Source organism: Canis lupus, chromosome 5 (genome assembly GCF_048164855.1).
Source record: "Canis lupus baileyi chromosome 5, mCanLup2.hap1, whole genome shotgun sequence".
Classification (NCBI taxonomy): Eukaryota; Metazoa; Chordata; class Mammalia; order Carnivora; family Canidae; genus Canis; species Canis lupus.
In genome coordinates, this window is record NC_132842.1 from 81817622 (window position 1) to 81877485 (window position 59864).

The window sequence follows — 59864 nt, forward strand, 5'->3', positions numbered from 1 at the left end:
AGAACACCCCAAACGGCAGGGGCCTACAGTGGCAAATTGGGCACCACTCTGCCCACTGACTCTCTAATCTTTCCTACCTCAACTCCTCACTCCCTTACTGGTGCCTCCTGGGACGGCCTCTCAGGTAAACAACTTGCACTAAATTTCTCTGGCAGGATACACGTCCGGGGGACCCACCCCAGGCCTGTGCCCTCCCTCCCTGGTACTTAGCTGATGCCTTTGCGGGAGCACTGGTCAGCAGAGGCCTCGCGTGATGCCCCCTAAAACCACAAGCAAGATGAATCGAGAATTTGCTACATGCCTGGTCCTCTTTATGTCTTCTCTCGTCTCCACCTCACCACAGCCTGGGAAGTGGGTGCCGCGGGTACCCTCATTTCACAGTTGAGAAAACCAAGACTCATGTAAAACAACTTGTCCAAGGTCCCAGAAGCCAGCAGGTGGCAGGGCTGGGATTTCATCCAGGTGGACTGATTCTGGAGATGGAGAGCTTAACCACGTGTGGGATGTGGCAGGAATGATCACAGCGCCTGCCTCCAGGTAGCTGTGGATGCCCAAGAAGTTCTTATAAAAAGGGGGGTGTGTGTGCACACGCGTGCAAGTGCTTGTGGCAGCCCTGCTAGGTCGCTTGTAAGGAGGGACTCACGTCCGTCCTCCGGCCCAGCCCAGTGATGATGCACGCTCAGTGATTATTGATCAAGTGCTTATTAGAAGGAATCAGCAACCAGGCCCACAGGACCAAGGCGGTAAGACAACAGGATGGACCCAGAGGATGAGGCTCAGAGCACCTGGTAGACCGTGAGACCTTGGGCAGGTCGCTGTCCCTCCCCGCCCCTCTGTCCAGGGAGGGGGTCCCTGCCACTGACCTCCCACGAATGGAGTCCTTAAACCCCGACTCCAACCACCCAGTCAGGGGAGGATCCCAAAAGCTAAAGGAAGGCACTAAGACAGAGACAGGTGGCTTCCTCCATGGGGCAGCATAATGTCCCCTGGTACCGTGCCTCTGCTCCTAAGCTGGGGCTCTGGTGCCACCTCGTGGTCATCCTTTCTTCCTCCTCCGCCACCTTTTCCTTTTCGAAACTTCTTGCCCGCGAGCCTGCTGCCCCCTGAGAACCCCAGGGCATTCCTCTCTCCTCACCCAACGTTTAGGCACAAAGGCTCAACCCAGGAGCGACCATCATGAGCAAGGCGGCCACAGCCCCCGCCTAACAGTTTAGAAGAGTCTAGACCAGCACTTCCAACAGAAATATGCAAGCCCCAAATGCACATCTCACGCGTAAAGTAAAACTCCAACAGCTGTTTTGAAAATCAAAATTAAAAAAAAGGAAATCAAAATAAATAGGTACAAATCATTTCAATAATATATTTTATCCAATCCAATATATACAAAATATTATCACTCGCACATGTAGTCAATTTTTTAAATTATCTTTTTTACTTTAATTACGCACAGTCTCCAAAATCTGTACCTTTCTCTCACCGTACATCTCCATTCGGACTGGCCACATATCAAACGCTCGGTGGCTCAGTGGGCCGGTGGCTGCCTGCCACGCCGAGCAGCACAACAAATAGACGGAGTCAGTTTTCTCTGGCCCTTTGGCAGCTTTTCAGAGATTTGGCCCATTACATCCATCTCTCTTGGGATTTACCTTTGCAGCTTTGTTTTCGGGGTGTGGAGGATTTCATCCAAGCTCTGTCCTCCCCCTGACCTGCGTTTGAATCTTAAGGACTGGGGACAGGATGCTGCGCAAGTCATTGTACCTTGGAAACGTAAAATGAGGGTAATGAAAGTACTTCCCTCTGAGGTTGTAGCAGGGATGACTGGCAGGAAATCAGTGCCCCGTAGATGGTGGCCTAGTGAACCAAAGCCTTAGCCTGCTTTTCGGCGCTGTGATGGTGAATTTTATGCGTCCATTTGGCTGGACTATGATGCCAATTGTTTAGTCAAACACTAAACTAAATGTTGCTGTGGGGGTATTCTCTTTATTTAAAAAAAAAAATTATTTGACAGCAAGTGCGAGCACATGGAGGGGGAGCAGCAGGCAGAGGGAGAGGGAGAAGCAGGCTCCCCACTGAGCAGGGAGCCCGATGTGGGGGGCCTCGATCCCAGGACTCTGGGATCATGACCTGAGCTGAAGGCAGACACTTACCCACTTACCCGACTGAGCCACCCAGGCGCCCCAAGGTCTTCTTTTTAGACACGATTTAGCATTTCAATCAGCAGACTTTGAGAAAAGCAGCTCACCCCCACGATGCCGGTGGGCTCCATTCAATCAGTCCAAGACCTTAAGACCAAAGAGGTTTCTCGTGGAAGCAAATCTGCTTCCAGATTGTGACATAGAGACTCTGCCTGGGTTTCCATCCTGCAGATTTCGGACTCAAGACAGGAACAGCAGCTCTTCCTGAATTTCCAGCTAGCCTGCAGTCCAACTCTACAAATTTCAGAATTGCCAGCCCCAATAACAGCATGAAGCAATTTCTTAAAATAAGCATCTCTTGGGACACCCGGGTGGCTCCGTTGGTTAAGCATCTGACTCTTGATTTTGACTTAGATCATCATCTCAGGGTTGTGGGATCGGCCCCATATCAGGCTCTACACTCAATGTGGAGAGTCAGCTTGAGATTCTCTCTCTCTCTCTCTCTCCCTTGGCCCCTCCCCACCCTCTAAAAATCAATCTTTCCCTCTCCCCATCCCCCACACTCAGGTGTCCCTGAGTGCTATGGTACTAAAGGTGAAATGACCGCATTGCTTAAGCCACTGTGTAAATGTATCACAGCAGCCCTTCCCTTCCTCTGAGTGGAATGGCAACAGGCCTGAGAGCTGAGACAGAAGTGGACTTAGTGGCCCATCCCAGAGCCCCTCCCTCACTGGCTGGCCAGAGACCCCTTCTGAGAGAGTGGGATCATGGGGTGGGCTTTGCTGCAGAAAGGGGACGTGAGGGAGCAAGGAAAGACCCAGGGCGTCGGGAGCTGCTCTTGAGGGCAGAGTGGGGGGAGGTCCCTGGGCACAGAGGAGCTGCCTTGAGGACGGATGGCCCATCACCTCCCCACTCTGGCCTCCTGTCAGAACTCCTGTCAAGGGATGCCTGGGTGGCTCAGTGGTTGAGCGTCTGCCTTTGGCTCAGGGCATGATCCTGGGGTCCCACATCAAGCTCCTCGCAGGGCGCCTGCTTCTCCTTCTGCTTGTGTCTCTGCCTCTCTCTGTGGTCTCTCATGAATAAATAATAAAATCTTAAAAAAAAAAAGAAGAAGAAAAATTCCTGTCAAATCCAGCTCTATGCCGCAACCAGAATGATTTTCCTAAACCACCCATCAAGTCATTTGCCATGTCTCAAGGCCCTTGCAAGGCTTTCCTGCAATCTTAAGATAAAGCCAACAGTCCTTCCTATGACTTAGAAGGCACTGTGTGACCTAGTGTTGGCCAGACATTGGCCAGATGGAACTCACTAGACCCTTGGATGTATACTTGCCTTTGTCCAGAACACGCTTCTCAACTCCTCCTCCCCAGCAGCCCACACTTCAAGTCTCACCTAGGATCGTGGCCCCCTCCCCTCATCTACAAGGCAGCCCTGCACTCCTCTGGGTCCCCAAGTCCTGGTTCAGCGGCTCCTCCAGAATTTCTGTATAGATTGGCCTTAGATTCAGGCATCTGCCTGAGTGGCTTCAGGGGGCCTAGTGGTAATATAGGGGAGCAAATTTTGCCACCCCATAATAGGAGGCCTTCGGGGCATATTGATTACATTAAACTGGTTATTTTTTAAGAAACTGCAAACACAAGAGAAAAGAGAAGTTCTAAAAACTGATAGAAGTTACCATTTCATAAGAGGCATTTAATGTGTAAAAGGGAAGCTCCACGTGTAAGGGTGTCTCCCTCCCTGTACCAGGAATAGGGGAGTGACTCTAAATCTCTAGAAACTCTATAAGTGGAGAAAGCATGGACTTAAACCTGCATAACAATCTGACCCTTGTCACCTGTGCTTTTCCTGGTCACCTCCCATAACTGACTGCCCCTTCCCCAGCCCCTTCTTTTGTCTTTAGCTGGGCATGGTACTTAAGGCGATGACTTCAGCCACTTCGGGAGTTACTCCATTTCCCAGAGTCTCCCCCATGTATACAGAAGGTAGATACACATGCTCTTAAACTTTGCTTTTCTCTCATTAATCTGTCTCATAAAAAAAAAATCTGTCTCATGTCAGTTTGATTTAGACCAGCTAGAAGAATCTTGAACGGTAGAGAAAAGTTCTTCCTCCCCAGCAGTGCTCAAGGGCGCTCCTCTGCTCCTGCCCTCTCCTTCCCAAGAATGGCCACAGCGACCTGTTTTTACATCGTAGACCACCCGATGCCTGGTACAGCCTGGCACACAGTGGCGCTCACTAAATATCATCCACTCCTTGCTCTGCATTCTTCCGTTTGCTCTCCAGCTGGGTGACCTCTCTCTCCAATCTCCTTCCCTGTCTGAGTCTCCTTGGCTAATCAGAACCTCGGTTTCATCTGCAAACTCTGAAGTTCTGGACAATATAAAGGCGGATGATGATAGACCTTAGGAATACATGCTGTGATAAACTGCAGAGGCTTTTTAAAAGTGTGTTATAGAGCAGCACGTATAGTCCAAAACGTGCATCTAGAAAGTAGCCATCATCTACTGGACTTAGTTGGAACTGGGCTCTGATGAGCTAAGCACGTTACTATGTGTATCGCCTCGTTATTCCTTACAACCCTGCCGGCTGGGCACTGCCAGCGTCTCCCATAAGGAAGAAGAAACCAAGGTCCAGAGAGGTCCCATAGCTAGTGAGGAGCAGAACTGGACTTGACCCCTGCTTTGCCGAGTCCAAAGGCCATGCCTGCTCTTCACCGCCAGACCAGTTGGTACCTCTGTGCAAATTGGGAATAATAATAGCTCCCAGCTCACAGGGTTGTTGGAGGATTAAATGAGCTAAAAGGTGCAAAGCCCTCAGAGCGGCTCCTGGCAGAGCCTAAGGGCTCAGCCCGCAAGCACTGTCACCCACAGTAGCACTGGACTGCGTCAGGCCGGCCCTGCAAGACCGTACTCAAAAAAAAAAGTGAACAGTGGTGTCTCTGGTCCTGAGGTCATGGGTGATCATATTCTTTTTTCTTTTTCTGTAATAAGCAGGCATTACTTGTATGTTTCTTTCTTTTGAAATTCTTGCATGAACGATGCCCTCGGTGAGCTGTCACTCTCCTCAAAGCAGGCCCGTGAGATGTCCGAGTCACCTCCCCAAGGCCTGGCACAGGGAGACAGACCCCCGGGAAAGGATCACAGCACGGAACAGCTCACAGGAGCCCTCCCAGCCCAGGCTCTCCAGCCACACACTTGACAGGAGCCAGAGTTGGGGGCGTGGGGTGCGGATCAGTGCCAGGAACTGACCCAAGCTAAGCCTGCTCTTTGTTGGCATTCCCCAAAAGGCACAATGAGATGCCCCGCGGCTCTTCCGGGCCCCCGGGGGAGCGGTGGGAGCAGCCGTGATGCGTGAGACCTCCGGCCCTGAATCCACCAACAGCTGTGACCACTTCAGCTATTTTAAACCCTTGGGCACCGGGAGGCTCCCCTCACACCAACCAGCCACTGCAGCCCAACACCCATCGCAGGCCCTGAGCCAGGGGCAGGAACCCCGAAAGTGGGTCCACCGGGTCCAGGTTGGGCTTTTTTACGGAGAGGGACTTTCATCTCTTGAGTGCTTGCTTGTGCCAGGCACTGTGTTTTCCACACATGGTCTCATTTAACACCATCCTCACATCTATGCTGAGAGGTCAGCCGTTCACAGATGACAAAAATGAGGCACCAAGTGGCAGGGCGAATTGTCCAGGGCCCCACAGAGGCAGTCCCCACCAAGGAACTAGAATTTGTGTTTCTTCAACTACCAATTAAGAGACAACGTTCCCAGGGCACCTGCAAAGCATCTGCCTTCAGCTCAGGTTGTGATCCTAGGGTCCTGGGATCGAGTCCCGCATCGGGCTCCCCATAGGGAGCCTGCTTCTCCCTCTGCCTGTCTCTGCCTCTCTTGTGTGTCTCTCATGAATGAATGAATAAAATCTTAAAAAAAAAAAACACGTTCCTTCTCTGCTCTTACCTGCTCTGTCCCTGCCCCAGCCCCCCTGCCCCCAGGGCCATGCGAGCTCCTACCCCGGCCCTGCCACTCTTGGGAGCTGGGAGTCTGAGGGCAAATTCCTTAACCTTTGGGCAGCTCACTTCTTCATCTGCAAAGCGGCGGGGTTATCGGGAGGGTACAATGATCTAATTCTAATACATGAAAAGCGCCGCTGGAACAGTGCCTGGCACACAGAAAGAACGCATTAAGGGCCCGCTGTTACTCCTTCTCTCCTGGCAATCACCACCGCTTGCTTGACGTTATCACTGTTGTGACCTGCCAGGGCCTCAGTAGGGGTTCTGAGTCCCTTCCCAACCCCCCCACTCTGGGCCCTCGTTGCCCCGTGGGTGAGATGAGGGTGTCATGCTCTGTGATCCCCGGGAAGGTGGGAACCCTGGCATCTGCCAAGTATCTGCCATGAAGTAGGGACTCAAATGTAATTCCAGTAGAGGGATGCCCAGACAAGAGCCCACCTGGGGGGGACCCTCAGAGCCAGCTCCAGGGTGCACACGTTTTTGCCTCTTTGGCAGGTAACTATGCTCGAGCTGCCTCCTGATGGATGGTGCACTCACTTGGCACTGCCAGGAGCCCTTCAAAATTTACCAGCGTCTCCCTGGGTCTGTGAGCCTTTGTGGGCGGGTGTCCCGCCCCCAGCCCAACTCAGACCTTCCCCTTTGTCTACCCACATTCCTCCCAGATCCTGGCACCCACCAGCAGCTGGGCTCATCACCACCTCCTAATTTGGGCCTCCTCAAAAGGCCACTGGGGTCAGAGGCTGGGTGTGTCTCAGCCCCGGGGAACTTGTGAGCCTCCACCCTGCACCGCCCCCCAGGGCTCTTATTCCCCCAGCAAGCTTACCCCCTTCTGAAACATGCACCCCCCTCCAGCCTGCCCCCACCCCGTCCTTCTTGTAACCTGTCCCCTTACCCATCCCAGTCCACCGTCCACCCCCCGGCTCCTGTCCCCTCTACAGAGGACCACTTACTCACACCTGGTTGAATTATCTAACTAGGCCCTGGCTTAGCTTTAGGGCTGGAAAGGTCTGAGACGGGGGTGGGGACCGAACCCACTGGATGTCACCTTGTACCCCCCAAAACACAAACTGGCCCCTGCAGTGGCACCCTCCTTTACCCAGTGGCCCAAGCCAGAACGGGTTTCCTCACTGTCCATCCCCAGAACATCCATATTCAGTCCACAAACGCTGCTCCCATCAATGCCCTCCTCGCCAGCGGCCTCCAGCCCCCCCCCCGGCCCCAGGGGCTCCTCCATCTTCCACAGCCAGGATGGCCCTTCTCACCCCCACACCTGACCACTCCTGGTGGAAGAAGCGCCCCACCCCGCGAGGCCCTGGCTGGGCATTCTGACCCTGGAGGCTGCTGGGTGCCCCTGCCAACCCCTCCGTCCCCAGTCCTCACCCTAACCCTGGTGGGTGGTTGGGGGTGCAGGGGACCTCAGCCTGTATCTGGCTTCCTGGCCACGCCCTCTGCTCCCGTGCCCTTACTTTGCCAACGCCCCGTTAGGGAAGGCTCAGGTCGGGACCCCAGGCTGGGCGCCCACCCCCCACCGCCCTGGGCTCCCATCGCTTCCCGTCCCCGCCCCACCGCCGCTGCACGATCCGCCCTGAAAAGCTGGGGGCGCCCGGAGGGGGCAGTGGCCCTGCGTCCTGGGCCCGGTGGCCGGGAGCCCACGGCAAGGGAGCCGAGGGAGCGAAGCAACCGAGGGAGGGAGGGAGGGAGGAAATTGGCAACCGCCGACCTCACCCGGGTCGCGGGCGGGCGGGGGCGGGGCGGGGGGCGCGGGCGGGAAGCGAGGGGCGTGGCCACGCTTGACGGACGGGCCCGCGGCCCACTGCGCGAGGAGGCCGCCCGCCCGCCCCGCCCCCCGGCCCTAGATAAGGCGGAGCGCGGGGCCGCCGCCGCGGGAGTGGGCGCACCTGTGCGGCAGGTGCTCCGGCAGGTGCCCCGGCGGGACCCGACCCCGACCCGACCCCGACCCGACCCCGACCCCGACCAGCGAGGCCCGGCTCTGCGCTGCGGGAAGATGCTGCGCGAGAGGACCGTGCGGCTGCAGTACGGGAGCCGCGTCGAGGCGGTGTACGTGCTGGGTACCTACCTCTGGACGGATGTGTACAGGTGAGCGGGGGCCCGCCGCGGCCCGACACCCCCCTCTCGGCCCCAGAAACCCGGAGGCCCTCCTCGGGGCTGGGGACGCGACCGCCTTCCTCCAGCGCCAGCTGCTCCTCATCCCGAGGCCCCTGCACCCAGAAATCCTAAGACACCCAGAAACCTGGCCGCCCCCACACTGGCAGCCTCCCCGAAATCCTGAGACCCTGACACAGACCCAGCTCCGTCGTCTCTCCTTTCCCAGAGCCCCTCCCCTGGACCCCAGTCTTCCCTGGGCTGACCCTCCCCAGGCCCTCTCCCAGGACACCCCAGGGGACCCCTGCTCTTCCCCCTTCCTCTCCCCTCCACCCTCCCCCTCCCCTCAGACCCTTCTGACTCACCACCCACCTCAGATGAGCTTCCTCCAGGATTTGCCCGGATGCGGGCTGGGGCCAGGCCAGAGGGGAGCTGCCCTGGGGCGGGATCTGGCCCTGGGGGATACTCAGGCTCCAATTTCGCCCAGTGGGGGCTGCTGCTGGTGGCCTGTCCCCAGGCACTGGCTGTGAGCTGCTTGTCCCCGAATGCCTTCCCCTGACTTCACCCTGGGGCTGGGGAGGACTTTGATATGCCAGGCTGGAGGGTGCAGAGGCAGGGTCTTTGGCAGAAGGCCGCCCCTGACTCTGGACCCTGTTTCCTCCCCCTCTTCTCTTGCGCCCAAACTTTGGTGGAGTGTAGGATTTCTGATGCGGAGGCAGGACACAGGGTGGGGGAATTGAGGTCATGCCCCTCCCCGCTGCCCCCGGCACCCAGGAAGCGGGCAAGTCAGTGGTCCACCGCCGGTATTCTGTGGGGCATCCTTGCGAAGGTGTGGCTGGTGTGAGTAAAGGGGTGCAGAGGGTCCCCACAGGATCATAAACATTCGATCAGAGCATGTGAAATGCTCCCCCTTGCCGGAGGGGGAGGGGTCAGTGCTGACAAGGGGAGCATTCAGGACTCTCAGGTGGGATCCCATGCTGATACCCTTGGGCAGCTCCCCTAAGCTCTCTGTGCCTTGAGCTGAGCTGGAGGTGCCAACGTGGCTTATCGTTTCCAAGTCATTCTGTCATCTGGAGCACAGCTGCCTCCCCCAGGCCCTCACCAAATCCCATCCCCGTGTCTTCTCACACACCCTCCCCAGCCCATCCTCTCTGTCACCTCCTGTGGCCCTGGCAGCCCTGCCCAGCCAGTCTCCTGCCACCTTTTCAGCAGGCACTGGCCATGCCGATATCATTAGGCCCCAGCCTCCTGTGAGGGCAAAGGGCCCTGTCACCACACAGACCAGGGACCCTCTCTGCTCATCTGCCCTTGGCCTCAGTCGTCCACATGGAAACCTCAAATGTGGTTTCTGAGGGTCATAACACAGCAGGGGAGTGTGGTCCAGACCTCTCTTCCCCACCCCCAGTCCTAAACTGGGCACTGCCAGGGAGTGGGCTGGGAGCCAGTGCACTCAGGTCTGTAAGCCTCAGCTGTCCCTATACCCGCCTGTTTGTTCACTGGGGCATTTTTGCTGCAGCCCGAACTGCTGGCATGGTGCCTCCAGTGGGGGGATGGGGAGAAAAGAGGGGGGCCGGGCTCGGGCCTCCTGCCCTCCCCTGTCCTGGCAGAGAGAGGCCCAGCCCCAGCAGGGGCACTGAGCGAGGAGGTGTGGACTCACCCTCCCTCTGGCAGGGGGCAGAGGTGTGATGATCCCTTTGTCCTTTCTCAAGAAAGCGGCCACTGCCACCACGACCCACATCTCCCAGCTGCGCTTCACTGAAGACTCCACCACCCCCAAGAGAAGGAGCGCAGTGTAGACCAGCACTGTCCAGCAGAAAGAGAGTGCCAGCCACAAACAGAGCCACTTGTGTAAATTTTAATTTTCTAGCAGCCACATTTTTTAGGATTAAAATATGTGAAATTAATTTCCATAGTATATTTTATTTAAACCAGTATATCCAAAAATACTAGCGTTCCGATATATAATCAATATAAAGATGATTAATGAGATAGTTCACATTGTCTTTTTCATACTAAGCCTTTGAAATTCAACATGTGTTTTATACTTACGGCACATCTCCAGGCAGATTCGCTGAATTTTAGCGTGATATCCACATGTCCTGAACAGGACAGGCCTAGAGCAGGGGTTCTGACCCCGGCGCTACTGCATTTGGAGCCAGATAATCCTCTGTCATGGGGGGCTGTCCTGGGCCTTGTACAGTGTTTAGCGTCAGCCCTGGCTTCCCACCCCCAGATGCCAGGAGCAGCCCCCCTGCCATCGGACACCTGGCAGGAGGACAAAATCACCACCCGTTGAGAGCCACTGGTCTATTAGAAGGAAGCGTCTTCCAGAACGAAGGAGACGGGACTGTGACTGCTCCTGTCGCCGCTGGCATCTGTAGCAGTAAGAGCTAGCGTCAGTATTAATAATAGCAGGGATAGTAGTGAGCACTTAGAAACCAGACGCCTTATCTTGTGTCTTCCTCACCACAGACCTTGGGGGTCACGCTGAGATTATCCCATATTGTAGATGGGGAAGCAAGGCTCAGAGAAGTGAGACTAGTGCCCCCATGTCACACAGGACTCGGGCCCAGATCTGACTCAGAACCCATGCTCTTTTAATTTTTTTTTTTAAGATTTTGTTCATTTATTCATGAGAGATGCAGAGAGAGAGGCAGAGACACGGGCAGAGGGAGAAACAGGTTCCCTGCAGGGAGCCCGACCTGGGACTCGATCCCAGGTCTCCAGGATCAGGCCCCGGGCCAAGGGCTCAACCACTGAGCCACCCAGGCACCCCAGAGCCCACGCTCTTAACCTCCACTGTGTGACTTTAAAATTAGCAAGTTGAACAGGGTGACCCTCTCGGCCGGCCTGCGTCTCTTGCACCCTCCATTGCCCATACTCGCTTCCCCCACCCCCTTTCAGCCCCGCACTTCCCACGGAGTCCTTTGGACCCAGGCACAGGTTCCAACTGTAGACCCCACATGATGCCCCCCGGGGTCTCCGACAAGGCCTGGTGGACCCTATGCCCTGTTAGTAAGGGAGTATATTTGGCCTCTTCACCTCCCGAGTGAGTGAACAGATGTCAGCACCCACCCCCCCTCCTTCCCAAGGGCGTGGGCCGCCTTTCCTGAGATGCACACATGACTCCCCGTCCTGCAGCCCAGGGGGGACCTCGCCTGCCCCGTTCCTCAGCAGACCGTCTGGTGGGTCTCCTGAGTCACACCGGCCCCTTGGGGGAGATGCCCCAACCTGGGCACATTCTGAGGGCTAGTTTCCAGTAAACTATGAGTAAATTCACAGAAAAAAAGGAAGTCAGGATTTTTTTTTTTTTTCTCTAGACATTTACTTTGTGACAGTTGTTAAAGGTACTTGCTGTTTCCTTCCCCCAAGCATCTTAGATCTGGCACATGTACGCCTTGCCTAACGCCGCCATCTCCCCCGACGGTCCCTTTACCTGGCAGCTGCTTCCTCCCTGGGGCTGGCCCAGGTCCCTATCTGATTTAGGCTTGAAGCTGGAGGGGGCGCAGCACGAGTGGCTTCTCCCTGCTGGCTTCACCCTCCTTTCTCCCCTTTGGTTTCTCTGCGGAGACACCCCCAGAGCCGGGAGGGATCGGAGGAAGGGCAGCCTTGGAGTCAAGTTACGGGGGCGATCACTCTGTGCCTGACTGTCCCACTGACCCACAAACGGGCCGTGAAGACAGCTTCTCCTGTCCCTCCCTTGGTTTGTGCATCTGCCCAGGGGGGAGTGAGAGGTGTCCCCTTCTGTCTGGTGGAGAAAGGTCAGGATCTCTTTCCTAAAGTCTGCAGGAGCTTCAGGGCACGGATGACCTTCACGGTTGTCTCTTGCCTCTGCACAGCATTTTCCTGGTGACACTTGACCTCAGGATGAGATGGGAGGTGGGAGTGATCCCCCCCCCCCCCCCGCCCCCGGGATGCCCCGAGGCAGAGGCTGACCAGCCATTTTTCCTGACTGGGTTTCGCCCATCACTTTCTGGCAACAGATGGGAAGAGGGTATCAGGGCAGGAGGAGCGGGCTTAGGAAAATGCTGGGAAAACGGGGAGGAGGACAGATACGTACCCCACCTTTGGGAAGAGCCTGGAGAATCAAAATTCACCATCTAACTCCCTGGACTCCTCTTAGACTTCTTCCCTGTCCCTTGGTTGGTGTGAGTATTTTAGAAAGCATCCTTAGGAGAATGATGATTGGGGGGGGGGGGTCTGTGATCCCGTTAGAAGCATTAGAGAAGTGGGTGCCATGGTGTCCCCCTTCCCGGAGAGGGCCAGCCCCTGCCTCACCGATCCCATCTCTCACTGACTACCCTGCACACACTCCATTCTGGCCACATGGTGGATGCTGTTAGCACTTGAGTGGTCAAGCTCATTCGTGCCACAGGACCTTTGTATGTGCTCGTCCCTCTGCCTGGAGTACTATTCCTCAGACTCCTGCAAGCCTGACCTTTCATCCATCAAGGCTTAGCGCAGACGTCAGCCCCTCTGAGCAGCATTCGTCACTACCCTCGTTTCGTGGTGCCCTACCTCACAGCCCAGGCACTCCACCTCTGTACCATTTTTCCTCCTTGCAGATCTTATTTACTTACTATTACTCGCTCACGTTTACTGAACAGTTATTCTGTCCCAGACTGCCTTCCTAACGCCCTCTGTGCTCATCTCACGTGCATTTAATAATTTACATGTGTTTAGACCTCACAACAATTTTATGCCCCCTTAATTGGGGAAACTGAGATAAAGAATGTTTGTCCAAGTTGACACAGCAGGTAAATGGTGGCAGTGCCGGGCCCGGGCCCCTGACCACTCTGCCAGGCTGCCTTCTGGGACTTATGTTGGGGGTGTGTCCCCCTCCACGCCCGCTGCCCTCCCTGCTCCCATATACCTCCAGCCCTCAAGTCAATGAAGGGCTCCTTCATTGAATGAATGGATGGAGGTGGCCAGTGATGCATGTAGATTGGCCTCTCACTGGGCTGAGCTCTCCACCCCCAGCCTCAAGGGATGAGCACTGTCGGACTGGCCAGTGGAAGGTCAAAGGCATGTGGCTGAGCTTGGCCAGAGTGGCGCTTGCTCCTGAGAGAATGACGGTGGGAGGAATCAGGCCAGGTCAGGTGGCCTCATAAATTAGGGCAGCACCCAGCGCTCTCAACCCTAAAAAGGAGGTCTTGCCAGGAGCTGTTCCTCGGCTCTGGTTTCGGGCTGCTTCCTGGGGAGTGACAGGGTCCTAAGGAGGACCCAGTACCCTGTGTGTCAAGCCCCCAGCCACTTGCAGAGCTGGGGTTCCCGAGAGCCTTCCGTTCCTGCCCAGAGGGCCCTGCATCAGGTGGGGAGCACGGTGGCAGAGGCTCACCACTGTGTCACCCCGCAGCTGGTGACACCTGTGAGACCGTGAGGGTGGCCAGTTTTCAGAGGCAGCGCTGCCTGCCCACTGTGCCAGGCTCCGTGGCCAGGCTGTGATGGGCTCAAGCCTGCCTATCTAGGTCACTCACCCAAGCCTTTGGTGTCCCTCCTCTGGGCCCCTGACCCCACCTCCAAAATAAGTAGGGGGCTCTACAGGCTCCTAAGGGCTTCTCATTTGCTCCGCTCCTGAGCCAGGCCCAACATCCCCGCACCCTCCAGTAGAGGACCTTTAGGGAAGACTGTAAGGTCTGGATCCTCCCCCAGGAAGGCAGCAGCCAGACTGGGATGGAGCTCAGAGAGCTTGAGTTTACCTCACACGCTGCCCCTACTGTCTCTGAGACGTGGACCAGGTGCTCACTCTCTGCAGCTCTCAACATGCTCATCTGTAGAAGGGGATGATATTGATACAGACCTCATGGGGTTTCAAAAGGATGGCCTGAGATCGGGTGGCCCTGGCACATGCTAAATCCTCAGAAAGTCATTATCGTGAACTCGTATTGGGCTTATTGTAACATTATTAAAACAATAATGAGCTTTGGCTTCAAAGCATCCATAACACTCATGGGAGAGAAATGTTGAACCTTTGTTTTAGGGGCCGTTAAAAGCACCAACAAAGGGGAGGGAGGGAGGAGTCCTGGCTGCTGGGATCAGGGAAGACTTCCTGGAGGAGGTGGCAACTGAGCTGTAAGGAGGGACAGGGGTTCACGGTGTGACCAGGTCATTCCACGCGGGAGCAGAGGTACCTGGCAGGGCAGTTGGGACACACGGGAGCAGAAAGGGCACAGACTCAGTGGCCTACAGTGTAGGGCTGAGAGTCAGTGAGCTCAAACCAGGGCTTCGACTGCCAGGCTCGCGTGTTAGACTTTGTTACACAGGCGGCGGGGGGTTACTGAAGGTGTCCGGGGAGGGAGTGACCGCAGATTAGATTGTTTCTGCCGTAAGGAGACGGGCAGCTGGAAGCCTGGTGTGAGAGGCGGCTGAGGTCACCAGGCAGAGAAGGGGGGCCGGCTGAAGATAGCCGCATCCCCCGTCCAGGGCAGCTACCCACCTCAGGGCTCCAGCCCCCATCCTGCCAAGTTGAGGCTTTGCCTTCCTCCCCTCATCCCTCCCCTTCAGGGTGCTCGCCATGGGCCTGCATGCCAGGTTGGCACCCACGAACCCCCTCAGACTCCTGCAAAGACCCGAGGGCAGGATGTCACACCCAGGCTGCCAGGAGCTGGGTTCACTGGGGGAGGCGGGGTGATCCCTGGCTGGTGTTAACGAGGCCCGGGACAGATGGATAAGCCGAGAGGGCCAGGCGCCAGCTAGGAGCAGACACGTCATGCCCTCAAGTCTGCGGCTGAGTGGGCACCCCAGCCCCGCGAGGCCAAGCTGGTGACCCTCACCACCGAGTGAGTGAAGACCGGAGAGGCCGACTGGCTCCCCAGAGGCCATGGGACATGTGCGGGGCTGAGCAGATGTTAGATCACAGAGCCTGTTCCCTTGGGCCAGACTCAGTAAACATCCTCTTCTACCCTGACACTGCTTTCCAGTCTTGCTCAAAGCGCCTGTGTTTGACACCAACCAACTGGCCGTTTCTGTCCATTTCCATGGCCACCACCGCATCCCATGCCACTGTCATGACTCACCCGGACGCTGCGGTCACCTTCGCCCTCAGTCCCCCACTTCCAGTGTTGCTCTCCTGAAATGCATGCCCCACCCTGCATCTGGGTGATCTGCCTGCAGTGCAGAAACAACCATGACCCCCCGCCCCCAAAAAAAGTCCAGAAGCCTTCAGTGCCCTCAGGTGGAAAGGCCAGCTCCCCGCCACGAGCCGAGTCCTCTCCTCCTGCCACTTCCTTCCCCCTTGCTCACCTACTGCGGCCACACCGATCCCCGCTGCCTCCAACGCCCCGGGCTGATGTCCACCTCGGCCCCCACCCAGGCTGTCCCTGCTGCCTGGAAATCTCTGCTCCTCTTCCTCCTCTCTTTGTCCAATTCGCTGGTTCTCAAACTATGGTCCCTGGACCAGCAACATCAGCAGCAGCAGGAGCACCTGGGAACTTGTTAGAAACACAGTTTCCAGACTAAATGTTCGCTATGTTAAGACCGTGCGTGTGTCGCCGGTTCTCGTTCCCTCCCTAGGCCGGGTTTTATAAATGCTAGTGATACACCAACTCTGACTTATATCGAGCTTCTTCTGTGGGAAGTTGTCTATGATTCCAGGTATCCGATCACCCTCGAGAAATGATAGCACGTTTGGGGTCATAACTTTTGAAGGTAACCGTTGTTAATTTGCCATCAAATGAGTTACAAAACCGAGAAAAGAAAGGAATGCGGTTTCATTCCATAATGTGGATATATAGCAAGTCATCATGCTGGACACTTTAAATATATATAATTATATTTGTCGATTGTTCCTCTGCAAATCTAGGGGAGAAAAAGAAATGTAAACCACGTGTCTCAGGCTCCGCCCCAGAGCAGCGAGTCAGAGACAGGATGGTCCCACAACCTGTATTTTACGAGGCCCTTAAGGTAATGCTGATGCACGCTCCAAATCTAAGATCCACTGGTCTAGCTAATTCTTGCTGTCCTTCAGAGTCCAGGGTTAGACCTCAGCTCCAGTGCCACCTCCTCCAGGAAGCCCTCCTTGACCTGCAGGCCAGGGCTTCAAGGCACTCCCTGCTTCTATAGTAGAGCCATTCTCACAGCCAAAGCCGCATTGTCATCCGCTGTGTAGTCCACTGAACGTCTCTCTCTTCCCCTAGAACACGTGCTCCGTGGGCCCGGGGAGCCGGTTCTCTTGGGCCTGGCACATAGTAAGTGCTCCGTCAGTAGGTGTTGAGGGCGTGAGTGACCACATGAGCAAGCCCTGCTCTCCCCGCCCTTCCTTCAGCCAATGCTTGTACTCGCCCTGGGCCTGGACTGGGCCGGAGGCTGAAAGAGAAAAAAGAGACAACCCCCACCTTCTGGGATCCAACAGCCACAAGGGGAAAAAAAACACGGATGGAGACAAGTGGATTGAGCTGGGTCTTTTATGAGGGCTGGTCGCTGCCCGGTAGAGAAGTCAGGGGAAAGGACAGAGGGAACCACCTGTGCAGAGTGTACAGTGAGCTGGAGCAGCGTCGGGGGGGATGAGGCTGGAGGGTGAAGCTGAGGCCCAGTGGCTGAATGTCACCGGACGGGCACCAGTGTCTGCTGTATCGGCTGGCACCAGGAGTTACTGAGTGTTTTCAAGCCAACAAGCAATCGGGTTTCATTTTTCTTGATCCTTCTAGTAATACGGTTTGGGAAACCAGGAAGGATGGGATCCATCGTTCATTCGTTTCCCCCAAGTCTGTATGGAGCGTGGCCCTGTCCTGGGCTCTGGGAACCATGTGGTCCCAGGGACCGGCAGCCTGTCCTGTGCACAGTATCTTCAGCAGCCATGGCCACTGTCACGGCCCCTGCCTGTGTCCCCGCTGGCTCCCTCGATACCATCCTGGACCCCCTCCCTGCAGCCTCCAGGGACAGTCGAGGTGCCCCCGCCCCTGGCTCTCCGGTTTCTGGGGGATGAGTCCTGAGAGGTTCTTCCCGGGAGGCCTCTGGCAGGCTCCGCAGGGGACAATGGTGCCTTTGTTGCTTCTGCTAGAGCCGCCCCAAGGAGAGCTGTTTGCTCTGCTCAGAGCAGGGCTGGAGCTGGGGTAGGAGGGTGTGGGGCCCCGGAGCTCCCATGTGGACCAGACGCTAACCCCCGGAGCCTCTGGGGCCTCCTCCAGGTTCTCGCTGCCGAGAGGAACACAGGTGACAGGAAGCATCATCTAGAGCCGCTACGGTCAGAGTCGAGTCTTAAGACTCATCCTGCCCTGCCTGCCAGCTTCTAGAGCATTTTTTTCTGAATAGAACTGTATGCAGAAACCCAATACATAAAACCAGGTGAAGTCCCAGTTAGGCGCTGCTGAAAGTGGAGGGGGGCCCAGGCAAGAGATCCCCAGCTTCTCCATGTCCCCCTCCTCAGCCCTGTGTCCGGGACCTGCCCCCTCTGAGCTGCCCGGGTACCAGCCACCACCCCTACCTGGTGCTGTGCCCCCATTTTACACTCGGTGAAACAGAGGGAAAGCGGCTTGCCCGAGGCCACCCAGCAAGTTGATGGTCAAAGCTGGGACTTCCACTAGAGAGGCCTGTTTCCCTGACCCGAGCCCACCCACCATTGCTCAGACTCGTGACTCTTCTGAAAGCCGTATTCCACCTGTAGCACTAATAACTTAACACTTTTCTTTACATCGACTCATATTTCATTACTTTAAGTGGAGATCTTATGGGGGTGGGGGTCTGGCTGGCTCAGTCAGAAGTGCATGTGACTCTTGATCTCAGGGTCATGAGTTCGAGCCCCACGTTGGGCACGGAGCCTCCTTTCAAAAATAAATAAATGGAGATCTTTTATCATTACCATAAGTGGCGATTCTTTACCAGTTGCCATAGAAGATAATACATTTAATAAATACATAAATCTCCTTTTTGATTGTGCATCTATGTGCCACCTGACAGCGTTCTATGCATGTGCCGTCTGGGCACTGCTGCCAGGCGCTTCTAAAAGGCTCACCTCTATCCCGCTCAGCTCTGCCCTCTTTGTTGGGGGGTGTGTAATGTGGCCAGCCCTGTGCTCGACTCTGGAGGAGGAGAGATGGAAGGGGCCAGACCCTGGCCTTAGGGACTTGCACTCCAGAGGAGAGCAGGTACCCCATGGCAACACCCTAAGACTAAATGCAGCCCTTGCCCCATGAGGGATGAGGGATGAAGCCTGTAGGACAGCAGGTGGGTGGGTGGGTTTCTTCTAGGTCAGCAGAGGGACACTGAGAAGGTGCGAGGAGCACACTCCCATCTCCCTCAGCAGCTCAGTGGCAAAATTGGGCTCACACCCACATCTTATGGAAAAGTATCCCCAATCTAGGGTTTTACTGAAGCCCCACTTCTCCCAAAGATGGGTATGGACAAATGGCAGCCGACCACTGCCAACAAGTGTCCAGCCTCAGACCAGCCCCGTGGCCCCGTGATGGACTGAGAAGGGGGCAGACGGACGAGAAACAGAGTGGCCCTGAGCTTCTTTTTCAAGCTCCTCTCCCAGCCCCGGGTGTGGACTGTCAGGCCGCTTCCCACTCTCTCTACAGTGTCCCAGACCAGTGGGCTTTGCCAGCAGCCCCTGCAGCCTGTGGCCTGGGCCAGAGAGACCCTGCCTGACTCCCACCCATGGCCTTGGCCACCCCTGGGCTCTAACCAGCAGACCGCACTGCTGAATGTCTAGACCAGTGGTTCTCGAAGCATAGGCCTGGGCCAGCATCACCAACAGTTCCTAAAAACGGTAGAAACGCAAATTCTCAGGCCCCACTCCAGACCTACTGAATCTGAAACTCTGAGGAGGGGGCCAAGAATCTGCGGGGAGACGAGCCTTCCAGGTAATGCTCCTGAGCTTTGAGAACCACTGGTGTAAACCTCTCACCTGACCCCTGGCCACTGCTCACATCTTCAGCTGCCCCTGCCGAACCTCCGCCCTGCCGGCCAGACTCTCCAGGGAAAGGATCCACAAATCTCCGGCCTTAAAAAAGAAAGCCCTGGAGATTTAGACTGCACCCCCTCACGATTCTGATGCCTAATCATAGTGGAGAACTATTCTGGGACCCAGGAGCACCAGGCCCTCGGAAGAGCAGATGTGTCTTTGAGGCAGACATTTGTACCTATGTCTGAGTCCCAAATCCCATGAGAATCCCCCCTAAATCCCTCTGAGCCCTCTTTAGCCTCTGGAAATCTTCAGACCGGGGGGCTGGATTTAGCAAAACTGTCCGCCCTGGGCACCGTCCTCCCCCAGTCTCCTTGTCCTTCCTGTCACCTCCCCTATACCAATGTCCTGGGCAGTGGCAAACACCGTGGGCTGGGTGGCTTAAACAAAGAGATGTATTTCTCACAGTCCTGGAGCCTGGAAGTCTGAGGTCAGGGGCCCGCGTGGTCGGGTTGGGGTGGGAGCTCTTCCTGACTCTCAGGCGGTTGCTCTCCCACCTGCACTCGCTTGGCCTTCACCAGGGCGAAGGAGAAACATCTCTCTTCCCCTTCTTAGAAGGCAACCAGTCTTTTCAGATCGGACCTCGTGATCGTGACTTCATTTAACTCGACCTTCTGAAAGGCTTATCTGCACAAGCAATTGGGTCTGGGGTCAGGGCTTCGGCATGTGGATTTGGGAGTCACACACGTGCAGAGCAACCCAATCAGAGCAGCCCATTCCCCGCCCTGAAATCTTAATGGCTTCTCGAGAATTCCAAAGGTCACCAATGGATAGAAAACCACTCCAGAACCCCAAGGAATGACTCTCAGAGGGGGAGCTCTGAGCTGGGATAGAAAGTGTGGCAGGACGGAGGGATCCTGTGACAGAGCCAGCCCACCCTCGCCCCCTGAGGACCCAAGCTCCAGGCTCCTTTGCTGGGCAAAGCCAGCGCTTTGACGCCTGCCTCCTGCCCTTTAGCTGACTCTGGATCGGGGGTGGGCACTGCCTTTGGAGCAGATTCATTTCTTGGTCTGGGTCTCAATATCCACATGCTTAGGGCCCTACATGGCTGGCATCAGAAGCATGAGGGAGCCTGTTAAGAATTCAGATCCCTGGGGATCCCTGGGTGGCTCAGCAGTTTAGCATCTGCCTTCGGCTCAGGCCATGATCCTGGGGTCCCGGGACCGAGTCCCAGATCGGGCTCCCCACAGACAGCCTGCTTCTCCCTCTGCCAGTGTCTCTGCCTCCCTCTCTGTGTGTCTCTCATGAATAAATAATTAAAATCTTAAAAAAAAAAAAAATTCAGATCCCAGGCCCTGCCCTCAAACATTGACTCAGTGGGTACAAGACTGGCCCAAGGAATCTCTACGGTTACCAAGCGCCCTCCCCCCTACCAGGCTATTGTGGTGCAGCTGGGTCCTTGGGGGTCCCCCAGACCTGACAACCCGGGAGGTCCCTGCAGTCCTACCCCCCCCAGGACTCTTTTGGGAGCCCCTTGTCCCACCTGCCCTTCGGTCCCCCACCCCATGACCCGCTCTCTCTGTCTCCCTACAGCGCGGCCCCAGCTGAGGCCCAGACCTTCAGCCTGAAGCACTCGGAGCGGGTGCGGGTGGAGGTGGTGCGCGATGGGGAGGCCGAGGAGGTGGCCACCAACGGCAAACAGCGCTGGCTTCTGTCGCCCAGCACCACGCTGCGGGTCACCATGAGCCAGGCCAGCACGGAGGCCAGCAGTGACAAGGTACCCTGGCCGGGGCGGTCCTCCGGGGGCCGCGGGAACCGGGGCCTGGGCTAGAGCAGCGCCGTCCGGTACAAACAGAGCGTGAGCCACACGTGTCAGTGCCAGGCTCCTCGTGGCCACACTGAAAGAACAGGAAGAAATGGGTGGGCTTCACCTTAGTATGAATTTTCCTTAGTCATGTCATGTATTTTCCTTAACTCGATATGTCACCATAGTATTCTTTGGACGTGATGCCAACATAAAAAAAAAAAATTAATGAGCTAGTGTACGTTCTTTCTCATCCCAAGTCTGTATCACACTTAGGGCGCATCTCGAGTCAGATTTGCCACGTTTCTGTGCTCAGGTCCCACCTGTGGCTGGTGGCACCTGTCCTGGAAGCTCAGGGCCAGACCGTGGAATGACGGCGTCGTAGAAGGTTAAAGCTGAGGGCTGCTGAGTGATATATTAGAGTCACCAGAAGTTACAGCCCCGAATGTCCTTGGCCTCATCCTGTATTAAGTGGGGTGCTGAGTGCCCATGCAGCAGGGCAAGTGTGAAGCTGAGACATCTCTTCACCGGGTTCTCTAATTATGAACGTCACCCAGCGCCCCCTGGCAGGGATGGCACTGGCCATTATTCAAAGAAAACAACCTCAGCCCTGCCCCCTGGTTGCTCAGCAGGAGTGAGTCATATATTGTGGCAGATACCAGAGGGGGGTGGGGACCCCCCTAGGCAACAGAATGCACCAGGGGCTATAGGTAAGCAGTCAGGACCCTGCATGCCCTCTGAGAGGAGGGGAGCTCCCCATGTGTTGGATAATTTGGGAGAAGCAGCCCATCAACCCAGGAATGCTTCCTGGAGGAAAGGGTTTGGAGGTTTGGGGAGAACTGACTGGACAGGCTGGGAGGCGTGAGTCAGGGAGGGTGGTCACTGCAGATCTTCCTGCCCGTGATCTGTGATCTCTACTCTTCTCTCCCTCCCAATGCGCCCCTCCCTGCCAAGGTCACTGTCAACTACTACGACGAGGAAGGGAGTATGCCCATTGACCAGGCTGGGCTCTTCCTCACGGCCGTTGGTAAGTTGGTGTGGCTGCGACCTGGGCGCCTTGCTCCCCAGGGGCTGGCACTGCTGCCCTTCTCAGCAGCACTTGGCCTGTTCTCAGTGCTGCAGGCCTGGCACTCGGAGCTTCCTCTGAATAATGCAGGACTGCGAAGTGATGCCACACGTGCCCAGCCCTTGTGCACTGGGTTGAGGGGCATCCTGCAGGAGGAGGCATGCCCCGGTCTCCGGCACCTCACCCCAATGTCAGCATCCCTGCCCCAGGTTCTGGGGGCCACTGAGAAGAGAGAGCAAAGTCTGCTCCTCCCCTGCCTCTCCCCTGCAGCCTGGAGAAGCGCCTGCCTCTCATAGTGAGGGGAATGGCCTGTCTATAAAGTCTGCTCTGTCCCTGACAGTCCCAGCTACCCCCTTGCCTTCCCTAGACCCTGCCCTGGGAACACAGAGATGCAGCCTAGCTCCTCAACTTACGTAGTCCAAGCCTTTCATTTGGCATTGAGGACAGGGAGGCCCAGAGAGGTTTGGGAACTTGTCCAGGGTTGCACAGCAACTCCCTGGCAGGTTGAGTCCAGAGCTCAGGATTACTCCCTGCCCAGGGTCTTTCCATCTGCATAGCACTCCCCTGCCTGCCTGGGTGCCAGGGCACTTGGTGTGTGGACTCTTCTACAATGGAGATATTACTTTTATATATATATATATATATATATTTTTTTAATCGTATAATGTTTAAACCAGGAGGACAGGAAGAGGAGAAACACTTAACTTTTCTGGAGCACCTACAATGTGCCAGGCACCAATACTTTACTGTCCCCATCTCAATCTACTCTTCTAGCCATCCCAAGGATAGACTGGGGGGGGGGGGGATCTCAGAACTTCCCCCCCAGAAAACCACTAATTCCCAATATGAGCCTTTAGCCACCAAAGTAGGCTCAAGGGCAATGCTCCTCCACTCCTCAGCTGCCTCCCCAGTGGGCTTGTTTCCTGGCCACCCTGATCGTCTTTCTGCACCAAGGGAGCACCCACCTCGGGACACCCTCAGGGAGCCCCAGGAGATGAGCACCAAAGCCTCCCGAGTCACAGTGGAAGGCTGGCACGTGTGTACACCTCCCATGCACACGCGGCCCCCTGGTCGTCTCAGATGACCGGCCCTGAGGAAACCCAATCCCACAGAGACAGGGACACCTGAGGACATAAACAAGAAGGGCAGCGGCCAGAGACCTGTTCAGTGAGGGGGTCCCAGAGAGCTGACGCCACCATTAGCGAGCCTTCCACCAAAGCCAGGCAGACAGGATAGATGGCCAGACAGCACCCGGTGAGGAGGCCGGGACTGGACTCCCCCTCTCCTCTCAAGGACTGTGGGGCTTGTGCTCAGAGGGAGCAGCAGGGCTGAGACCCCAGAAGACACTAACTACGCTTCCAGATACTCAGGTTCCATGGACAGGTAAAATGTGCGCCCTCCCCCCCCAATAAGCCAAATTTGGTGCTTGGCTAAAAAGGAAAAATATGAATAAAACAATTTGCCAACAACTATCACCACCATTCTAACATTTTCACACCTAAAAGTGGGCAGAGGAATAATTTCAGAATAAAAGACAGTCGTTTGCATCACAGACATAAAGTCCTGTGGAACGCCCCACCACCACCACCACCACCGCACTGAGCTTACGTTTCCTGTCCCACAAGGGATCCTGGTGGAATTTGGTTCCCCTAAGGGACCCCTGGTCTGTGTGGGCCTCCAGGTCTTATCTTCCCTCAGGCATCGACCCCAGGGGCCTTGAGCCCGCACGTCCCGCATCCTCATCCCCCCCTTCACAGGGAGGGCACCTCAGAGGCAAGAACACCCCCAAGGCCCCGGGACGGTGGGGCTGCCCCCACCCAGGGACGTGTCTGAGTCCACGGAACCCTAGCTCTGTCCTGAGCCCCCACTGAGCAGAAAGAGCCCAGGCTGGGAAGTAGACAGAAATAAGTCTAAGTTCTGGCTCTGCCCCTAGGGCCACATTGTGACTGTCACCACCGTGAGCCCCTGGTCCCTCTTCTGCGCAGAGGGACTCATGGCAGCCTCGTGCACGGGGCTCCCAGGGATCCGATGGGAGGGTGTGTGCATGGCATGGAGTAGATGCTCTGTCAATACTTGCTCTTTTTTCCTTTCTGCTTTTGGGGAGCCACATTGTCCCTCTGCCTGGGCAAAGTTGAAGAACCCCATTGTCCCTCAGTCTTCCTTGTGGAATTTGGGAACAAACTCATGGTGCCCTTGGCCAGACCGGGCCCCAGGGCTTGGCTCCCAGTCCCGCCAAGGACGTGCTGTGTGACTTACCAAGTAGCCCAGCCCTCGGCACCTCACTTTCGCCCAGCTGTAGAATGAGGGCTTTGAGCCCGTTGGTCCCTCATGGCCTTCAGGACTCCAGGTAGGGCTGATTCGCAAAGCCCTCCCTATTAAGGGGACTGCGGGAGAGGACAAATGGAAGCGGGAAGAATGGTCTCACCCTCTTTGCTGGGTCCTGGCAACAGGGGCAGGACATGAGCCCTGAGACCTCATTCCTTGGGCCCCCTCCCCAGGGCCTAGGATCATTGCCCCAGTTGGCCGTGGGGGAGAAAGTCCTTCCTCCCCACCACACCCCAAGCTGCCCGGTTACGTAAGAAGGCCAGGCACCCTGCCACTGTCCATGGGGGCCGGTGGCCTGCCAAAATGCTTCTGCCCCTGTGTCAAGCCTGAAGCCTTGGTGTCTAGATTCTCAGGCTACCTTGAACTCAATCCCAGTGACATTTCCCATAAATCTGCCCCACACCCCAGGTGCCACCCGACACCTTGGGGCTATTCTGGGGAGCCGAGGTAGGATTCAGAGCCTCTGGGAAATGTCGTCTGGGGCCCAGATGCCCTGAAAAAGCTGTCCTGTCTCCTGCCCCGCAGGGAAGACAGAGCTATCTCAAGAGGGCAGAGGTCTGGGTGGGTCATGACGGCCCTGTTCTCTGTCCCTACAAGGATCATCCCACTGAAATCTAGTTAAATTGTGAACATTGGAGGAAATTTTGAAGGGGAGAAGCCCTGGAGATTGGGCGGTGGGTGATGAGAGAGCCCAATTACGTAACACCTGAATGTCATAACAGGAAGTCAGTGACACTTGTTTGAAGTCTATAAATCAAGGAAGAGCCATAAGAGTATTACTTAATATTATGGAGGTTGCCTCAGGCAGGTGAGAGGCTGGAATGGACAGGAAACTGCTATTTTTCTTTAGAAGCTGTTTGGTGCTATTTTATTTTATTTTATTTTATTTATTTATTTATTTATTTTGCATTACGTGCAAATATTCCAGCGATAAAATTTTTTAATTGAAGGGATTTATCATGAGGTGAAGCACAATCAAGTGCTTATATTTTTTTTAAATGCCACAACAAATCCAGTTTTTATTTATTTATTTATGATAGTCACAGAGAGAGAGAGGGGGGCAGAGACACAGGCAGAGGGAGAAGCAGGCTCCATGCAGGGAGCCCGACGTGGGACTCGATCCCGGGTCTCCAGGATCGCGCCCTGGGCCAAAGGCAGGCGCCAAACCGCTGTGCCACCCAGGGATCCCCAATCAAGTGCTTATAATTTCTCTCCTGTGATGCGCTGTTTTCACAGACCCACCACGGCCATGGTGTGGTGCCACTTTGACCTGGAGACAAAAGCCCCAGGGCTGCCAGGTGGGGATGTGGTCAGCTCCTCTGGGAACGGCCGTAAGGGGAGTAGGTCTTGGGTCTTCGGAGGCAGACTTGGGTTTTAGAAACAGCCCAAGGTGGGGATGAGCCTGGGTCAGTGGAGGAAACAGGCCAAGGTCAGGGGTCTAGAGTCAGAGGCCCAAGTGGGATGCCTGGCTCCGCACTCCCTGGGGACCCCGTGGTCACTTCCCTGCGGGGTGCCTCTGTCTCCTCATCTGTATGGCGAGGGTGGCTGGGTGGGTGGTGACTCCTCCCTGGCTGGTATGATTGAGAGGAGAATAGGAACGGGAAGTGCTCTGCCTCCGGCAAAGGGAACTGCACACACGGGGAGAGATTGTTATCTTGAAAAGCAAAGAAAGAGATTCTTAGGGAACCCGGATCTGGGGCTGGTTCCCAGGGAGGAGCTTCGGGAAGCCAACCTCCCTGAAAGGCAGCATTCATTGGGGAGTGTCCAAGCTGCAAAGTTCGTGAAGGTGTAGAAGCCAAAATCAATACTGTTCCTCCTTCTGAGGCTTCAGTCTCTTAACAGCAGCTGGTGGTACCCCCTTCCCCGCTTTGTCCCGAGAATCCTTACCCTGCACCAGCCTCGGGTTATCAGCCCAATTTGCTGACAGGTGATGTCTCTGAGTCTGGGTTCGCTCACCTGTACAGTGGCAACAATAATATTTATCTCATAAGACTGGGGACCCCAGGGCATGCAGTGTACCCCGAATGCCCTCCCCTGGGTCCCCTGGGTCCCCCTGGGTCCCCATGCCTCCTGTGGTGCCTGGAACGCAGTGGATGCTCACGGGTGATCTGCTGTGTGATGCACACGGGATCAACGGGAGGCGCTTATCTAAATCAGCCCCTACCGCATCCAACTGACAGCAGAGCTGCAGAGGCGGGGACACCGGGGCGCTGCTTCTCTCAAGGACCGAGAACCCTGAGAGCTTCCCCCGTCCTGCCTCCTTCTAGACCCAGAAAAGCCACATTCAGGGAATCAGGCTGTTGAGCAAAAAGGGGACTTGAGCATTATCCCCAGGGTGAGCCGCCTCAGGACGGGTGACATCAGTACCCTTTCTGTGCCAGGACCCTCCTCCCCGCCCGATCCGGGGACTGAGCACGCCTGCCAAGGGGACAGACCAGGAATGCATTCACTCCCACCCAGCTCCCGCCTCCGTCCAAGTCATGCTCAGCGTGAGGCCAAGCCCACGGGGCAGTCCCAGGACCTGGGCTCAGCTCACCCCATTGTGGGACACTCCCGCCACCTCGGGCCAGCTCTCCTGCCCAGCCCTGTTAGTCTCTAACTCCGGGGGCCATTTGGCCTCCCAGGGGACATTTGGCAACATCTGGAGACATTTTGGTTGTCACAATTGGGGGATGTTACTGGCATCTGGCAGGTAGAGGCCGGGGATGCTGTTAAACACCACAGGAGAGCCGCCGCAACAAAGGGTCCAGCTTGGAACGTCAATCGCACCTCCCGTTGCCATGAGTACACCTCCTCTAGCTAGGAAGGGCCCCATTGCGCAGGTGGACAGCTGGGGCTCAGAGAGGCTGTCTAACCTGCCCAAAGTCCCACAGCTTGTAAGCAGAAAACCAGCAGTAACAGTAAATCTTGGGCTCCTTTCACTGCCCTGCAGTTTCCACAAAACCTGTCCCCCCCCACCCCCGGGCAAGCCTGGGAATACCAAACACCCCTTCTTCTCCAAGAGAAGGAATAAACAGGGACCTCAGCCTGGATCCTCCATCTGACAGCCTGGCTTGCTCAGGCACCCTTAGATGGAGAGGGGTTGGAGACCCAGCTTCCCACCCAAAGCAGAACTGTTGGGAGGCGGGGGTTCTGGAAGAGATCACACCCCCATGCACACCACCTGGACAGACAGAAAAAAGGAGTCAGGAAATCCTCTGAAAGTTTTCAAAATAGGAGTTTCAGGGCAGGCAAATGCCCAGCATGGCCCAGGTCCACTACTGCTCCCCATTCCCACAGGGCTCGTGACGTGGCCTCTCTGAGCCAAGGCTCCTGGATCTGTCTGGTGAGGCTCATGCCACCCACCACCCAGAACTTCCCACAGAACGGTGAAGTGTTGGGAGACCCCCGCCTACCCGGTAGCCCCTCTCAAGTCTATCAGCTGTGACATCTGCACAGTATCTGCCTATGTTCTGCATCAGCCACTGGGGTATTGGGACAGGGGTTTGGATAAGATGACCCTCAACAAGGCCCTCTCCTTCCAGGGACCGGGGGAATGTGGGAGCTGCACCCAGTCCCACAGGTGTTCCTCTTGGCCCTGGCCCTGGCCCTGCCCCACCTTGTCTGGCAGGCTCAACAACTCACCCATGTGTCTTTCCCCAGAGATCTCCCTGGATGTGGATGCAGACCGGGATGGTGTGGTGGAGAAGAACAACCCCAAAAAGGTACCAAACTACCAGGGCACATGGCCCTGGACTGGGGAGTCCTGGGGGGGCAGAGAGGCTCAGGAGGGAGGCTGCACGCAGCTGTTTTTCCTCCCACTAAGCACAGACAGCTCTCCTTTTACAGATGGGGAGACTGAGGCCCGGTGCAGGCTCCCACACCCAGCATGCCGGTGGCAGGGCCCACAGAGGAGCTGAGCTCCTTAGAGCAACGGCAGCAAAGCACCTCCCGGACTCTGTTCCCCCATCCACAGGATGGGACACGCAGTTCACAGAGCTGTCGGAAATAATAAATGTCCTGCCACAGAGGAGGTGCTGTCAAAGCATTTGCTCTCATTACTCTGCATTTTCTAAAAACTGTAAAACTGAATGAGAAGCAGAAGGTTGCACGCGTTGCTCTCAGTTCCAGGGATGTTATTTTTAAGGGTGCACACGCAGCCCCTCTCTTGTGTGATCCACCCATCCATTCATTCATCGTTCCTTCATCTGTTCCTGTGTTCACTCATTTATTCTCTCTTACCCTACATTCCACGCTCCCATCTTGCTCCCCCACAAAGGACCATTTTAATGGGTTTCGTGTGTTCCTTTCTGTCCTCATGATTCTTGCAAAACACACCGTGTGGCTGGCGCACCATTAACTTGTGTGGATAGCATTGTGTTCTGCATCCCATTCTCCTGGGTTCTTTCAACCTCGAGCCAGTTTTTAAGCTCCATTGGTTTTGCTCTGCGTACATCCTGTTTCTGTTTTCCATTTTCTGCCCGTCTGTATCCTTACCTTGTTGCCACGGGCCTATGCTACTCTCCTAATAACAACCTAAAGCCTGTTTTAAATTACATGTAGATGGATACTTGAAACAGTTAAATGAAAACAGCCCAGAGGGAAGCCTGGTCCTAGCAGCCAGCCCTAGACTGTCTGTACCAGGGGTGGGGGATTTCGCACCTGCTGGGGAGTCCCTTCTCCTCGGCTCCTCCATGGGACTCTGGCTTTTGGAGGCAGCCGGCTGCAAGGAGACCCCGGGTCTGTGTCCGTGGCCAAGCCACAAGGACTTGACCATGGAAGCCTCTGTGGAGCCCAGCCTCCCCTGAGGAGCTCTGCAGCCTTGGTGAAGTCACGCAATCCCTGTGGGCCTGAACTTTCTCAGACTCCCTCTATCTGGGTCTGTGAAGTTTCATATTTTCTCCACAATTGTCCCAAGTTCACCCCCAAATAGCACGTGTATGGTGCCCTAAATGTACCCCCAGGGCAGCTGCTCAGGGCTGGAGAATCAGAAAGGGATGGTGGGAAGAAGGGATGGTGAGGCCACGACCACAGGAGGACTGGGGTTGGCCGGGTGAAGGGAGACAGACCAGCTCCACGAGCGCAGGGACCTGTGAGGGAGGGCACAGGCCTGAGAGCCGGGGGCCAGCGAGCCGGGGCAGGTGGGAGGATGGACGGAGAGCCACCCGTCTTACCAGCCTTGCAGCCCGCAGTCAGGGATTGGGGTTTTATCCTAAGTCAACAGGGAGCCCCCGACAGAGCTTAACGCAGGAAAGGGACGTGATAACATGATCTGGTTGGAGCTTGTTCTATTACGGCCCTGGCTGCAGCGTAGAGAATGGATCGCCTTGCAGGTCCCATTTGGAGCGCTCAGCATGTCTGGAAACAGCTGGGCGTCCGTCCGTCCAGACCTCTCCCCCTGATCCCCCCGGGGACTTCAGAGCCTGTCGTAGAATGTCGGCCTGTCCATTTCCCTGGCCGCCCTCCGTCTCCCTGCCTCCTCCCCCTCCAGGCACAGCGTCACCAGGCTGGACGTTCACGAATGCAGGGTCCGTTTTCGGAGCCCTGTGTCTCCCTCTGCCACCGCCACCCCACCCCCGCCCACCACCAGATGTGGGATTCTCGTCTGCCGAGTCATCCCTGCCCCGATGCGTGGTGGCTGCTCTTCATTCTCATCCTGGGGCTGTCTCTTTGGTGTCCTGGGGCGGGGATCTGCAGTGGGGCTGGGAATCAGCCAGCAGGTAGACAAGAAGGCGCTGACCCCTCTCCCTGGCGACGCAGGCATCCTGGACCTGGGGCCCCGAGGGCCAAGGGGCCATCCTGCTGGTGAACTGTGACCGAGACACACCCTGGCTGCCCAAGGAGGACCTGAACGATGAGAAGGTCTACAGCAAGGAAGGTGCCAGCGGGACCCACACTCGGGGTTGGGGCAGGGAAGAGCAGTGGAAACACGCTCAGTCCTGGGCTGGCCCAAGGCTGAGGCAGGGGTGACCTTCGGTCTCCTGGGGATGGTGGACTCAGCTACCCACTCTTGGGGCGCCTCAGGGGCTCAGTCGGTTAAGCATCCAACTCTTGATTTCGGGTCAGATCATGATCTCAGGGTCGTGAGATTGAGCCCCGTGTCCGGCTCCTCACTGGGCATGGAAGATGCTGAAGATTCTCTTTCTCTCCCTCTGTACCTCCCTGCTCTGCTCTCTCACTCGCTCTCTCTGTCTTTCTCAAAAAAAAAAAAAAAAAAAATCCACTCTTGCTAAAAAACAGAAGACAAAACTATTAATGTGGTTCAGTTGGAGCCATGCTTTTTAGCAGTTACACATACAGATACACATAGGGAAAGGCCTGGAAGGAAATTCCCAAAAAGTTACAGGAGGTCATAGTGTCGGAGGAGACAACCAGTCTCTATGCTGCCCTACAGTTCCCACAATACACGTGTGTGGGGCTTTCTGTCCCAGTTGGAAAAGTGACAGTTATTTGCGAGCCCTCATTCCAGCCGCGTGTGTCTTAATTCTAACCTCCTCTGCATCTTCCCACCCCAGACCTCAAGGACATGTCCCAGATGATCCTGCGGACCAAAGGCCCGGACCGCCTCCCCGCCGGATACGAGATCATTCTCTACATTTCCATGGCCGACTCGGACAAAGTGGGCGTGTTCTATGTGGAAAGTGAGTGACCCCAGCACAGCCCCCCCAGAAGGTTCCATCCATCCGGTGCCCACTGAGCGGACCTCCCCGGGGCCCAGCTCTGCCCTCCATGCTCCCCAGAGCCACCCCTCAGTAGCGGTGGTTCCTGCAGGTGCAGGGGACCCAAGAGGGCCAGGACCCGCCTCTTCGTAACCATCACTGGGCACACTGTTGTCCCGTGAAGTTGAGAGGCCCCAGGGATAGGCCGCTCCTCCCTCAGAGGAGTCGGTAGTGATGCAGGTTTATGTACAACCCGAGGGCCCCTTCTTCTCATGAACCAGGTTTTTGAGGTCCAGCTTTTCTGGAGCCGTGCCACCCGCATGATACCGAAGGTGGGTTACCCACGCAGCACTCCCCCGGGTGCTTTCTGCCCATCTCAGGCTTTCTGGAGCCAAGAACTGCCTCCAACGTTTCAAGAGACCCCGATGAGGCTGTGGGCACCCACACAGACTGGAGCCCTGGCTCTTCCTGATGGTGACAGGGCATCCGGGGCCCCCGCTGTGTAGGGAACATGCTTCGGGCACAGAGCTAGTCCTCATAGCCGCTCGCTCTGTCTCATTCTTTCTATAAATACGTGTTGAGCCAGGTGCTGTCCTCGGCACCTGATGCTGTTCTCAGTATGGGGTCCCCTGCAGTGAACTCTGCAACCTCACTCCCCTACAGCGGGAGGGGGTGGTCTGGTGAGGGAGGCGTGATAAGGAGCACAACCAGAGCAAATGACACCTGCCAAGTCCTAGGGGATATTGGGGGCAGAGGTGAGGCATCGCTGGGCCCAGTGGGGCCAGAAAGGACCCAAATCAACAGTGAGAAGGAACCAGCCGTTCGTGAGCTGAGGGAAGAGTGTTCCAGGCAGAGGGAGCAGAGGTACACACGAAGCAGAGAGCGGTGGACCGGCTTGGAGCGTTGGAGGAGCAAAAGGGAGAGACTAGAGGTGGGGGATGTGTCGGAGCCAAGGTCAGCGAGCTGGGCAGAGGCCAGGGCATGGGGGAGGGCTTGGGTTTTATTCGGAGTGCGGTGGAAAGCCATTAGAAGGTTTTAAGCAAGGGACTGTCAAGATCTGATTTATGTATTAAAAAGCTCTCTCAGCAAAATAGTTAGCTTTGCATTTTGCCCTGATGCGGGGTGGGGCTTCCCTGTGCGCCCAGCTGTCCGGGGGGCCCGGGGTCTCTGGCCTACCTCTGGGGCCCCCTCGGGGCAGGCCCACTAGAGCCGGGGCAGACGCCGGAGGAGCTGGGCATGAGGGCCCGGGACCCTCACTGCAGGGAGTGATTTAGCCCGGACAGCAGCGGACAGCTGCCACCCGAAGCCAGCCGTCCTGATCCACCCTGGGCCCTGGCAGTGACCTCACGCAGGTTGGAATGTCCCCAGAGTCAGGCCGGCTCTGCTGCCCCAGGGGGCCGGGGATGTTGATGTTTACCCTGTGCGGTCCAAGGTTGCCACAGAGGATGGGGGTGCTGTGGCGCAGGCCTGCTCCTCTCTGCCGTGGCGTGGAACAGTGACACGCATTGTGTTCCTGGTAGTGACACCTGGATGTTATCTAGCGGGTTCTGTTCATTAATGGGAGTGGATTGCAATCTGGCCCCGTAAGGACATCCCTGCCCCTCGCTTGCCATCGAGAGGGTCTCTGAGCAGACAAGCGCCTCGAGACCCCATTCCCCAGCCTGTCTCATCTGGGCTGCTGTCCTGTGGGGCAAGGGGGGCACAGTACTGGTGCAGCCATGACTCCACGACAGTTTTCCCACAATATGTGGAATCCTGGAAAGAACAGCGGGGGAGTAATCCTGCTGTGGCACAGTTGCCCCCTCTTCCGTGCAAACATTTCCAGGTTTTGTCAAAGCCTGAGCACACCTATGGGTGAGCATGTGTCATGTTACACAAATGGTTTATGTCACCTGTGTCCCCCAAGGGCAGGGAGCTGGAGGCCGAGGGACCCCGAGAGGGAGCTCTGGAGCCTGGGAGGCTCAAGCCCTGCATCGGGGCAAGTCCACTTACCAGCCCACGCCTGGGGCTCAGCTGTGACATGACCTGGGGATGATGAGAGGCATGACTACCCCTGCTCAGGTTGGAGACCAAACGAGGAGCATGTGTCAGGCACTCCCCACGGCAGCCGGACCACAGAATGCCCTCTGTAGATGGCGCTTGTTGCTTTTGCTGGGATTATTATCATGATTATTAATTATAATCCTTGCAACAGACAGAAGTCCCCAGTGCTGTTAGGAAGGCACTGGGTTCCAGCCTCAGATTCTTTCCTTTGGTCCCAAAGTTGGGGCCTGACCCCTTCCTATAACAATACAGTGACCAACTTGTCCCAGTTTGCCCAGGAACTTTCCTAGTTTTAACACTGAAAATCGCCCGTCCTGGGAAATCCCTGAGTCCCAGGCAAACCAGGACGGTTGGTCGCACCATCAAGGAGTCTCCTTGGGAGGTGGAACGGCTCCAAGGTGACCAGAAGGGTTATGCCAAACCACACCACGCGCCGGCTGGTGGGGCCAATGCCTGGGGCCAAGGAGAGGTCAGGGTGGCTGGCAGGCCCAGGCCCAGGCATGTGGGCCACTCAACAGAAGGGCACTGTTGGTTCCCGCAGGGAGAGGCGGCCTGCACCAAGCTGGGGGCGGGGGAAGGAGGCTCCCTGGGACAGTGGCGGGATTGTTCCCACCACGGAACCGATGCACCTGGTGCCGGCCCAAGACCAGAAAGAGACATGTAAATCGCAGGCCACGAGACTGTAGAAAACCTACATGCAGATGAGCAAGATCGTGTCCCTCCCCCTGACACAGCTTCCAGGCCAGACCCCTTCCCTCCCCAGGCCCAGGCGGACCTCCCAGCTGCCCCGAGTCCTGGGGACACTTTGGAGCTTCCTGCAAAGACAAGTCAGCTTCTAGGCCTGAGCTCTCTCCCCGGAGCCTCAGCTCGGAGTGCAGCCTGAATGCCTGGAAGAGAATGCTTTGATTATGCGGATCCATCTGGATCTAGTCGGCGATTAGGATCTACCCAGGGCGCTACTGTCTCTGAGTGAGAAGTTCAGCTTCGGTGTCAGGCCGTGCTGAGCAACTTGGCACATCCAGGGTCCGAGTCTTTCTCATTTCTGGGGCCCACCCAAGGGAAGGGGAGGGGAGGTGTTATTTCTTTGCCTTCGCTCCTAGGCATCCAAACGCAAAGGCCGTGAGTTTGGCAGAAAGGGTCCCGCTAGCTCATTCACAGGCTCTCCTCCTACTGACACCCTCGGGGCCCAGCTGCGGCACCGATGGGTACCCATGGTTACCGGCTTTCACTAAGCTCCAGATGCTGTGTCATTTTGTCTTGCAATGACCTGTGGCCTAGGTGTGATATTATCCTTATTTAACAAATGGTAAACTGAGGCTCAGGGAGGTTAAGTGAATTCCCTGAGTTTTTGCTGCTTGTAAAGTCAGAACGATATTTGAGCCCAGGTCTCTCTGACTCTGGAAGTCATAGCCGCTAAGGTAACCTGCCCTCAGCAAGACATCTGCCCAGGGTCCAGTTGGGCACATTGTCTTACGTCCTATGAGCTCGGGCTTCGGAGGTTCCTCCATTTAATTTGCTAGTTTTGATCACACACCCTATTTGTACGAGGACTGTCCTGGTTATGTGTCCTAACCCGTGGGTGACAGGTCATGAACTGTCGCGGTCATTGTTGACAATAAGTACCAAGCTGAGCCTGACTCTGCCCTTCCAGCTCCACAGGGCATAAAGAAACTCCTTCTGGAACTGCATAGGGTCCTCCCTCCATGCCTCTGGCACTGCAAGTATCTCCCCTCCTCACCGCACCCCACCTCTGCTACCCCAAAGGGCATCTCAAAGTCGGCCTCCCTCTGCTCACATGCGCCCCACCCTGCCTCCCGCCCCCACCCTCCCCACCCCAGTAACCTGCCGGTTGCTCTCTCCAGCTCTGTTAGGACACTTCCCACATCCGCCTTATCTTACCACCGGCCGAGCACTGCTCTGGGCAGACAGAGAAACGGCTTCTTCACATTTCTCTCCACTGCCCGCCTCCCCCCAGAGGTCCTCAGCCTTGCTGGGAACAGAGTAATTCTGCTCTAGCCCAAAAATTCTCCTGTAGGGTGTGGCGTGGGAGCCACGGGTGCATCCAGTAGACGTTTATGAAACACGACCACATGCCGCATTGGCCCTGGGCCCAGCCGGGCCTGTCTCTGCCCCCCAGGTGACAGTCTCTCAGGGTCGACAGGTAAACAGTGAGATCACACCCACTCAGAAGGGCTGTGATGGGCAAGGACGAGGGCTGCAGAAGGCCCACACAGGTCCCTGGCTTGGTCTCCGGGGGATCTGGGTGTACTTCCCAGAAGGGACACAAATCAAGGCCCAGCAGAGGGAAGAGTACTGTAAAGAGCTGGGGGGTTCCAGTGGGGCAGAAGCCCTGGGGGCACCTGCCTCTCTTCCCAGGCAAGAGACGCCACAGCCAGAGACCACATGTGGGCCTCCACGCCAACGCGGCTTCTGGATTTTGGGGTACAGATGGGCACATTGGTGTTTTGTTTGTCAAAGGGGAGCAGGAGCTTGGGGTTCAGAATTGCACCTGAATCGGAGTCCCAGCTCGGCCGCGTGCTGGCCGTGCGACCTCAGCAAGCCATTTCTCCTTTCTGAGACTCGGTTTCCTCATCCGTAAAGCAGGGGCGTAATATCCTTCCCCCACACCACTAGCTGCTCTGTCATCACCTGCTGTCGTTTCACGTGGGCCACTCCTGGGATTCGGCTCGTTTTATAGATGAGGAAGCCAGGAGCTAGAGAGGGGGCCTGGTTTGGGGTCACGTGGGGAGCGTGGCCGTGCTGGGGCGATGACCGGGCCGTGGCCCTTCTGGTGGCACTTCCTGCTTGTGCGTTTCTCCCTGTGTCCAGAGGACCAGTTACTCTGCCGTCTTGCCCCCCCCACCCCCCGCCCCAGTGACACCTCCCTGGCAGGGATAGGAGCCTGACCTTGGCCCTCCTCCCTCCAGACCCGTTTTTCGGCCAGCGTTACATCCACATCCTGGGCCGGCGGAAGCTCTACCACGTGGTCAAGTACACAGGCGGCTCCGCGGAGCTGCTGTTCTTCGTGGAAGGCCTGCGTTTTCCCGACGAGGGCTTCCCAGGCCTGGTCTCCATCCACGTCAGCCTGCTGGAGTACATGGCCGAGGTGAGGGCTCCAGGCGTCCACCGTGAAGGGCTGCCCCTGGGGACCTGGTGGGGTCCTTCCAGAGGGCCACTGTCAGCGGTCCTCACTATGCCCCACTCCCCCCAAAGCACCGGGTGGGGCCAAGCTTAGAGACCTCAATGCTCCCCAACGACCACCCACACATGTCAGCTGGGGTCCTCTGAGCTACACCCCAGGGATCCTCGTGCTTGCTTCACCTACTTCCCAGGGTTCCCTGTGGGTGATGTTTTCTGACATCCCCCACACCTGTCCCCTGGTCCTCCCCCTCCCTACAGTAGCGTGGACCTAGTTCTGAGGCACAGATCCCCAGGGGTTACTCCAGGGAGCAAACTGGGCCACACACATGAGGCTTATCGACTACTTATATGCCCTGCTTTTCCCTCCCCAGACGGACCCTTCACCCTCCCTGTGGGTCATACCACCTCTGACCACGGGCTGAACCCCAAATCCCAGCTGCAGGTCATGCCCCCACCCTATGGCCACACACCTCACTCACCGTTGTTCTTGGTTTTGGGAAACTGGACGAGAAGGAGAGCACCTGCCCCTCTCGAGGAGAGGCTCCCCTCACTTACAGTGTGTCCTACTGATAAGGACCTCTCATCCCAAAGACGCAGCCCCAGGCTCCAACCCCTGGCTGCCCTCCCAGACTCAAGGTCCCCTCCTCACTGTCACTTCCAGACTACTTTGGGGCAGGACACAGTGGGCTCTGTAGAAGGTGAGGCTGCATCTAGCTTAGATATTTATTTTAAGATTTTATTTATTTATTCACGAGAGACACAGAGAGAGAGGCACAGACACAGGCAGAGGGAGAAGCAGGCTCCACACAGGGAGCCCGACGTGGGACTCGATCCCAGGACCCCAGGATCACATCCTGAGCCGATGGCAGACACTCAACCGCTGAGCCACCTGGGTGTAACATGAGCCACCCAGGCGTCCCATAGCTTAGATTTATGACAACAGATTCTGGAGTCAGACTGCCTAGTTTCCAGCCCAGGAGACGTTGGGCAGGTGAATCTACTCCCTGTGCCTTCGCTTCCCATCTGTAAGAAAAACAGCAGATGTTTCTGCTTCCTGGGGTGGTTGTGAGCATCCAAGCTTGTAAGAACTCATTCACAAAGCACCCTCAAGTCCCTCAGATGAGGAAAGGGAAAAAAGGCAGCCCTAACAGGACTGGACGGGGGAGGGCTTTTGCTCCCACCTGAGCTTGGAGCAGCTTGGCCATCAGGGCCTCAGACTGATCCCTCCGGCGGGCACCAGCAGAGACTCACGAGGCGGACCCAGGCAGGAAGGGCCAGCGAGGCCCATAGTCCCACCTGCCCCCATGGCCTCTGCCAAGGGCAGGTGCCCATTTCCTGTAGCTCTTCGAAGCCAACCATACAAAGGAACCCTGGAATCCACTCATGTTCCCCCAGGCTCCAGGCAAACTTCCTGAACCTTTCCTTAAAGAACAATCTGGACATAGCAAAATTCCTCCAAACAACATTAAAATGCTCACCTGTAGAAAAGGACAAGGTGCCCAGAGCAGAAACAGAAGCAGGGGCAGGGCTGGCCCAGTTTCAGGAAGGGGCCTTTGATGGGGCAAGATCCGGTAGTGGTTCCCAGTATGGCTGCAGCAGCCTGACCCCCTGGGTTTAAATCCAGGCTCTCCCCTTGCTAACCACGTGACCTCGGACAGCTGCGAAACAGGTCTGTGACTAGAGGTCTGTGACTCAGTTTCCCCACCTGTGAAACAAGGGTTATAATAACAGCTCTGCCCTGTGGTTACTGTAAGGCAGAAGCAAAACGGCCCGTGTGGCACTCCCCCAGGGCCTGGCACACCGCCCGTGCTCAGCAAACGTAGCGTTGTTATCAGTTTCACCCACCCTAGAAGGCAGGTACGAGAGGTACCCGGACAAGACTCTGTGATCCCCTCCCTTCTCCCATGCCCAGGAGATTCCTCTGACTCCCATCTTCACGGACACCGTGATATTCCGGATTGCTCCATGGATCATGACCCCCAACATCCTGCCTCCTGTGTCGGTGTTTGTGTGCTGGTAAGCAATGGGCCACGGCGCCGGGAGGCAGCGCAGCAGAGTCACTATAGCTGGGGCTTCAGGGGCAGACCGACCTGAGTTCAGATCCTGGCTCTGTCACTTATCATCTCTGTGACCTTGAGCAACTCACTTGACCTCTCTGTGCCTCTGTTTCTCTGAAATGCTGACGTCACAGAGTCACTGTGGGCATTAAACGAAGCAGGCAAAGTATTAATCCAAGGTCCTGGCACAGCTTGTGCTTCAAAAATAATAGCTATCATTCCTTTTCTCATTCTTGGCCCACACCATCTGGTTGGGAGCCTCCTATGCAGTAGATGTTCAGCTCATCTTATGCAACACTCTTTTTTGAGCACCTATAATGTGCTAGACAGCTGCAGCAAGATGAGAAGTGAGAGAGAGGAGTCCCGGCAGGTGGATGCTGGCCATGACAAGTGGGATCCTGAGGCCCTGGGGTAGACACAGCTCTTCTTCAGAAATCTGGACGGGGGGGCGGGCAAGAGCCCCCCTTCTTGTTTTATGTGTTCGTGACCTTGGCAGACACCACACAGCAGCCTTTGCAAAGGTGACTGTGTGAACAGATGAGATGGCCTCGTCTTCCCAGCACAGCCCAGAGGTGCCAGCTGCTTGTTGCCACCTCAGTTAGACTGGCCCTGTCCCTCCTCACCCTTCCTCCTGGCCTCCCTCTCTTCCCTGAACCTCTCAGCATGAAGGACAATTACTTGTTCCTGAAAGAGGTGAAGAACCTGGTTGAGAAAACCAACTGTGAACTGAAGGTCTGCTTCCAGTACGTAAACCGAGGTGACCGCTGGATCCAGGTGAGGCACCATGGGCTGGGAGAGATGTGGCCCACGGCTCAGGCAAGAAGAGTTGGCCAGCAGCTCCATGTATGGGAATTCTGCTGTTGGCTCATACGCACACATGTGCACAGACACATAACTGTATAAGGTGATTCACTGCAGCGTTGCTTCTTGAAGTAGCAAAAGACTGTAAAACAACCTAAATATCTATCCACGAGGGACTGGGTACAGTGGAGTACTATACAACAGCTAAAAAGAAGCCAACCTATAAATACAGAATGCACTTCAAATTAAGGTGCTACTTGCAGGAAAATGAACATAAGGATGTTATTGATTATGTTTTAAGAAATGGGGTTGATATGAATGCAAATATGCTTAGAGTGTGCAGAGACTATATGAAGAAGGATATGTAAGGAACCATTGCCATTGCTTGGTAGTGAGGAAAACTATAGAGGCTGACTCGTCGACGGCTCTCCTTGGTGTCCCCACAGGATGAAGTTGAGTTTGGCTACATAGAGGCCCCCCACAAAGGCTTCCCTGTGGTACTGGACTCACCCCGAGATGGAAACCTGAAGGACTTCCCAGTGAAGCAGCTTCTGGTGAGATGCTGAGGGCCACCTCGGGGTGGGGCATGGGGGAAAAAATCCTGGGGGCTCTTAAAGAACAGAGAGTTCCGGAGACCTTGGGCACCCCTTGACAAGTTAGTCTGTTGCCCACTGCTTCCATCTTCTCATCTGCAGAATGAATCAGTTGGGGTAGTGACCTCCATGGTCCTTTCCTTGAAGAGTTTTCTCATAGGAAAGTGTGACACTTCCCCAGGGCCTGGCACACCACAAGTGCTCAATAAATGTACCATTTGTTATCAGTTTCACACATTTTGGAAGGCAGGAGTAAAAAGCCACCCGGATGAGATTTTTTGATCCCCTGGATTAAAAAATTTACTCAGAGGAGAGTTTTCTTGTAGAAAATGGGAACTAGGGGGATCCTTGGGTGGCTCAGCAGTTCAGCGCCGGCCTTTGGCCCAGGGCACGATCCTGGAGTCCCAGATCGAGTCCCGCATTGGGCTCCCTGCATGGAGCCTGCTTCTCCTTCTGCCTGTGTCTCTGCCTCTCTCTCTTTCCCTATGTCTATCATGAATGAATGAATGAATGAATGAATGAATAAATAAATAAATAAAATCTAAAATAAATAAAATGGGAACTATAGGAAAGAGGTGGAGTGGGGGTCCGTCCCCAGCCCCATCCCCAACTTGCATAAAAATGAGTTTCTTTCTTTTTTTAATATTTTATTTATTTATTTGACAGAGAGAGTGTGTGCACATGGGTGTGCATGGCCAATGGGGAGGGGGAGGGGGAGAAGTAGGCTCCCCACTGAGCAGAGAGCCAGATGCAGGGCTCAATCTCAGGATCCCGAGATCATGACCTGCGCCAAAGGCAGACCCCCAACCAACTGAGCCATCCAGGTAACCCAAGAAAAATAAGTTTCAAAGAGGAAAATTATACTTAAATGTCAAAAATCATGGTTCTAACCTCAAAGCTCATTGATGGTATGGTTTTCAGTTTGTGTGGGGTTTTTTTTTAAGCAATCTGACCTCCTGGTTCTAGAAGCCATTACCACTCCCACTTATGCCCTTAACCACTGGTTGAGTGAGTAAGGACAAAACCAAAATCTCACCTTCCCCCTCGAACAGGCAGGGCGGTTTGGATAGAGCACGAGGTGGAGACTGGGACAGATCAAGAGTTTTTCCCGAGGTCGCAGGCAGGGCAGCCTCTGCTTGAGTCCGGAGACATTCATGGTTCACATGTACATCTTGGGAACCTTCCCTAACCTAGTGCCCTCACCACAGGAAGATGGTGGTAGAGCCTGGCCTTGTATCTCCTTCCACCCCTTGACCGTGGACAAGCAGCTTAACCTCTACAAGCCTCAGTTTGCTGGGAGGCCTTGGTAACCGCTACTGGAGGCCAGTTTGACTCTACCCCTCTTCCCATGTCACCACGTGCCTTCGGTGCTCCAAGCTGGCCTGGCTCCAAGGTCCCAGGCTGCACCGTTCCTGGTGACCCGGGCCAAGCCCGGCTTTGTGCCACGTGCTTGCCCGCCTGCGTGATACCCTAAAGCCCAGCTGCCCAGCTTCCAGCAAGTCACACCTTGTCATCTGGGGCTCCCAAGCAAAAAAGCCCTAAGCTGCAGCTGTCCACGTCACTGGACACGGCTGTCCCTTGAGCCTCTCAGCTGGGCCAGGATAAGCTACATCTTCCTACCCCATGCAATTTTTTTACAAGAACTTTTATCAGGCAAGCTTAGTTCCAGCCCCAATGCAAGTTCCCAAGTGAGGCCCCTACTTTTTCACTGAAAAATCCTGAAAGGAACCTTAAAATTCAAGAGTCACTGGGGTTACGTTGTGTGCCAGCTCTAATTTTTTGGAGCTCTGTTCTAAGCAGGATTCGGAGGCTCCCTGTGGGCTCAGGGAACAGATACAGTTGGCTGGGAATGGGCCGGGATGCTGTGTATGTTGCAAATCTGTCATTCCTCATGTATCGGTCAGCTTTTACTAGGTAAGCCTGCAGTAACAAACAATTCCCAAATCTTCGTGGCTGACGAAGACAAAGGTCCATTTCTCACTTGTGATTCTGTGTTGACTGTGGGCTGGTTGTCCGCGGCCCGGCCTCCTTGTGCCTTCCCCATTCTAGAGCCCCGGCTGCAGGAGCAGCCCCAGCCTGAGAAATGCCATTCTCCTAGCACGAGGAGAAGAGAAAGATTTGGCAGACATACACAGCGGAGCTGATGGCTTCTGCTCTGAACTGGCACATGTCATTTCCGCTCATATTTCACTGGCCAAAGCAAGTCACATGACTGGGTCCAACACTGGGTGGGGAATTCCCTTCCTTCTGCTGGGAGATACCACATACTAACAATGGCTCAGGATACAAAATCCTCTTACTGGGAAGAGGGTAGCAAGTCTCTGGGAATGATGGTACCGTCTACCACCCTCCCTCTAGTACCTAAACCAATACCTCTTTTACAGATGGGGAAACTGAGGGTCAGATAAAGAAAGAGATGAGCAGGGATGTCAACAGCACAAAAAGCAAACCACCCCTGAAGTCACCACTATGTGTCTGTGATGTCTCTGTGTCTAGAAACAGGCACATGCAGAGACCCCGTGCACACATACACACACACACACACACACACACACACACTAATACACACTTATATACCTCCATGCATGCCCACACTGGCCAGCATACCCACAAACTCAGCCTCCCCATACCTTGCCCCTATTCTTCAGTGGGAATAAGAAGACTGTGGGTGACCCCCTAGAAACCAAATGCCCACAGTGCCAGACCCAAGGTGGTGTAAGAGTACTCATCAGAGGGTGACTGAGCTGGGGCTGAGGACCTCTGGCTACAGAAGGCTAATGATGGGTGTGTGCCCCCTGCCCAGGGCCCAGATTTTGGCTACGTGACCCGGGAGCCCCTCTTCGAGCCTGTCACCAGCCTTGACTCCTTTGGGAACCTGGAGGTCAGTCCACCAGTGACTGTGAACGGCAAGACCTACCCCCTAGGCCGGATCCTCATCGGGAGCAGCTTTCCTCTGTAAGAGGAGCCAGGGTTGGGACGGTGGGAGCAGGTGGGGCCGGGGAGTTACTCTTTCTCTTTAGGAGTGGCCTGGGGGGCTCACACATGGAGGGGTTGGCTGGGAGAATCTAAAAAGATACAGACGCTCTTAAAAATAAAACCAAGTTAGCCTTTATATCTTAGTAGGACTTAGGATCTAATATAAAACTAAATAAATAGTTTTTCCCCAAATGGGAGGTTGTATAATGAGATTATAAACCAGGTAGGGAAGGAGCGAAAGAGTCCATAGGAGGTAACCGAAAGAGGCTGAGTAGGAGAGTACTAATAAGTCCTTGGGGGTGCCCATATACAAAAGAGGGTGGAGAAGACATGGCCCTTCCCAAAGTGTGAGTCCCTAGCTCCCTGACCTGTCCACAACACTGTCACTCCCTCCCCAGGGGACCCACTTCCCAATGAAAAGGCAGATTCTTCCTTGATCAAGACAGTCACTGGGAAGAGTGAGAACTGTGGGTCCTCATTTCACAAAAGGGCTACCAGGAACCTGCATATATGGGATCAGCCAGGATTTGGGCACCAAGTCCCTCCAAGCCACATGGGATGCTCTACCTTCTGGAAGAGGCAGTGCCTGTGTGTCCACCTCCCCTCTTCCCTCCACTCAGTAGTCATTCATCCATTCAGCAAATATTTCCCATGGACCAACCTGGTGCCATCCATGGTGCTCTAAACATGAAGCCCAGCCCCTGCCTCCAAGGAGACAGTGGAGATCACAGACATGAAACAGCAGAGGTGCAAGGGAGGACCATATACAGTGACAGAAAAAATCATAGGGAGCCAGGGGAACCCAAAGAGGAGTCTCTAACCCCCTTGGGGAATCTAGGGGGGGCTCCTTAGAGACAAATATTAATTGAGGGCCTTCTCTGCCAGGCACTGTGCTAGGCTCTAGGGGTACATCAGTATCCCTGCATGGAGCCTGCTTCTCCCTCTGCCTATGTCTCTGCCTCTCTATCTCACTGTGTGCCTATCATAAATAAATAAAATAAAAAATAAAAATAAATAAAAATAAATTTAAAAAGGCAGTGACTTGGGAATCAAGGCTTGAATGAGAAGGGAGCAGCCATGGGAAGATCAGAGGGAAAGAGCATTTCAAATAGAAGGATCAGGAGGGGAAAGGCTTGAGGGGGCAGCAAGCTTAGGAAGTAGAACAAGGAGGAAGGAAGGAGAGGAGGTGACAGATCCAGGCAGAGGCCAAATCAGAGAGGAATTTCTTCCTCTGGCAAGGTACTGTGAGGGCCTTTTTTTTTTTTTTTTTAAGATTTGTTTATTTATTCAGAAAGAGAGAGAGAGAGAGGCAGAGGGGGAGAAGCAGGCTCCATGCAGGGAGCCCGACATAGGACTCGATCCCGGGCCTCCAGGATCACACCCCGGGCTGCAGGCGGCGCTAAACTGCTGAGCCGCTGGGGCTGCCCCTGTGAGGGCCTTGAGTGATAGTTTAAGGGTCCCGGGGAGATCAAAGACCTCAGAGTCACAAATCAGGTAGAAGGGCTTCCTGGAGGAGGTGTCACTTGAACTGATTAAAGATTGAAGTTAAGTAGAAGATAATGTAACAAAGAGGCACATGGCCTGGGGTAGATTTTGGAACCATGCCTGTGCCCTAGCCCCCTCCAGCAGCCCCTGCAGGACCCCTGAGCCCAGAAGCTGGCCTCTTTATGCCCCCTGACACCCTCGGGAGCTGAAAGGGGTGAAGGCTGGGCTCCATGTCCCTCATACAGGACACGGCGACAGCTAAGGCCCCTTTCTTTCTCCTTGGGCACAACTGCCTCCCTGGCAGCACCAGGGTCTCTCAGCCCCGTGGCTCAGGCTCCTCCCCGAGCCTTTTGCTGACACCACCCTGGATCCAGGCTGGGTTCCAGGGGCTGCACTCCTGCAGGCCCTCTGGCGAGGCAGGCGCAGCGCAACACCATCTGAAGAGCTGCCCCCTCCCCACCCCTGCCCCAGGTCCGGCGGTCGGAGGATGACCAAGGTGGTGCGGGACTTCCTGCAAGCCCAGCAGGTGCAGGCGCCCGTGGAGCTCTACTCGGACTGGCTGACCGTGGGCCACGTGGACGAGTTCATGACCTTCGTCCCCATCCCGGGCACAAAGGTGAGCTGGCCCCTGAGGCTGGAGTGACTGGGATGAGGGGGAACCCACACGCTACCAGCTCTTGTCAGCAGAGGGCAGGACCTAGAGGTGGTGGCTGCATCGCGGAAGAAGGAAGTAGGCTCAAGCTGGTTCGCTTGTTGTCGCTGCGGCTGGTAAATTTTTAACCCAGGGTAGCAAAATATTAGCATTTCACCGTGTAATCAATATAAAAATTATTAATGAGCGATGCTGCATTCTTTTATTCATGCCAAGTCTTCAAACTCTGGTGCGTATTTTACTCCTCACAGCACATCTCAGTTCCGATTAGCCACAACTCACGAGTCCAAGAGCCACAGGGCTGTGGCTACTGTATTGGCCGCAAGGCTCTAGGGAGCCATGGGGTATGGGCCGGGGCCTGTTTCACTTTCTGAAGGGCAAGGGATGGCTGCAAGTTCCACCCTGGAAAAGTTTTGCAAATGGCCTGTCCTCTTGGCCACGTGCAGAAGCTCTTCCACCCTGAAGAAGAAGCCATCGTAGACTCTGAGCTTTGACTCCATGGCGTTGCTGAGGTGGAGGAGTTTCTAGAGCAGGAAGGGTGAAAGACGCTGCTCTGACACAGAGAAAACCCTGCCAGGCAGGCTGCCCTTGCCACTCGGCACGAGGAGGCCCGAGACCACGGGCATCCGGGGCTCTGAGCCCCCTGGGACTCCCTCGTGCTACTTGGCCACGTCCCCTCGGCTGACACTGTCCCTCTGGACGTCCTCTCGCAGAAATTCCGGATGCTCATGGCCAGTACCTCGGCCTGCTACAAGCTCTTCCGAGAGAAGCAGAGGGAGGGCCACGGGGAAGCCATCATGTTCAAAGGTGAGTGCCCAGGGGACCTTGGCAGGGAGTGGGGAGCGGAGCGCCCAGGGAGACGTGCAGGGGGACAGGGCAGGTGAGCACGTTGCCCCTGAGCATCCAGCTCCGCTTCCCTGGGCGGCTGGGCTGCTCCGGCCTGTGAGGTCAGCACGGTCGTAAGCAGCCCTGGCCTCTGTGGTCAGCCGGACCGTGAGCTGCCCCCTGCTCCTTATCAGCAGCAGCCCCAGACGCTTCTTCAGGACCTAGTGTACACTTTAAATGGCACCAGGATCACACCCAACCTCTCAAAAGAGAGTTAAGTGACATGTGATCTGTATTCGAGAAGCTTAAAAAGGAGACAGAGGGGGCACCCAGGTGGCTCAGTGGTGAGCGTCTGCCTTTGGCTTGGGTCATGATCCTGGAGTCCTGGGGTCGAGTCCCACATTGGGCTCCCTGCGGGGAGCCTGCTTCTCCCTCTGCCTGCGTCTCTGCCTCTCTCTGTGTCTCTCATGAATAAATAAATAAAATCTTAAAAAATAAATAAATAAATAAATAAATAAATAAATAAATAAATAAATAAATAAATAAAAAGTGACAGAGAAAAATATACACAACGCAGTTTAGGGGCAGGAAGAAAAGTGGGAACAGATAGACATGATTTATAGTCAGACCTCATCACTGTCAGTCCCAGAGTGAGAAATTATCTGCTTAATTGGGACATTCACTTAATTGGGACAGAGGTAGATGGGGATTAGGTGTGCTCTTAAATTAATCATGGAAAGAGGGAAAGCTGATCGAGTGGCGACGGTGAGCCAGGTTAGAGAGGCCGTGACGGTTTCTTCTGTGTTTTTCTTAAATTACTCTGTGTCGCTTTTCAGGATGGTGTCTCCAAACTCCCTACTCCCAAAAGTCGGGTTACTGAAGCTAGTTGATACTTATACATACATCACTGCCCTCCACACCCCAAGGCAGCGTTCCTGACGGACTGGTGTCCAGAACAGACAGGGCCAAGAGACAGGGCCCTGTGTCCTTTTTTGATTCCCTGCCTTCGGGAAATTTTTTACTTGGATTGGCGGGTACAGGTCTGGATTTTCCAGAGCCTTCTTTCTATATTAAACATACCCTAAAGTTACCCATAGAATAAAGAAACCGTTATCTTTGTACAAAGGAGTCCAAGTGGTGGTGGGGAGATGGTGCAGATACACGGTGCGACAGCCCCGATCTCTTTGGCACTGACAAGCTGCAAGACTGGGGAGTGCAAGGGACTAGCAGCCTCTTCCTAGATTAGGCAAAAAGAAGGAGAAGGAAAATAAGAAGGAGTAAGGGGAGGAGGAAGAAGAAGAATTATTATTAAAGCTCAGGCTCTGGAATCAGACTGCCCGGTCTGCATGCAGCGTCTGCCACTAGCCCTTGGACAAGTCATTTAACTTCACTGTGCCTCTGTTTTCCCATTTTTAAAAATTTTTTATTTATTTATTCATGAGAGACACAGAGAGAGAGAGAGGCAGAGACACAGGCAGAGGGAGAAGCAGGCTCCATGCAGGGAGCCCGATGTGGGACTGGATCCTGGGACTCCAGGATCAAGCCCTGGGCCGAAGGGAGATGCTCAACCGCTGAGCCACCCACGCATCCCTGTTTCCCCATCTTTAATGCTAGCAGCCACCTCATAAAAATGTAGGAAAGATTCCTGGGTTAATCCACATAAAACATCTAGAACAGTGTCTGTCACATAGTAGGTGCTCGATGAGTTTAGGTATTACTAACCAGATCAAAAGCCATGTGTGGAGTAGGAGACAGGTGCAGGCACAGACCAGGGCAGGGGCAGAGTGTGCGGCAGGTCTGGAAAACAGGAAGGTTGACCTCTGGGCATCCTGCTTTTGCCACACTCACCCTGGTCAGCTGCTTGTCCTTAGAAGCAGGCTCCAGGTGGGAGACGCAGGTACCTACTGGTGCCACCCCACCCTGTGGCCAGAGAGAGAGCAAGGCACCACCACCTCTTCCCTGGCCCAGGCAACACGGCCCACTCTGGAGAAAGCAGTGTCTGCTGCTCTGCCCTGGCAGAGGGGGCCTGCTTTCCCCGGGGGGGCTGCCATCCTGTGCCCCAGCCTGTCCCAGCCCCATCTCCCTCCTCCCAGCAGTTAGCCCAAAAGCTGGGCGGCTGACAGAGGGGAGCACCCAGGATGGGTTCCCCAGGGCTAGACTGTCCCCTGTGACCTCTGACCTCCACAGGCTTGGGCGGGATGAGCAGCAAGCGGATCACCATCAATAAGATTCTGTCCAATGAGAGCCTCGTGCAAGAGAACCAGTACTTCCAGGTGAGGGCGGAGCAGGGGGCCCTGGGAGGGATGGAGTTTTCGTACCCTGTGACCCCTTTCACATCCTCAGGGCTTCCACAGGGAGTGACCAGGGGTTCAGGGCCTCCAGGAGCATTCAGTCCAGCCTCCCTGCATTGCTCCTATGCTAAAACCAAAGGCTAGATGGAGGGACAAAGACAGAAAGGGCAGGTCAGCAGAGGCCAGGAGCAGACAGGAGACCAGGGAAGGAAAGGTATCAGCAGTGCTATAAAAAAAAAAAAAAAAAAAAAAAAAAAAAAAAAAAAAAACACATTAGGCTCTGTAAGGCCAGAGCTCTTGACATTTGGGGTAGAGACACCCCTTCAACAAATGATGCAGGGACGCCTGGGTGGCTCAGTCAGGTAAGCCGACTCTTGATTTTAGCTCAAGTCTTGATTTCAGGGTTGTGAGGTTGAGCCCCACATTGGGTTCCACATCCAGCATGGAGCCTACTTTAAAAATAAATAAAAATAAAATAAAAAATATGCAAGCTACGGACCTGCCCTCTAGAAAAATGTGTCAATATACGCCCTGGATTTTTATTTGTTTTAGGGGATCAGAGCTCCCTGAAGCAAATTTGCCATGGGTGGATCCCACCTCCTGAGTCCCTGTCTCATTTCTGCCTAAAAGCGTGATTTCTATGATCTTCTTCTGTCTCGCTCTATTGCTACTGTCACCGGGCCGTGGTGGGAGGGGCACTGGAGAGGTGGCAGGGGGCTGGGTGAGCCTGGAAGTCTCCCTGGAGTGCAGGGGCCCAGGGTCTGCTGCTTAGACAGGAGCAGGGTAGACGAAGTGGCAGGAGTGTCCTCCCTCACTGGCCTGCCCTACCCTCCTCGTCACCCAGCGTTGCCTGGACTGGAACCGTGACATCCTCAAGAAGGAGTTGGGGCTCACGGAGCAGGACATCATCGATCTCCCCGCTCTGTTCAAAATGGATGAGCACCGCCAGGCCAGGGCCTTCTTCCCAAACATGGTGAGGCACTCCGGGCCCCCAGTTCGTCTAGGCCCATTAGGGCAGCCAGACCCGGGAGGGACCCCTGGGCGGCAGAGGCCGTTGGGTCGGGAGATCCAGGTCCCCGTCCCGGCTGAGCGGCTCTGCGGCCTCGCCCACCCAGCCCAGGCCCTTGCCCTCTCTGGGCTGCATTCCCTCCAGGGGTGACAGGCTCATCCTAGCCCCTCCTGGGATCCTGGGACATCCTTTACCCTGACAGATAGGAACGTGCTCTCTAAGTTAAAGAGGCCTTTATGGACAGGAGGGATGCATGTTGTCATAGAAGAGAGCCTTCTAGGAGCCGGAGGAGGTTAGGACACACACACGCACGCACACACAGAGGCACACTTGCACACACATGCCGATTCGGACATGTGTAACCACGTGCAGGTGCTCGTACACGCACACACATGCAGAGGTAGGTCGCCGGGTTTTCCACTTGAGCTCTGCCACATGTGAGCCGCCTAGCCCCCTCTGTGCCTCGGTTTCCTACTCTGTAAAGAGGAGATGATGGCCACGCCTACGTGGGAGGGGAAGGGGAACGTCCCACGAGCTTAGAACGGGGCCCGGTGGGTAGCTGGCGCTCACTGAGCAGGCGCTGATGCCGCACCCCGGTCACAGGTGAACATGATCGTGCTGGACAAGGACCTGGGCATCCCCAAGCCCTTTGGGCCCCAGGTGGAGGACGTGTGCTGCCTGGAGACGCACGTGCGCTCCCTGCTGGAGCCGCTGGGCCTCTGCTGCACCTTCGTGGACGACATCTCGGCCTACCACAAGTTCCTGGGGGAGGTGCACTGCGGCACCAACGTGCGCCGGAAGCCCTTCTCTTTCAAGTGGTGGCACATGGTGCCCTGAGCCCGCGGGGGGCTGTGGGGTGCAGGTCTCAGCCCATCCATAGCTGATTTTGTGGCTGGACTGGACCTCGTGGTTCTTGGGATTGATTGCAAGACGCCCATCAATCAGCAACAACGGTCAGGAAACTTTGGGGGTGGGGAAGAAAAGGATGATTACTTCCAGGACCTGGACATTGCACGGCACACCTGGGGCCACACAGCCAAGTCGCAGGGAGAGAGAGAGGCGGCACAAGCCTGGGGTCTGCTTTTTGGGGGGGCGGGGGGGGTGAGGACCTAGGGTTTTGTAGGCTCTTCTTTGTCCATGAATTTGAAACGTAAGAGCAGGAATTCAAAGCACAGGACAAGGAAAATCAAGGGGCCCGAAATAGTCAGCTTTAGAAAGCAGCTAAGATTTCTAAAACAGAGGAGCCTGGGGAAGGAGGAAGCCTGGCGTTTTATTTAGTCCTGTGGCTGGCAACGTGCTTATCGCAGATAGCTTTCTTTGATGTGGGCATCTCAGCAGTCCAAGCCCAAGTCAGGCACTTGTATAACCAGAAAGAGAAAACCCAACTGTCAGAGCTCCCATGACAGGGGGCCTTGGCACCTCCCTCCCCCCTTCCTTCTCCAGACCCCTGGCACACACACCCCCCAGAGCTCCCCCCTGCCTGGCAAGGACTTGACAAGGACTGGACTGCCCCACTGGGAGGCCTCCAGGGAGGGGGCACGTATTGGGGACATCGGTACCTTGCCATCTCTTAGAAGGGCCCCAGCATCCACCAAAGTCACCCCCAATGAACCTCAACCCTTCCTTTCTGAAAATAGCTGTGCATTGGGCCAGTGTCTATATAGCCCTGATATGAAAAACAACAAAAAACCTCTATACCCAAACCATTCCCCAAAGAGTCCTTAGTCTCTTGTCCAAAACTGAAGGAGGAGAGAAAGGAAGGAGGTTCTGAAGGTTCTGGGATCACCAGTTCTGGCAGCCATGCCCTGAGGGCCAAGGTAGATCCTGTGGAAAGGGACCCCGGGGCCCCAGATGTACCTTGAGCTGCTGTCATTCCAAATTCAGCTCCCTTGGGGTGTCCAGCTGGCTGCTTCCAATTATTCATTCCTTCCCAGCCTCTCTCAGATCCCCTTGGCTTTCTCTCTGCAGTGTAGACAGCACTGACTAGCTTCCCCATTCCCTGAGGGTCCAATAATTGAGCTTAGAACCTTCCCCCGAAGTGAATTTTATCAGAACAGACCTCTCCATTTTCAAGACGCTCCTTATACCTCATCTTTGTGATGGACACAGGCTCTCCAAATGCTTGAGGGGTTCCCCCCGGACCAGCATCCTTGTACCTGAGAGGGCTGTGGGTGAAGATGCCTAGGCTCAGCCGTATCCTTCTCCTGCCTGGTTCCCTGTTCTCTGGGCAGTCCTTGGTCTCCCTCCTCGCATGCCTCCACTTCCTACTCCTCATGCCATCCCTCCAGGCAGCTACACGGAGACTTTTTCACCACCAGCCAGGCTCAGACCTGCCCTTATGGTATAAATAAAGACCCATCTGTTCTCCCTAGACCTTAGACTCAACATATAAGGACCTGGCCTGACCCCCAGCCCAACCACCAGTTCTAGGCCAGCAGCTGGCCTATCCCATGGAAGTTCACCAGCACATTTGCTGAACATCCTCTCATTTGGACATAACTAGTTTAAGTCCCTGGCTCCAACCCAAAAGATTCAGTTTCAACTAAAAAAAAAAGTTCCTTTAGGCCCAACTGTTGTTGGGAGAATAAGTGAATTATAATTCTACTTTGAGGATTAAAAAGAACCAATTCATAGCCAATGAGGTTATAAATGTGTGTTCTCGGGAGAACAGGATTTTCTTCTTGGGTTATTTCATTTTTTCATTCAGAAAACATTTGTCGTGTGCCTACTAAGTGCCAGGCTCAGTGCTGTGCTGTGAGGATGTGGTGGTTAGCAGCACCCTGGTCCTGGTCTCTGCCTCATGGAGCCAGCCAGTTCTCAACATGCAGTGCCCACATCTGAATGGCCAGCACTTGTCCTTTCAGTGATGTGCTCTTTAGAAGTGCCAACCCACTATATTCAGGAAATGCACAGGGCACAGAAATTCCTGCAAGTCACTATTTTGGATGAAGGCAAAGGGTTCCTTTTCAACCAGCCCTCCTTTCCCATCCAGCTGGGCCAGTACCATCTGACAGATCAGACCCCAGAGCCTTCAGAAGCTGTTGTACCCCTGCCTTTGGGGGGCCAAGTCCCAGATCTCTGCAACCCCAGAGCTGAAAACACCAAGTGCCTATTTGAAGGTGTTTATCCTGAGACTTAGAGTTTGTCGTGTGTGTGTGTGTTTGTGTGTGTGTGTGTGTGTTTAGTTACTGTGGGGTTTCAGGTTTTCTCTCATTTTTTTTTTCTAGTCTACCTTAAAGGGAAGTGAGCACCTCCCATGTGGAGACAGTGTGTGTTTATAGATTTTTCTAAAACTCTCCCCATAGATAAGTTGGTAATTTCTGATGATTCTGGAGCCTCCAGGACTCAGATATCTATTCCCATTTTGCTTGCCTCCCGCCCCGTGTGACTACCCTCTGCGTGCATACCTCCCCCATCCCTGTGGACTCCTTGCTCTTCCCCACCCCCCAGTTTCTATAAATGTAGGCCTAGGATACATTTCTGTGTTGCAAAACTCAGCTAAGTTCCTGTTTCGATCTTTATGTTGAAATATTTTATCTAAGAGGGAAGGGGGTGCCATGAAGATGGCAAGAAGCAGGGCACAATTTCAACTTTCTGGATGAGAGGCCATGATGAAGATCGAAAGATGTTTGGGGAAGAGCCTAATTAAATAGCAATAAAATAAACCATCAGAGGGGAAGTCATGTGTTGGTGTGATGTTCATTGCTGCTTCATGGACACAGCTGGAGTGAAGCAGGGCAGACGTGGACCCCATTCTGGTCTTGCAGCCCCTGATTTTCTGGGTACAAGGTCAGGGCTCAGCAAGGGTGTCTCAAGAGTTTGGAATCCCCCACACTTTCAATGGATGTGTATTACATGGCCACCACCCAAGGTCAAGACCAATACCCACAATAAAGTCTGGCTATGTTTTCTGGTGGTGTTCCTCAGAAGCAGACACTGAAATGAGCATTTGAGAATAAGTGATTTGTTGTTTATGAAGTGCCTCCAAGAACAATCAGGAAGGGAGTGGAGGGAGTGGGACAAGGAAAGCGAAGAAGCCAAACAAGAATGTCACTTGAGGCAGGACGGGGGGGGGGGGGGGGGGGGGGACCAAAAAAAAAAAAAAAAAGAATGTGACTTGAGGTGTAACCTCAACCTGATTACTGGAGAGCTCTGATGCATAAGTGCAGCTTAGAGTTGTCCCTCCTGGAGGCAGAGTTTTGCACACCCGCATAAGCCAGTCATTGGCTATGGGAACTTTGGCTCTCTGAATGGGCGAGAGGGCACCAGTAACCCATGAGCAATCATCCAAAGAGGATCACAGTTGCCATTACCAGCAAAGTCACAGAGGCTGGGGAATGCGTTCACAAACCGAAAATGATCCATCAAGGCACCAACAGTGTCTACTGCTCTGGATCATATCATGTTCTTATAATGTGGAATTGTTACACGTGGGCATTTGTGATTTGACCCATGGTATAAAAACCCATTCTACATAGCCATGGTCTAGCAGCGTCTTTGTGAACAAACTCTCTAATGTCCTGAAGTAAAGCCACCTAGTTGCTTGCTGAGCCTGAAAACCACTCCTAAGCTTTTTGGGATCTACCTGGGGGCTTCTTGCTCCTCGGCCCCATCTTGGACTTCTGGATTGATGTCTTGCTGAAACCATCTTAGAGGCCACTGCAAAATAAGTCACTAGTTCTTGTACTCTGAGGCTAAACCCATAGGCCCAGCTCTCTGAGGTCACACTTCCCTTTTATACCCAACTAAGGTGGCCCAAGCCACAGCAAGAGCAATCTTCACTGGAGTTTCGTCATTCACCAATTTCTAGATTCCCCAAGGGATGCTGATGTGTCAAATCCAGTCTGGTGCTTTCATATCTTGGCCACTGACCTACCTCAGGATTGCTGGAAGTCACCCTGAGACTCCTAGAACAGCACTTTCCAACAGAAATAAAATGCAAGCCACACATGTAATTTTAAATTAGTAGCCACATTTTAAAAAATTAAAAAACCAGATGAAACTCATTTTTATAACATGTTTTCTTTAACCTAACATATCCAAATTATTATAATTTCAATATGCAATAAAAAACTTTAAATATCCATGAAATAGTTCACATTCTCTTTTTTTGCAGTAAGTCTTTGAACGCTGATACATATTTTATACTTATATGACATCTTCATTCAGACTAGCCACAAGTAGCTACCATGTTTGAAAGCATAGTTCTAGAATCTTCTCTGCCAGGTGAACCCTATTATGAGTAGGCACATTCCTTAAATCCCTAGAGTCCAGCTAGTCTGACTGCAATGGCTAACAAAATTTTATTATTGTAATACTGAAAAGAGAAGCCTAAAATAGACATCAGCCCTCCCTGGCCTTGGTGTACAGAGCCTTGCCCCTCCAGATGGTCCTCTGGCCTGAAGTGTGGCTGCTGCCACGTTATCAGAACTGGCCTCTCCCTCAGGAAGGGGAGTACCTTTGGCCAGGCCACCTCTGCCCACTGTCAATACGAGAACCCCCACCAGCCCCATGGAAAACAGAACTCTCACTTCTTGCCTCCTCCCCTCCTGTTGCCTGGGATACAACCTGATTCTGCACGTCACTGTGGGATATTGTCTGCAGGTCCTGGGTGAGTGGAACTGGGGTCCCCATTATCTCAGCCCCTTCATTCCAGATGGGACCTGATCCATACCTCAGCATAGTCAAAAGCTTGTGCAAGTGGGATCCCTCCCCCAAAACAAAAGAGCAGCCAGGGATGGATTCTGAAGCCTGCCGAGTGGGACTTCCCCAGGATCCTCACCCAAGCGGCATCAGCTCCAGGGGACCGAAGGCGATGTGTTTGGTAACTAAATATAGGAAGTGACATCAAATGACAGCATGTGGAATCTCTTCTCCAGCTGGACAACCAGAAAAAGGACATGCCCAGGCAGAAAGCTCAGCTCTGCAGCCTTGTCTCCAGGCTGGCCGACGTGAGAAATCTGCCTTTTCGCTTGTGCTTCACCTCTGCACGGCCCAGGCTCCTTTTGAGCCCTGATCTCTGAGAAAGCGAAGGTCTGGGCTTCCCTAGCTAGTCCCGAAGGCGGGTGCCTGGTTCAGGCTGCTCATGCCCTGGTCCCTCATGCTCTGTAAGCTAAGGCCCACTTTGTCCGTCGGGGCTATGCTGCCAGATGACGCTTACAGACCAGTCTCTGATGTGCATTCTGGAGCCTTCCATGCATGCTACCCTGCTACTGAAAATGTTGTAAGGATTGTTCTACTTTGCTCCTAAAATTCTAGGCACATAGTGCTCCACAAATATGGGCTGGTTGGTTGGGTTTAAGATTTTTTAAATTAATTTGTTTATTTTATTTATTTATTTATTTTTATTTGAGAGAGACAGAGAGAGCACACCCACAGGGGGAGGAACAGAGGGACAGGGACAAACAGACTCTGCTGAGCACAGAGCCCGACATGGGGCCCAATCCCATGACTCTGAGATCATGACCTGAACCAGTATGAGGAGTCAGATACCTAACAGACTGAGCCACCCAGGGGCCCCAAATACATTTTCAATGCAAGACAGGAATGTCTATTCGGCTAGGCCATGGAAGCAGAAAGATCAGCCCAATCAGGTGTGAGATGTGAACAGCCACCATGTCTTACACACTTACTAGGCTCCAGGCATCTGCCAGCTTGAACTATGTGAAAAGCCATTTTGAAGGTTAAAGTGTTCAAATAGAGATGATTTCGTATGGTATTTTACACTTCCTCATCTCCTCTGAGTCCCCCCACAGAGCTGTGGGGTGACAACCCCCACTTTGTGGATGAGAAAACCGAGGCTCCGGGAGGAAGTGACTTGGCTCGAGTTTCCACAGCAAGAAGTAGCAGAACCGGGATTCCCACCCTGGTGATCTGACTCCAGAGCCCACCTGCCAAACCTCTGCTCTGGACTACCCCATCTGAGAAGCAGCTTCCTACCCCAAGTTCAGCGGGTCACCAGCTCTTTTACTCATAGATGTTTCCTTTGTGCCCGTCATTTCTTAGCTTGGCCCATTAGAATCTTACGAGAATGCCCCACTACCTGCAAGCATGATATCTGGGAATTACAGGATTCCTATAAACCCCTCCCAGGCAACAGACCCCAGGGTGAAACGACCTCTCCACAATGTAGCGTGTTCTCTCCAGTCTGCAGCTCAGGGTTAAATGGCATCTCCAAATGTGAGAAGCAAATTACATTCATTCATCTGCCATCCCTTCTTTTTTCCAATTAACAATTACTGTAAGCATCTATCGTGCATAAAACTAAAGTGGATCACATGATTTTTTTCATCCAAACCGGAGTGAAAGGAGACACTACCAGTATTTCCGCCCGGATAACAGGTGAAACTGGAACCACACAGGGCAAACCAGGATATCTGTTCTCCCCCGAAACCTCTGTGCATGAGACATGATCTCACCCCCCTGGGAACTGGCAGCCAAGTCAGGGAGACAGACAGGAAAGAAAAGAGGCAAACGGATAGAGCAGACACTTGATGAATATTTGCTGAATGAAGGAGTGAAAAAGGTACAAAAGGCTGTGGACACACACACACACACACACACACACACACATTTCCAGCTGGGAGAGTGACCAAGGGTGGCCCTGGTGTTCAATTAGGCTACGATGAGCATTGAATGAATGTAGGAATGGTCAGAGAAGGCGGGTGCTGGCAAGCTGAGCAGAGATACAAGGGGGTGTAAATGGGTACCACGTTTAAGAAATGGTGATTATAGGGACGCCTGGGTGACTCAGTGGTTGACCATCTGCCTTCAGCTCCGGGTGTGATCCTGGGGTCCTGGGATCGAGTCCCACATCAGGCTCCCTGCGTGGAGCCTGCTTCTCTCTCTGCTTGTGTCTCTGCCTTTCTGTGTGTCTCTCAATAAGTAAGTAAATAAATAAATAAATAAATAAATAAATAAATTCTTTTTAAAAAGGGTAAGAAATGGTGATTGTAGTGACTGGCTAAGATATAGGCTAAAGCGCTGCCAGAAACACAAGAGTTTTGCAATGGGGACCCCCTAAAAGTTTGGGGTAGCTGAAGCCAAAGGGTCAATACTGCATTTTAGAAACATGACAGTTTTTTGGTTTTTTTTTTACTGCTCTTAAGCTAACAAAAAAATCATTTTTAAGAAACTACACAAAGGATGATCAAACCACGGTACCTGCCTACATTTGGGAGCACGTCGATGAAATAGATCTATGAGCGCTGACATGCAAAGAGCTCCAAGACCCAGCACTTGATGTTGTTTTTTTAAAAAGGAAAAAAAAAAAAGGAACATCAAGCAAAGCCATGGATTTCTATAGAAACATACATATGTATACACACGCAAAGAAAAAGATATGGAAGCAATCCCGTGAGACTGACAATAGTAATCACCTCTGGGGAAGGAAGTGTGACGGAGGGGATTTAAACTTTATCTGTGTTACTTGAAATTTTTACATCAGGAGAATTTAATTACACACGTATTTTTAAATACTTTTTTTAAGCTGCCTGAAACCCGTGGCATCTTATTTATGCTGAAGTCTTCCCATCCGTGATTAGCATAATCTCTTTTATTCTTCTCTTATTCCCCCAGCTGGGCTTCCCATCACAGTTTAAGACTGACCAGCTCCTTACAGAGACTAATTCATTTGCTCCTGCCTGGGAGGTGACTATGATCCTTTTCCCCCATTTTTCCATGATAGAAAAGTAAGGCACAGAGACAGTAAGTAATTGGCCCAAGGTCACACAGCAAATGACTAATAAAGCAGCTTTTGAACCCCCAAAGGCCTGCACACGTAGCCACTCCACCTCCCTGCTCTCCAGAAGGTCGAAATTGCTTTTAACTTTTTGCACCCCTCTGACTTGTTCTGTTTCCAGGGAGCCAATGTCTTAGTCATGACCAATGAGTATTTACCACTACTCCTTTTTGGCATTTTATTTACCCTGCTTTGTCTCTGATTGAAAGGGGTGCTCAAAACTCAGATTTAGCTGGACAGGCAATTTTATTATGTGCTGTGTTTACAAACCACACACCCACACACATCCAGAGGATCAAATTAACTGCTAATTTGAGAGTATGCTGGTGATGTGGCAGGTGGACGGGAGTGAGACAGAGGTTAGCAGGGTGGGTGAGCTCTAATTGTGTGTGTGTGTGTGTGTGTGTGTGTGTGTGTGGTGTGATGTGATGCTATAGGGCCCAGCAACGTGACAGTCCCCAGCAGGCCTTGGGCCACTTGCTAAGTCCCAGCAGCTGAGCTGACTTCAGCTGTGTGAAACGCAGCCCCATCTGGAGTGGGGGGTGACCCGTGACTTCTGCTCCGGGAGCTCCATAGAGGCTGCTCGTGAAATTGGAGAAGTCTGTAGCATATGATTGTCCCCATCCCACTCAGAGAGAATATTTTGAGAAGTCTAATTATATGGTGGGGTTTAGAGGCAAGAAGGTTTAGATAAGCCCTTTCTAAGTGCAGGTTGAAAAGGGCTATTAGGGAGCCGTGGGCAGTTCCATGAGGCAGGGGCACCCTCTGCAGGTGGACCAGGGTAGCTGCAACCACCACGTTCCCAGGAGCCTTGGGGGGCCTGCCTAGAGCCCAGCCATCTCCCAAATGGAGGACACTGACCTCCTAGCTGTATGACTCATGTGAGTTGTCACAAGGTTCAGCTGCCTCAACTGTTTTTTGTTTTGTTTTGTTTTGTTTTTTTTAGCAGCCTCAACTTTAAATGAAAGTCAGAAATCCCTATCTCACAGAGTTGCTGTAACAATTAGAGAAAATGTACTCAAAGTGTTGTGTAGAGGGCCTGATACACAGGACCAGTGAGTCTTCCACACAGGGCAGCCGACCTGGAGGACTTGGAGGTTGGCGGTTGAGCGGATGGGGCAGGGGGAAAGAGGGTGCACACCAGGTTTTTGACTTGGTGGTGCTGAGAAGAGAGGAGCTGTGAACGCCTCCAGTGAGATGTACGGCTGGGGACAGGTTGAGTTTCAGAGACCATTGGGACACCCAGATAGAGATGCTCAGAAGATAGCCAGACAAAGGGATGTGGGGTCAGCCAGAAATGGAAGAGAGAACCCACTGGTCAAAGGCAAATGAAATCCTCAATTTTGGATGAAAAGGCCCCAGAGTCCCACCACAGAGACTAACTGGTGTGAGGCTGGTTTTTCTCAGGGACACATAACTCTCCCAGGCTATAAAATTATCTAGTATTTCTCCCCTAGATCTTATCTAATAAATCTCCCCTAAATCCTAGGCCCTCTGGCTGGAGGGGGGAAATCTGGCCGGGTTGCCCTAAATCACAAGACACTAGAAATATAGTTGATTGTGCGAACGATAGTTGATACACTGCAATGTTTTTTGGTTTTAAATTTTTAATTCAGGACTGGATTTCCAGCCCTGAAGAAAGGCAGAGCACCTGAAACAAGATTCCCACCCAAGATTTCTCAGCTTTTCCATTATCCAAATACTAAGAAAGTCTATAACATGGGGGCAGTTATTCCAACCAAGAAGGGTTGTTATGAGGACTAGGGAAGACTATTTATGTAAACACATTTGTAAGCGATGAGGCTCATCATAAACTTAAGGCATGTAGCCGACTGTTGAAAAGCAATACTTCACTCCCTCGACAAATAGAAACAGACTAACAAAAAAGCCCCCGGGGTCTCACCATGAGGACACCTTGGGAAGATCTGTCAGGAGCAGGCCATGAAAACTAAGCCCTGCAGCTGTGCCTTTCTGGAATCCCAAAGTTCAGGGCGGAGGTGCAGCCGTCCAGGAATTTATTCCTCTATAACTCTGAGCTCCCCAAATCCCCATGAAGCCCAGGAACGATGTGACTGCAGGGCATGTGGGCCCCTTGGCATCAAGAGCCCCTCCATAAATCAAGATCTCACTTCTGCTGGCCTCAGATTGCTTTTTCCAAGGTGACCTGGGCAAAGTAAGAGGGTAGTCGCTTCTCTAGGAATAGTATCTGCCATCCAGATGAAAGAATTGTGAAAAATGCCAACTAGACCAAATTTCTAGAAATCTATTCCCTGGAGGGAGAGGATGCTCCTCCATCCCTTCATCTCAGAAGACAAATTGAGCCAGAAGGAGTTAGA

General features: G+C 54.2%; 1 protein-coding gene and 1 non-coding gene across 2 annotated transcripts; both read left to right on the top strand.

Annotated features, from left to right (window-relative positions):
- The first annotated feature begins 8022 nt into the window (after positions 1-8022).
- On the top strand, positions 8023-52471 carry PADI2 (peptidyl arginine deiminase 2). Its single transcript, XM_072828168.1, has 16 exons — positions 8023-8236; positions 20676-20859; positions 21841-21913; positions 27920-27981; positions 30017-30134; positions 30772-30897; positions 35886-36064; positions 38012-38115; positions 38819-38930; positions 39404-39511; positions 42354-42505; positions 44483-44627; positions 45377-45470; positions 47676-47761; positions 48624-48752; positions 49392-52471. Exons 1-16 carry the CDS (start codon positions 8145-8147, stop codon positions 49623-49625), a joined length of 1998 nt encoding a protein of 665 aa, XP_072684269.1. The 5' UTR covers positions 8023-8144; the 3' UTR covers positions 49626-52471.
- Positions 15658-15783, top strand: LOC140634536 (small nucleolar RNA SNORA72). The gene has a single exon (XR_012031976.1). It is a non-coding gene; the product is annotated as a small nucleolar RNA SNORA72 (small nucleolar RNA).
- Positions 52472-59864: the final 7393 nt, after the last annotated feature.

What these genes read in the sequence shown, in the direction of transcription:
- PADI2 (XM_072828168.1), top strand. Translation starts at nt 8,145, where the DNA reads ATGCTGCGCGAGAGGACCGTGCGGCTGCAGTACGGGAGCCGCGTCGAG. An exon ending in TCCCAGTGAAGCAGCTTCTG is followed by an intron (nt 39,512 to 42,353) that starts GTGAGATGCTGA and finishes CCCCCTGCCCAG; the next exon opens with GGCCCAGATTTTGGCTACGT. An exon ending in AAGAGAACCAGTACTTCCAG is followed by an intron (nt 47,762 to 48,623) that starts GTGAGGGCGGAG and finishes CTCGTCACCCAG; the next exon opens with CGTTGCCTGGACTGGAACCG.